The sequence below is a fragment of the Ranitomeya variabilis genome, chromosome 2 (assembly GCF_051348905.1).
Source record: "Ranitomeya variabilis isolate aRanVar5 chromosome 2, aRanVar5.hap1, whole genome shotgun sequence".
NCBI lineage: Eukaryota > Metazoa > Chordata > Amphibia > Anura > Dendrobatidae > Ranitomeya > Ranitomeya variabilis.
Genome location: NC_135233.1, coordinates 837,976,633 through 838,041,281, shown reverse-complemented (window position 1 = coordinate 838,041,281; position 64,649 = coordinate 837,976,633). Strand labels below are relative to the sequence as shown.

Sequence of the window (64,649 nt, the reverse complement as noted above, 5' to 3'; positions counted from 1 at the left end):
AGAAGCGATCAGCCAGCAAAAAATTATTGTCCCATAGTGGGACACAGTGTAAGAATAAGAATGAATTTAAAAAAAATAATAATAATTGTAAAAATATTTAAAAAAATAATAATAAAAAAATAAAATAAATATTTATTATATCACTAAATAAATATTTAAATGAAAAAAAATCTAAACAATAAAAGTGCACATATTTGGTATCCCAGCGCCTGTAACGACCCGCCCTATAAAACTGTTCCACTAGTTAACCCCTTTAGTGAACACCATAAAAAAAACAAGCTCCCATACAGCTCCATCAGTGGAAAAATAAAAATGTTATAGCTCTCAGAATAAAGCGATGCAAAGTAATTATTTTTTATATAAAATAGCTTTTATAGTAGAAAAGCGCCAAAATATTAAAAAAAATATAAATGAGGTATCGCTGTAATCGTTCTGACCTGAAGAATAAGACCGCTTTATCAATTTTACCACATGCGGAATGGTATAAACGCCCCCCCCCCCCCAAAGAAATTCTTGATTTGCTGGTTTTTGTTCATTCTGCCTCCCAAAAATCAGAATAAAAAGCGATCAAAAAATTTCATGTGCCCAAAAATGGTACCAATAAAAATGTCAACGCGTCCCGCAAAAAACAAGACCTCACAGAACTCTGTAGGCCAAAATATGGAAAAATTATAGTTCTCAAAATATGGTGATGCAAAAACAATTTTTTTTAAATAAAAAGTGTCTTTTAGCGTGTGACAGCAGCTAAACGTAAAAACCCGCTATAACGCCTCTTTCATATGTCCTGATATTTCCGGTGCTGGAGATGTCAGTGTCCGTGTGTCTAATACTTGTGGCACACGTATGGCATGCGTGTGCCGCATCAGTACCACAAGGAGGGGCATCAGGGAAGAAGCATTACAGTAAGTGCTGTTCCCTGGCGGCGGGTGCTGAACTCAGCTCTCATTATTCTCCACTGCTCTGCCAGCGAACAGCGCTTACTATAACGCTTCTTCCCCGGCGCTGATGCGTGTCACATGGATGACATCCATGCGTGTTATGCATATGCTCGTGTGCTGGATGTTTTGTGGCCCGTGCTGACATTAAAAAATGGACATGTCAGCACGTTTTGCCCACGAACACACGGTCCATAGAAACACACTGACGTGCACAGACCCATTCACTTGAATAGGCAAATAGCACTCCATTCCTCCCAAGTCTCTCCGCATGGCTGCCCAATGGTATAAAATTCTGTGACACACCCATGGTGTCAATATGATCACTGTACCCCTAGATGGATTCATTGAGAGGTGTAATTCGAAAAATGGGGTCACTTATGGGAGGTTCTGAGGTTTTGGCACCTCATGGGCTCTCCCAGTGTGTCGTGGCACCTGCAAACCATAACAGTAAAATCTGGCGCTCCTTCCCTTCTGAGCACTGTCATGTGCCCAAACAGTGGTTTACTCCCACATATGGGGTATCAGCGTACTCAGCACAAATTGCACAATAACTCTTGGGGTCCAATTTCTCCTGTTACAATTGGGAAAATAAAAAATTGAGGACTAACAATCATGTTTGTGGGTAACATATGATTTTTTTAATTTTCACACCCGGACGCTATAAACTTTAGTGAAACACCTGGGGGTTCAAAGTTCTCACCACACATCTAGATAAGTTTCTTGGGGGTGTAGTTTCTCAAATGGGGTCACTTGTGGGGGTTTCCACTGTTTAGGCACATCAGGGGCTCTCCAAACGCGACATGCTGTCCAATCTCAAATCCAGGGAATTTTGTGTTGAAAAAGTCAAATGGCGCTCCTTCCCTTCCGAGCACTGCGTGTGCCCAATCAGTGGTTTACCTGCATATATGGGGAATCAGCGTACTCAGGACCAATTGCACAATAACCTTTGGGGACCTGTTACCCTTGGGAAAATTAAAATTGGGGGTGAAGAGATCATTTTTGTGGAAAAAAATATGATTTTTTAATTTTACAGCTCTACATTATAAACTTATGTGAAGCCCTTGGGGGTTCAAAGTTCTCACCACACATCTAGATAAGTTCCTTGGGGGGTCTAATTTCCAAAATGGTGTCACTTGTGGGAGTTTCCACTGTTTAGACACATCAGGGGCTCTACAAACGCGTCATGGCGTCCGATCTCAATTCCAGCCAATTTTACGTTGAAAAAGTCAAACGGCGCTCCTTCCCTTCCGAGCTCTGACTTGCGCCCAAACAGTGGTTTACCCCCACATATGGGGTACCAGCGTACTCAGAAAAAATTGTACAACAACTTTTGCGGTCCAATTTCTCCTGTTACCCTTGATAAAATAAAAAAATTGGATCTGAAATAATTTTTTTGTGAAAAAAAGTTAAATGTTAATTTTTTAAAAAACATTCCAAAAATTTCTGTGAAGCACCAGAAGGGTTAATAAACTTCTTGAATGTGGTTATGGGCACCTTCAGGGGTGCAGTTTTTAGAATGGTGTCTCTTTTGGGTATTTTCTATCATATAGACCCCTCAAAGTGACTTCAAATGAGATGTAGTCCCTTAAAAAAAAATGGTGTTGTAAAAATGAGAAATTGCTGGTCAACTTTTCACCCTTATAACTCCATAACAAAAATAAATTTTGGTTCTAAAATTGTGCTGATGTAAATGAAACGTGGGAAATGTTACTTATTAAGTATTTTGGGTGACATATCTGCGTGATTTAAGGGCATGAAAATTCAAGTTGGAAAATTACAAAATTTTCAACATTTTCTCCAAATTTCCATTTTTTTTCACAAACTAACGCAAGTCATATCAAAGAAATTTTCCCACTATTATGAAGTACAATATGTCCCAAGAAAACATTGTCAGAATCACCAGGATCCATGGAAGCGTTCCAGAGTTATAACCTCATAAAGAGAGAGTGGTCAGAATTGTAAAAATTGGCCTGGTCATTAACATGCAAACCACCCTTGCTGGTAAAGTGGTTAAAATCACAAATTTATTCAAAATATTTGAAAAAATACTGATATTTTACTTGGGTTTTGGTTTATTTATGGTAGATCTGAATGATGGAAAAAAGGTGAAGCCAAGGATTTTAAAAATATTTATTACCAGATGGTGTTGGGTTGCTGCCAGATGGTGGTAGGTTGATGCCAGATGGTGTTGGGTGGCTGCCAGATGGTGGTAGGTTGATGCCAGATGGTGTTGGGTGGCTGCCAGATGGTGTTGGGTGGCTGCCAAATGATGTTGGGTGGCTGCCAGATGGTCTTGGGTGGCTGCCAGATGGTGTTGGCTGGCTGCCAGATGGTGGTAGGTTGCTGCCGGATGGTGGTAGGTTGCTGCCGGACGGTGGTAGGTTGCTGCCAGATGGAGGAAGGTTGCTGCCAGATGGTGTTGGGTGGCTTCCAGATGGTATTGGGTTGCTGCTAGATGGTTGCAGGTTGCCGCCAGATGGTGGTAGTTTGCTGCCAGATGGTGATAAGTTACTGCCAGATGGTGTTGGGTGGCTGCCAGATGGTGGTAGGTTGCTGCCAGATGATGGTAAGTTGCTGCCAGATGGTGAGAGATTGCTGCCAGATGGTGGTAGGTTGCTGCCAGATGGTGGTATGTTGCTGCCGGATGGTGGTAGTGTGCTGCCAGATGGTGATAGGTTACTGCCAGATGGTGTTGGGTTGCTGCCAGATGGTGTTAGGTTGCTGCCGGATGGTGGTAGGTCGATGCCAGATGGTGTTGCATGGCTGCCAGATGATGTTGAGTGGCTGCCAAATGGTGTTGAGTGGCTGCCAAATGGTGTTGGGTGGCTGCCAGATGGTGTTGGGTGGCTGCCAGATGGTAGTAGGTTGCTGCCAGATGGTGATAGGTTGCTGCCAGATGGTGATAGGTTGCTGCCAGATGGTGGTATGTTGCTGCCGGATGGTGGTAGTGTGCTGCCAGATGGTGATAGGTTACTGCCAGATGGTGTTGGGTTGCTGCCAGATGGTGTTGGGTTGCTGCCAGATGGTGGTAGGTTGATGCCAGATGGTGTTGCATGGCTGCCAGATGATGTTGAGTGGCTGCCAAATGGTGTTGAGTGGCTGCCAAATGGTGTTGGGTGGCTGCCAGATGGTGTTGGGTGGCTGCCAGATGGTGGTAGGTTGCTGCCAGATGGTGATAGGTTGCTGCCAGATGGTGGTAGGTTGCTGCCAGATGGTGTTGGGTGGCTGCCAGATGGTGTTGGGTGGCTGCCAGATTGTGGTAGGTTGCTGTCGGATTGTGATAGGTTGCTGTCGGATTTTGGTAGGTTGCTGCCAGATGTTGGTAGGTTGCTGCCATATGGTGATAGGTTGCTGTCAAATGGTGGTAGGTTGATGCCAGATGGTGTTTGGTTGTTGCCAGATGGTGGTAATTTGCTTCCAGATGGTGATAGGTTGCTGCTAGATGGTATTATTTTGGTCAGATTTTGTTGTTTCTAGATAATGTTATTGCTCCTAGGTGATCTTGTTGTTAGTACATGTTGTTGTGGACACATTGAATAATTTCCCTATGTAGAGTGGAGATACAACAAACAAAAATGTTAAATGGCAGTCCAGTCACTAAATATTGATGAGCTATCCTTAGGACCTATGCCCAAAGATCAGCTGTAATAGGCTGTTCCAGGACCTGATTTACATTGTCTCACGATGACAGCAATACATTGATTGGGACATATTGTAATCATATTTACTGGGTTTACACTCAGCTGGAGCTTGTAATAGCTGATCAGTGGGGGTGCCGGGTTTTGGACCCCCACTAATCTGATATTGATGACCTATTCTAAGCATAGTAAATTTAGGAAAACTGACTGAACAGCAATCTAGTCTGAACTGGTGCATAACCAAAAAAGTCTTTTTTGGTTATGCACCAGTTCAGACTAGATTGCTGTTCAGTCAGTTTTCCTAAATTTACTATGTACTATTTTTTCTGACTTGAACGCCCCGCCCTTCACCATGCTGTGATTTTAATTACATCCAAACACAGTTGGTTCCGACCTTCCTATAAATGCAGGCTTTACCATGTTATTAGTCATAGGTAAGTGTTCACACTAGGCAGAGAGGTCAGGTACCCATCCGATCTGAGATTACCTTGACGTTTGGTGGATGGGCTCACAATTTTTGGCCAAATCTTGTGCTAAGCATCTCATGTGTTTTTTCATAGAATTCACAAGCCATTATGCTATTCACATTTCATGTATCGCACATTTCCTTGCTTTAGTACAGTAAAATTGAGTGCAGCCATTGATCTATTTGCTATTCTAAGAATAGGTAATTAATATCTCGTGACATGACTAGACAACCCCTTTAAGTAACAGACGATCTATATTTTAATGTTTCTTATCCTCTAATGAACAAATGTTTCTTATCTAATAATTAATAAATAATTTACTACATAATTTTCTAGAACTACAGGGATGTCGTTTAATGCTGGAACCATTCCTGCATACTATGGCTTAAGGGTACATGATTTAGCAAACAAAAATTAAGAAAATGCCATTAAAATGATGTGGGCATTGGAAACTGCAGTGGCTGGGTTTCAATGGAGAGTGTGATTTTTATTATATGCAACAATTCAGTGGTATCTCTGTATAGCACAAGCGATCAGACTATCACATTTTTAAGTTCATTATGTGGACTAAGAAATGCAATAAAAAAGTGTTAAAAAAGCATAAGTTTGAATCACCACTTTTATCTTCTATTTAAAAATAAAGATAATAAAATAAATGCTTCTGTGTTATCACCATACATAAAAGTCAAATCTTTCAATGCCTAAAAATAATTAACCCTTTTGGTAAACATTAGAGGACAGCAGAAAGGGAGTTGACCTAACCTCTTGACTTACCGTATATACTCGAATATAAGCCGACCCGAGTATAAGGAAAACTTATTGACTCGAGTATAAGCCTAGGGTGAGAAATGCAGCAGCTACTGGTAAATTTAAAAAATAAAAATAGATACCAATAAAAGTAAAATTAATTGAGACATCAGTAGGTTAAGTCTTTTTGAATATCCATATTGAATCAGGAGCCCCATATAATGCTCCATAAAGATCATGATGGGCCTCATAAGATGCTCCATACAAAATATGCCCCATATAATGCTCCATAAAGTTTATGATGGGCCCCATAAGATGCTCCATAGAAACATTTGCCCCATATAATGCTGCACAAATGTTGATTATGGCCCCATAAGATGCTCCATAGAAACATTTGCCCCATATGCTGCTGCATACTCACCTCTTGTCCTGAGCAGGCGGAGACACAGGCACGGGCGATATTCACCTGTCCCCGTTCCACTAAAACCGTCATCGTGCCCTCTGACCTGAACTTCACAGCCAGAGGACATGGAAGACGGAGCGGCGTGCAACGGTGGAATGGGGACAGCTGAATATCAGAATGCTCACCCTCCTCGTTATACTCACCTGCTCCTGGCGTGGTCCCTGGCAGCTTCTCACTGACAGATGGTCTCCGGGCGCCGGCAGCTTCTTCCTGTGTTCAGCGGTCACATCATACCGCTCATTAAAGTAATGAATATGCGGCTCCACCCCTATGGGAGCATCCATATTCATTACTTTAATGAGCGGTACTACGTGACGGCTGAACACAGGAAGAGCTGCGGGCGCCGGAGAAGCGGGACGTGCAGAGATGTACCGGGAGCAGGTAAGTATGATGGACAGCTGCCGTTCCCCCTACCCCATCGACCCCCTGGACAATGACGAGTATATACAGTAGTTAACACACCCAAGCTTTTAACTGATGTTTGTTTGTCTCGTATGTGTCTTTTTGTGTTATTTGGGTCTTGTACAGACCTCTTTATTATATTATTAATCGTTAAGCTTTAGATCTCTTCTGCTGTCCTCTTCTATATATCTATTGGGATTATTGGATTTCCGTCGGACATTCTGTTGCTTATTTTGTATTCCTTTTGGTAAACACCGTTAACAGAAAAAAATTCAAAATTACAAAACTGCATTTTTTCGTCTGCCGCAACTCTGTTAAAAAATGTGATTAACCCCTTACCGACATTAGGCGTACATTTACTCAAATGCCGGACTCCCTCCCTTTGATGTGGGCTCCGGCGGTGAGCCCACATCTTTCCGGGGACATGTCAGCTATTTTGAACAGATGACATGTGCCTGGAATAATATGAAAAAAGTCTCGCACTCAACTTCAGTGTATTTTTGTAGATTTATTAGTACTAGAGGTAGCACTGGAAACGTTTCAGCCCCACAACGGCCTTTCATCAGTCACGTGCTGTGCCATCTAGTTTGTGGCAGAATTCCTTATATTTAGGATGCAGACCTGAATGCGGTGCAGGAAATGACCGCTTAGGGGAAAAATAGGATGGTAGATACGAGGAGGATGTAGACGCTGTGGAATGATACTCAGAGTTACGTGTGATTGGCTAAAAGTAAATCACCTCGGACAGCCAGATTAGAGACCCGGGCTGTAGGGAAGCCGCTGGGGTGACTGAGTTGTCATTTCCTGCACCGCATTCAGGTCTGCATCCTAAATATAAGGAATTCTGCCACACACTAGATGGCACAGCACGTGACTGATGAAAGCCCGTTGTGGGGCTGAAACGTTTCCAGTGCTACCTCTAGTACTAATAAATCTACAAAAATACACTGAAGTTGAGTGCGAGACTTTTTTCATATTGTACTATATGGTTTGGGTACCTAGTCTCTGCACCAGTCTACAGCAGTGCACACGGAGTTTATTCCTATGTGCCTGGAATAGCCACGGGTGGAATCGTGATCCACCCGCGGCTATTAACCCTTTAAATGCAGATATCAAACTCTGACAGTGGCATTTAAATCGCGCTTCTGGCCATTGCACCAGAAATATGCACATGTGATCGCAGGTCACCGATGTGTTGGCATGACAATCTGAGGTCTCCTGGAGACCTCATTCTGGAGACCTCAATGTTTTTCAGTACCAGCTTGTGGGAGCGCCACCCAGTGATCGGCGCTCATAGCAAATGAGCAATTCTGCTATATAGAGGCAATCTGAACATCGCCTCTATGTAGCAGAGCCGATTGGGTTGTAGCAGCTTCTAGTCTCCATGCCAAAAGTAGAAAATAAATATTTTTAAAAATATAAAAAAAAAATAAAAGTTAAAATCACCCCCCTTTCACCCCATTATAAACCAATAAAAATAAAACCAAACATACACATATTTGGTATCGCCGCATTCAGAATCGCCCGATCTATCAAGAAACAAAAAGGATTCACCTAATCGCTAAATGGCGTAGTGAGAAAAAAGTCAAAACACTAGAATTACGTTGTTTTGGCAGCCGCGTTATTGCATTAAAATGCAATAATGGGTGATGAAAAGATCGTATCTGCACCAATATGGTATTATTAAAAACATCAGCTCGGCATGCAAAATGTAAGCCCTCACCCAAACCGAGATCACGAAAAATGGAGACGCTATGGGTATCGGAAAATTGCACAATTCTTTTGTTTACAAACTTTGGAATTTTTTTCACCACTTAGATAAAAAAGAACCTAGACATGTTTGGTGTCTATGAACTCGGAATGACCTGGAGAATCATAATGGCAGGTCAGTTTTAGCATTTAGTGAACATAGTAAGGCTGGTTTCACACTTGCGTTTTGATCTGCAGCGTTTTAGCGCTAAAAACGCATGCGTTTTTTTTCTATACTTAACATTAAAAACGCATGCGTTTTTTAGCATGCATTTTGACACGTTTTCGGCAACACATGCGTTTTTTGTAGCATGCGTTTAGTTGCAGAAATGCAACCTGTAGTAATTTCTAGCGGCGTTTTTTTGTCGCAAAAAAACGCATGCGTTTATTCGCGGCAAAAAAATGTATTGCTGTCTATGTAAATGCATGCGTTTTTAAGCACATGCGTTTGCATGCGTTTTTAAACGCATGCGTTTCTATAGAAAAACACAAGAAAACACAAAAAAAACAAGAAAACCCTAACCCTAACCCTAACCCTTGGGTTACTAGGGATCCTAACCCTAACCCTAACGTTAGGATCCCTAGTAACCCTAGGGATCCTAACTCTAACCCTAGGGATCCTAACCCTAACCCTTAGGGTTAGGGTTCGGATCCTAACCCTTAGGGTTAGGGTTAGGGTTAGGATCCCTAGGGTTATGGTTAGGGTTAGGGGTAGGGTTAGGGGTAGGGTTAGGATCCCTAGGGTTAGGGGTAGGGTTATGGTTAGGATCCCAAGGGTTATGGTTAGGGTTAGGGTTAAAAGTTGGGTTAGGGTTAGGGTTAGGGGTAGGGTTAGGGTTTGGATCCCTAGGGTTAGGGTTAGGGGTAGGGTTAGGGTTTGGATCCCTTTATCACCTTGATGGTGGGGGGTGGCTTATCAGTGACCTGGTGACCAGGACATTCTTCTAATAAAAAGCTACCCCTAACCCTAACCCTAGGGATCCTAACCCTAACCCTAACCCTAACCCTATGTAATTCAATTAATAGTGGGTTTTCTAGTTGATTTTGATGATTGGCAGCTGTCACACACTTCTCAGCATGCGTTTCAAAAACGCAAATGCAGGAAAAAACGCATGTAAACACGTCAAAACGCCGCGTTTTTTTTTCTGCATGCAAAAACGCATGCGTCTAAAAAACGCAGCGTTTGCATGCGTTTTTTCACCACCTGCATTTTTTTTAAAAACGCTGCAGATCAAAACGCAAGTGTGAAACCAGCCTTAAAAAGCCAAACAAAAAACAAGGGTGGTATTGCACTTTTTTTGCAATTTGCAAAGTCCTCATACAGCTCTATTGACCGAAAAATTTAAACTTTACTAGTTTTGGGGAAATGGTGACACTCACTTACCACAATCTTTCTTCAAATATCTGAGCACAAAGCTATGATTATAAGGGAACTTCAAGTCTTGGTTACACAAAATCCACAAAATGGATTTCACCACAGATGTCGTTTTAATCAGTATTACAGCACCAATATGACCATCCGTGTACTTTACGCAATCCTGCTCACAGGTTCTCTTTAAGAATGTGTTCACACTAAGCCTTTTTCTTCATTCCTTGGAATGCAAGCAGAAATTTCTAGTTTTTGAGGAGCTTTGAATTTTTTAACAGGATTTTGGAGTCTCTATTCCAAAAACTCAGTAAAAAGACTCAATGTGAAGACACTCTAAAGCTAAAAATTGGTTACATCATGAAGAGTACGTGCACATAACATTTTTGATTAGTTTTTTAAGCAAATCATTTCCAAAATTAACCTCAAAAATAGTTTCAGAAACTCTTGGAAGACAATTCCAGTTCATTTCTATGGAAAAATCCACTTTGTTGTTTTATATGAGGAGGTTTTTAAATCCCCCCCACCCTCCGAAGAGGTTTATAATAATACCTGGTAGAAAAAAATAATTTCCATGTTATTTCTTTAGAGAGGATCCAAGCGGAAACCTCTTCAAACATGGCATTGTCCAATCAGAAGGCAGCAAAGAACGCGTAAGGATAAAAGAAAACTATTCCAAAACGCTTCAAGCGCAGGGCCGCGCTTAGTAACCCGATGTTTACCGTGGTTACCAGCGTAAAAGTAAAAAAACTGCTTCTCTGCACTGTGTCTGCGCCAGCCGGAAAGCACAGCGGTGACAGCGCTCACAGTGCAGAGAAGCAGAACGCCAGGGGACAGACACCGGAATGTGAGTATGTACGGTTTTTTTTTTTTTTACTTTTACGCTGGTAACCAGGGTAAACATCCGGTTACTAAGCGCGGCCCTGCGCTTAGTAACCCGATGTTTACCCTGGTTACAAGCGAACGCATCGCTGGATCGCTGTCACACACAATGATCCAGCGATGACAGTGGGAGATCCAGCGACGAAAGAAAGTTCCAAACGTTCTGCTACGACGTACGATTCTCAGCAGGGTCCCTGATCGCTGCTGTGTGTCAGACACTGCGATATCGTATGGATATCGCTGGAACCTCACGGATCGTACCGTCGTAGTGACAAAAGTGCCATTGTGTGACAGTACCCTAACAGTGCAGATTAGGATCAATATTCACAATGGAGCTGGACCCCCCAGACTCACGGACCCCATAGCAGTCGCATGGTCTGCCGCTATTGGCTGTACATCACTGGACATCAGTTCAATCAGTTTACATAATGACCAATTAAATAGAAATGAGATCACATTAACAGCACTGTACATTAAGCCACCTAAGAAATCTGTATAATTATAAGATTTGGATCGAATACCAAATGAGGTCCGAATACTGAATATAAAGGTCTGATAACCAGTAACCATCAATGATAGGTGCGTCAGTCATAACAAGAATAACAACATTTTATAGGTGGGATGGCATAATGATCTCTATAACACTAAAATTGATGCAATCCAGGTTTCCCCATAGGATTTTTAAAAGCATGATAGACATAATAAATTCCCCAGTTTTTCACTGCAACCCAAATACTTTCTTAGCAAAATTTGTATATTTCCTACATCAGACAGATAAAGGGGTTTTCCAGGATTAGAATACTGATGAGCAATCGTTAGGATTCGCCACCAATATCGGGGAAGCAGACGCCGAATCCAGATGGAGGCCCCACTGATTAGCTAACACTGACCATTACTCAGCAGCGGCCGTGCAAACAGGGGGTTGCAGGGTCTACAATTTATTAGAATACATTAATGCCTCGTGAAGCACGGGCCGAGTACAGACCTCGATGCACTGACCTGCCTAAACTTGACCGCCTCATAAGCAAACATAAGACTGTTTAGATAGTGACGTTTTCAGGAGGATCTGTATAATTAGACTAAAATGGTATAAAATAAAAGCCATTGCTCGCATGATAAATCCTGTACTACAGCAATGAAGATAGCGACTACCCACATGACCGCTGCAGGTAGTCACTGGCCTTGTGGGATTTCTCATCTTCAACCATAAATGTGACTGGTATGGGTTATGGAAGGGATGAGAATAAATGACGTTGACAGCTATGTCATGGAGTGGCTGCAGATGTGTGACCCCTGTAATGCTAAATAATAGTAATAAGCAGAGGGTCAAGTGATAACACAACATTGTATAATATATTACAGAGGTGTATCTAGGGTTTCTGGCACCCGGGGCAAGAATTCATTTTGGCGCCCCCCCAGGACATATGCCCCCGTCAGCCCCATCATTGCCCTCTCCCCGTCAGCCCCATCATTGCCCTCTCCTCCTCCACCATCCCCATCATTGCCCTCTCCTCCTCCACCATCCCCATCATTGCTCTCTCCCCGTCAGCCCCATCATTGCCCTCTCCTCCTCCACCATCCGCATCATTGCTCTCTCCCCGTCAGCCTCATCATTGCCCTCTCCTCCTCCACCATCCCCATCATTGCTCTCTCACCGTCAGCCCCATCATTGCCCTCTCCTCCTCCACCATCCGCATCATTGCTCTCTCCCCGTCAGCCCCATCATTGCCCTCTCCTTCCCCCACACACACACACCATTCACTTCTCTGCACATTCCCCTGCAGCGCGATACACACACACCCAATACTGAGACACACACACACACACATTCACATACACACACACACATTCACATACACACACACACACACACACATATACACACATTCACATACACACACACATTCACATACACACACACATATACACACATTCACATACACACACACATTCACATACACACACATTCACATACACACACACACACACATCACCTTCCTCTGACACAGCCAGCCGCTGAATGATGACGTCATCCAGCGGCACGTCTGTGTGAGAGGAAGCAGGAACACAGATCGCTGGGCAGCGGTGCTGCGGGGATTTCTCTCTGCCCGCCGCAGCCACCCTGCAGGAGCCCCCCTCTACCTCTGCACACGTTGGGAGCCGGCGCTCTGCAGCTTCTCTGTGCCAGCTGTCAGCTTGACAGTCGGCACAGAGAACAGCTGACTCCCAGACCAGGGGCGGCAGAATGCAGCCGCCGGGGGAGACACTGCGGACCGCCGAAATAGGCGGCCCGACTGCGCCCCCCTGCCGACTGCGTCCGGGGCACATGCCCCGGCTGCCCCCCCCTAGATACGCCACTGATATATTAGGCTGGTCATATAGTGTTATATTTACAGAAATAACATACGTACTCAATGGTTTCCAGAAAGGGATATTCTATGACATTTTTATAAATGAATGTCCAGTAAAGCGGTTTTGCTATATGGATCTTGAACTTCCATCTGTTGGAGAAGTAAAGAAAAGTGATAAGGATTTCACAGCAGCAAATGTATGAAAGGGACCTCAGACCCACAATGATTCGACAAAGGTGGAATATCGGAGAGATTGCACCACTCAGGGTGTAGTGTGACTGCAGGGGGCGCCACTATCTAATAGCAGCTTCCTCTCCCTGCAGCTTCTTTCAGCAGCTCAGGATGATGGAAGATTATGTATTTTGTACTGGACCCTTTCATTTTTGATACAGTCTAAGACCCGAATTTGTCAAAGTAAGTTAACCAGGATTCTGGCATAAATTGCTTTGAAAAATTGCAACATTTTGGCACTACTTGGAGTTGCACAAAAATTTGGTAACTTTTGGTGTTTTCAGATCATTTTCTCACAGCTGAACCAAAATGGGGCACGGCAATCGTCATATGTCCTTGATTCATGAAGAGGCAGACACCGCTTCATAATTCGGGAGCATCTGACGCATCAAGACCTGCGAGAAAATCACCGGCCTTGTTGTATCTGAGCCTTAGGGCTCATACCCTGCGACCGGAGTCACTGGGTAAATGGCGCCATTTACCCAGTGACTCCGGTCGCATCACACGTGCGCTTACGTGGACGGGACTTCTTGGTGCATCCAGGCTACCCTACCAATATTGGAATTTATAGAGACAGGATTAATGTTTCTCCCTGCACCATATCTCTTATATTTGTTCTGATGAAGGTCCGGATGTGGACCGAAAACGTTCGACTTGTCTTTATGGATGCACATCAATAAACCTTTTGCATATGATAATTATTCATCTAGAGTGCCAAGTTTTTTCGGATTTGGATTTGCGATTTTTTTCTCAGTCCGATTTCAGCTGAGAAAAAAAATCGCAGATGAGATGTCACCCATTGAATAACAATGGTCCGAGTGCAATCCAATTTTTTACCGGATTGCACTCGTCCGTTTCTCGCACAAATGGGTATGAGCCCTTAGTCTCTTAATATAACTCCGATCCATGAGTCACACCATTAAGGGCTTAAAATGCACTGAAGGCAGCTGAGTAGCGCACCCACTGTGTTTACTTGGTGCAGAAGTTGAAAATCTACAACAAAAAGTGACATTTTGGGTTTTATTTTCAACTTGAATATTACGAATTACGAAAAAAAAGGCATGAGAATGATTTTAGGAAATTACTTTCTATTTCATCTGCACTCGTGTTTACTTGTGAGCTATTTGTCTTATAAGATCACATTCACACTTCATACATCACAACTTTGAAAGACCAAAAAGTAGGTCATGTGTTGTGAGGGTGCTTAGTTTTCTATCACCGTAGAAGACCAGTGTATATGCCCCACCCCCACCATATAAAACCTTACCAGTATGAAACCACCACAATACCCCCAGTGATGCAGCTCCCAAATCAGGCATCCAAGACAGGGGATATGATATAGAAAGTATACATACTTCTAATTGTAACTCGTGTCTTTCTAAGGCTTGGTTCACATTTGTGTTCAGGAGGGCTGCGGATGGCTGCGTACTTCCTTCTTTCTCCCTGAAGCTCCTCCTACAGTCCACCTACTCTGCATGCATCCTGCGTACCTATCTTTAACATTTGGTACGCAGGGACATGCGTTGTATGCGGATGCGTCTGCATACGGTGATTTGATGTGTGCGGTGACCACACGGAAACGCAAAATGTTAAACATGGGTATGCAGAACACATGCAGAGTAGGCGGAGTGTAGGCGGAGCTTCAGGGAGGAAGAAGGGAGGAAGTACGCAGCCATCCACAGCCCTCCTGAACACAAATGTGAACCTAGCCTAAAGGAGCCATATAAATGCTGGGTCATGTTCTATTTTTTCTGGTACCCATTTTAAACAGTCAAATAAATTGAATTCATCTAATTTGTGTCCTAAAACCTCTTAAACTGAGAAATGACTTCCACACACTGACAGCTATCAGCGTAGACAGATGTATAGTATGTGCAGACAGGTTTTATGTAATTTCTAACTGAAAAAAGCACTTACATATCCTCCTGTATTGCGTCCAGCTGTTTCTTCTCCTTTTTTATTCGATTTTCTAGAATTAGTTTGATTCCTTTCCTGTTGTACATGGAACATAAATCACCTCATTTGTAAATGTATAAATATCGGCAACTTGAAGAGAAGTAGTGAACATTTTCTGCCCCTTGGTCTCCATCCCAAATACTTTGCCAATATTTTCCATCTACATCACATAAATGACACCATTTTGTCTCCGTGGAGTTGTCACTAGAGGGACGCTCACTGTGTAGGGACAAAAGAAACCTGGAAGGCTGGTGGCATAAACAGACCTCATGGTCCATCTGCCCATATTTACTTTTGACATATTTCTATCCAAGACTAATTTAATGCCTTAATGACTGGGAAATTTTCCATTTTGGAGCCTTCCTTTTTTACTGCCCTTATTCCAAGAGCCATATCCCTTTATTTTTTGATCTGCATAGACATTTGAGGGCTTGATTTTTTGCGGATTGGATTTTAGTTCTGAACGACAGCAATCACTTTATCATCTAATGCACTGTACATAAGTGTGTGTGTATGTGCTTCTATAGGTTTTATGTGTGTATGTGTATGTATAGTATATGTGTGTGTATGTACTGTATGTGTGGTATATGTATGTACGGTATATGTGTGTGTATGTATAGTATATGTGCGTGTATGTACGGTATATGTGTGTGTATGTATAGTATATGTGTGTGTGTGTGTATGTACAGTATATGTGTATGTATATGCTTATGTATGCATAGTATATGTTTATGTCTACGGAAGGAAAAAAAAAGGTACGTGGCATCTTCCTCACTGCCTGAATCTGTGGTGGAGACAAGGAAAGCTTATGCCTCCTCTGTTGAAAAGTGACTTGTTGAATAGGCCATTTTATTCTTCTACATACTGGGCATGTGTTTGTAAATGGTGCATTTACACATGTATTGTGTGAGCCATGTATAAACGGTACTATTTGCTGTGGGACGTCCGCTACCCTAAGTACTAACTACTATTTTTTTTTTCCTGCAAAAAAATTGGACGTCACTAAGTGTCGCAAAAAGTAAAATACTTCAAATATTGAGCACGACTGATGTTCAGCGCAGAATGCAATTAGGGGTGGGGGACTCATATAATACTGATTGGAGAGCTGCGGCAGCGGGATGCGCACATGTAAAAGGCACAAGGTGTGCTAAACGTGAACTTGGCTGCGGCTGTGATCATAGATGAGGCACATAGAGCAGACAGCACAGCACAGTAGATCAGACGATCTGCAGCTCCTGATGGAGGATCGCCGCCACTGGCCACCAATTATTTCTCTCTCACAGGTACACAGAGGCTATACAACCGCTCTACACACCAGATATGAGGGAAATATGGTGTGAAGAGCAGTGATCCTAATTTTATATGAATCCTTTCGGTGCTGATTGGTCATTAACTATTGATTGACCGATCGGGTCAAAAGAGTTAAAAAACAGTGGTGACGCCGTGAACACCCTATCTATTCCTTTAACTTGCTGTGTTTCGTGCTGTGTCAAATCACACCAATCACTACTTAACGTCATTTTATTTTAACTTTATCAATAAAATGCTGTGATTGGCTGGTCAGAATTGATCTGTCAATCACAGCAATCACTGATGTGTGGGGTGGGAGGCGGCATAGCCCCCCGGGACTACGTGCAGAGATGGTCTGCTGTCAGAGGCAGCAGACATCTTTACTCAGACACCGTGTGATTCAGAACACTTCCTGCTGCGCCGGGCAAGTACACCAGGTCTCATTAAGAGGTTAAAGGGCTTGTCCACCTTTGGGGGCAGTTTTTTAATCTAATTTGAATACATATATTTTGGGCTAAAAGTCATGTTTCTAATTGAGTGTCATTAAAATATTTGCACCGTTTGCCTTCAATAGCTTCTGTGTTGCAATATCTATTGCTGGCTGTATAATGAGTTAACTGAAAATCTGTCAGTGAACTTGTTGTTATGGTCCAATTGGAGAGAATGTAACTTTTTTCTTTGTCTTTGGGTTCTTTCACATTGGCTTATAAATAATCGGTCCCATTATCATCCAGGAGAGTTGGACGATTGTTTCTCACTAGTCATTCGTGTGCTGTCAATACGTATTTATACTCAGCAGTTATTAATCTTTTACAGGACTATGTACAGTTTCATGCTTCAGAATTGTAATGTATCCGTAGTCAGATGCCACTCTGGTGGTCTGTATGGCATGCGATTTTTTTTCTTATGCAGAATACAGCTGAGAAAAAATACCCAGCTCTGCACTGCCTCATTGAATAACATTGGTCCGGGTGTAATACCTTTTTCCTCACATTGCACTCCTCCCATTTATACGCTAGTGTGGGTGACCCCCTCTTTTTAGCTCCTCTCAGCCAATTTATCACCACAGACCACATCAAAGTTAAATGTGTAGGAAGCAAAGCGCCTGAAAAAGCCAAATGGTGCAAAATGTGTAATGAAACCAAAATGCAAAAATGGATTGTGTCCCCTATCTACGGAAATAATCCATTATCTCCTGTATTTTTATACCATATTTTATCCATCATGGAGTAAATGTTGAGCCTTATGAGATCTGCTTTGCTGGACTGAAGTTTGGATTGAAAAGTCTGTGTCTCCTGGCAGATGTTACCGCAATCTGGGGGTCCTCAACCCACCAGCGGTGAGATGACTTTTTCTATATGTTTACCATATGTAATATCTGATATAATTCTATGGAAGCCATATTAAGATATTGGCTCATTATTCTTTTCATCTCTCTAGTCAAATAATTCCTCTAATGTTTGTATCCCATAAACACTTCGCCATCTTTTAACAATAAAATGATTGATGAGCGACACCTAGTAAATGGCAGCACCTGTATCTGTGTAGTAGATATATGGGGCATCATGTGCAGACAGGTTTTATATCATCTGTACCTGAATACAATGAGTCACACATTGGAGATAAGGAAACATCTATATCATTATGGGATCTATAAGGTCTGTTTATATCAGATCAGTAATTCTCTGCACTTACATAATTCCAATTCTCTTCTTGATCATTTTTATTTGTCTCTTTATCTCTTTTTTCTCGATGCTGTCATCACTACTGTACAAGGAAGATACATCAATTTTTGTTAAATGGTCACAAACTCAATAGTACAAGAAAATGTGAGATGCTTTGCAATGTAGCTTATCAGAAAAATATACTTCCTCCTCCACTTATGAGCCTCTTCTACTCCCACCAGCGTATTGAACGCACCATCCAAAAAAAGAATGAAAAACTAGTTTAAAGTGAACCTGCCAGTTGTTATAATACTATTACTTGCAGATATTGGGTTAATCTGCAGGTTAATAGTGTTATGAAGGTGCCAGGCCAATGTATTGAAAGTGCATCACCAGGAGAAAAATTAGCTTTTTCTTCTTTTGGGAGCTGCCGGCTTTCAGTCATGTAGGCGTGCCTGGAGGAATTACAGTCACAGCTCACAGCACTGAGAGTGGCGGGTGTAACTGCACCCTGACTGTTGTGAATTTGGTTTCTGGGCTCCCCCGGTGGTTTCTGGTGGTACTGCACTTGTGTGCTTCATCTCCTCTGTTCACCTGTTTTCCATCAGTATGTGTTTCTATTTAGCCTTGCTCCTCAGTCATTTCTATGCCGGCCAACAATGTTACCAGAAGCCTTTCTGTTGCATGTTCCTGCTCCTAGACTACTATCAGCTAAGTTGGACTTGTTGTCCTAAGTTTGTTTTGCATTTTTGTTCCAGTTCTCTGTGATTGAATATTTCTGAGGCTGGAAGCTCTTGTGAGCTGAAATTGCCACTCTGGTGTCATGAGTTGATGTTAGAGTCTTAAAGTAATTTCAGGATGGTATTTTGAAAGGGTTTTCAGCTGACCGTGAAGTTCCCTTTTCTGTCTTCCTACTATCTAGTAAGCGGACCTCAATTTGCTAAACCTATCTTCATACTTCGTATGTCATTTTCCTCTAAAATCACCGCCAATATATGTGGGGGCTACTGTCTGCCTTTTGGGGAAAATTTCTCTAGAGGTAAGCCAGGTCTGTATTTTCCTCTGCTAGGGTCAGTCAGTTCTCCGGCTGGCGCTGGGCGTCTAGGGATAAAACGTAGGCACGCTACCCGGCCACTGTTAGTTGTGCGGTAGGTTTAGCTCATGGTCAGGTCGAGTTCCCATCTTCCAAGAGCTAGTCCTTTTGTATGCTTAATTACGTTCTCTTGCCATTGAGAACCATGACAGTTTGGCCGGACCAAGGGTTAAAATAATTGGCAGAAGAAAGGAGAGAAAAGAAGTCTGCAGAGAATTTTTTATTTTATTTTTTTCCTGAGTTTGCTCATTAGTTGATTCACTAGCATCTCTGCTTACTGCAGCCTTCGTCTCTCTCTCCTTCTAATCCTTGAATGGTTCTGATTTCACCTGATTAATATGGATCCACAGAGTTTAGCTACAGGTTTGAATAATCTCGCTATGAAGGTTCAAAGCTTACAGGATTTCGTTATTCATGCTCCTACATCTGAACCTAGAATTCCTTTACCTGAATTTTTCTCTGGGGATAGATCTCGCTTCCAGAATTTCAAACATAATTGTAAATTATTTTTGTCTCTGAGATCTCGCTCCGCTGGAGATCCTGCACAGCAGGTCAGGATTGTAATTTCCTTGCTCCGGGGCGACCCTCAGGATTGGGCATTTGCTTTGGCACCAGGGGATCCTGCGTTGCTCAATGTGGATGCGTTTTTCCTGGCTTTGGGGTTGCTTTATGAGGAACCTCATTTAGAGATTCAGGCTGAAAAAGCCTTAATGGCCCTGTCTCAAGGGCAAGATGAGGCTGAAATATACTGCCAAAAATTTCGTAAGTGGTCTGTGCTTACTCAGTGGAATGAGTGCGCCCTGGCGGCGAAATTCAGAGAGGGTCTCTCTGATGCCATTAAAGATGTTATGGTGGGGTTCCCTGTGCCTACAGGTCTGAATGAGTCCATGACAATGGCTATTCAGATTGATCGGCGTTTGCGGGAGCGCAAACCTGTGCACCATTTGGCGGTGTCTACTGAGAAGGCGCCAGAGATTATGCAATGTGATAGAATTCTGTCCAGAAGCGAACGACAGAATTTTAGGCGAAAAAATGGGTTATGCTTCTATTGTGGTGATTCAACTCATGTTATATCAGCATGCTCTAAACGTACTAAGAAAGTTGATAAGTCTGTTTCAATTGGCACTTTACAGTCTAAGTTTATTCTATCTGTGACCCTGATTTGCTCTTTATCGTCTATTACCGCGGACGCCTATGTCGACTCTGGCGCCGCTTTGAGTCTTATGGATTGGTCCTTTGCCAAACGCTGTGGGTTTGATTTAGAGCCTCTGGAAGTTCCTATACCTCTGAAGGGTATTGACTTCACGCCATTGGCTAGTAACAAACCACAATACTGGACACAAATAACTATGCGTAATAATCCGGATCACCAGGAGATTATTCGCTTCCTTGTGTTGTATAATCTACATGATGTGTTGGTGCTTGGATTGCCATGGCTGCAATCTCATAACCCAGTCCTCGACTGGAAAGCAATGTCTGTGTTAAGCTGGGGATGTCAGGGGACTCATGGGGACGTACCTTTGGTTTCCATTTCGTCATCTATTCCCTCTGAGATTCCGGAATTTTTATCTGATTATCGTGACGTTTTTGAGGAACCTAAACTTGGTTCACTACCTCCGCACAGAGATTGCGATTGTACTATAGATCTGATTCCGGGCAGTAAGTTTCCAAAGGGTCGTTTATTTAATCTATCTGTGCCTGAACATGCTGCTATGCGGGAATATATTAAGGAGTCCTTGGAAAAGGGACATATTCGTCCTTCGTCATCTCCCTTAGGAGCCGGTTTTTTCTTTGTATCTAAAAAAGATGGCTCTTTGAGGCCGTGTATTGATTATCGGCTTTTGAATAAAATCACGGTTAAATATCAGTATCCTTTGCCACTGCTTACTGATTTGTTTGCTCGAATAAAGGGGGCCAAGTGGTTCTCTAAGATTGATCTTCGTGGGGCGTATAATTTGGTGCGAATTAAGCAGGGGGATGAGTGGAAAACCGCATTTAATACGCCTGAGGGCCATTTTGAGTATTTAGTAATGCCTTTTGGTCTTTCAAATGCCCCTTCAGTCTTTCAGTCCTTTATGCATGACATTTTCCATGATTATTTGGATAAATTTTTGATTGTGTATCTTGATGATATTTTGATTTTTTCGGATGACTGGGACTCTCATGTCCAACAGGTCAGGAGGGTTTTTCAGGTTTTGCGCTCTAATTCCTTGTGTGTAAAGGGTTCTAAGTGCGTTTTTGAGGTTCAAAAGATTTCGTTTTTGGGGTACATTTTTTCCCCCTCTTCCATTGAGATGGACCCTGTCAAGGTTCAGGCTATTTGTGATTGGACGCAACCCTCTTCTCTTAAGAGCCTTCAGAAGTTTTTGGGCTTTGCTAATTTTTATCGTCGATTTATAACTGGTTTTTCTGATGTTGCTAAACCGTTGACTGATTTGACTAAGAAGGGTGCTGATGTTGCTGATTGGTCCCCTGCTGCTGTGGAGGCCTTTCGGGAGCTTAAGCGCCGCTTTTCTTCCGCCCCTGTATTGCGTCAGCCTGATGTTACTCTTCCTTTTCAGGTTGAGGTTGACGCTTCAGAAATCGGAGCTGGGGCAGTTTTGTCGCAGAAAAGTTCCGACTGCTCCGTGATGAGACCTTGTGCGTTCTTTTCTCGTAAATTTTCGCCCGCTGAGCGAAATTATGATATTGGTAATCGGGAGCTCTTGGCTATGAAGTGGGCTTTTGAGGAGTGGCGTCATTGGCTTGAGGGGGCTAGACATCAGGTGGTGGTATTGACCGACCACAAGAATTTGATTTATCTTGAGTCTGCCAGGCGCCTGAATCCTAGACAGGCGCGCTGGTCGTTATTTTTCTCTCGGTTTAATTTTGTGGTTTCTTACCTACCAGGTTCTAAAAATGTGAAGGCGGATGCCCTTTCTAGGAGTTTTGAGCCTGATTCCCCTGGTAATTCTGAACCTACAGGTATCCTTAAGGATGGAGTGATATTGTCTGCTGTTTCCCCAGACTTGCGACGGGTCTTGCAGGAGTTTCAGGCGAATAGACCTGATCGTTGCCCGCCTGGTAGAATGTTTGTTCCTGATGATTGGACCAGTAGAGTCATCTCGGAGGTCCATTCTTCTGCATTAGCAGGTCATCCTGGAATCTTTGGTACCAGGGATTTGGTGGCTAGGTCCTTCTGGTGGCCTTCCCTGTCGCGAGATGTGCGAGGTTTTGTGCAGTCTTGTGATGTTTGTGCTCGGGCCAAGCCTTGTTGTTCTCGGGCTAGTGGATTGTTGTTATCTTTGCCTATTCCGAAGAGGCCTTGGACTCACATCTCCATGGATTTTATTTCTGATCTCCCTGTTTCTCAGAAGATGTCTGTCATCTGGGTGGTGTGTGACCGTTTCTCTAAGATGGTCCATTTGGTTCCCTTGCCCAAATTGCCTTCCTCATCCGAGCTGGTTCCTCTGTTTTTTCAAAATGTGGTGCGCTTGCATGGTATTCCGGAGAATATCGTTTCTGACAGGGGAACCCAATTCGTGTCTAGATTTTGGCGAGCGTTCTGTGCTAGGATGGGCATTGATTTGTCTTTTTCGTCTGCTTTCCATCCTCAGACTAATGGCCAGACCGAGCGAACTAATCAGACCTTGGAGACTTATTTGAGGTGTTTTGTGTCTGCGGATCAGGATGATTGGGTTGCCTTTTTGCCCTTGGCGGAGTTTGCCCTCAATAATCGGGCTAGTTCTGCCACCTTGGTTTCTCCTTTCTTCTGTAATTCGGGGTTTCATCCTCGTTTCTCTTCCGGTCAGGTGGAGTCTTCGGATTGTCCTGGAGTGGATGCTGTGGTGGAGAGGTTGCATCAGATTTGGGGGCATGTGGTGGACAATTTGAAGTTGTCCCAGGAGAAGACTCAGCATTTTGCCAACCGCCGTCGTCGTGTTGGTCCTCGTCTTTGTGTTGGGGACTTGGTGTGGTTATCTTCTCGTTTTGTCCCTATGAAGGTTTCTTCTCCTAAGTTTAAGCCTCGGTTCATCGGCCCGTACAAGATATTGGAGATTCTTAACCCTGTGTCCTTTCGTTTGGACCTCCCTGCATCTTTTTCTATTCATAATGTCTTCCATCGGTCATTGTTGCGCAGGTATGAGGTACCGGTTGTGCCTTCCGTTGAGCCTCCTGCTCCGGTGTTGGTTGAGGGTGAGTTGGAGTACGTTGTCGAGAAGATCTTGGACTCCCGTGTTTCCAGACGGAGACTTCAGTATCTGGTCAAGTGGAAGGGCTACGGTCAGGAGGATAACTCTTGGGTGACAGCCTCTGATGTTCATGCCTCCGATTTGGTCCGTGCCTTTCATAGGGCTCATCCTGATTGCCCTGGTGGTTCTGGTGAGGGTTCAGTGCCCCCTCCTTGAGGGGGGGGTACTGTTGTGAATTTGGTTTCTGGGCTCCCCCGGTGGTTTCTGGTGGTACTGCACTTGTGTGCTTCATCTCCTCTGTTCACCTGTTTTCCATCAGTATGTGGGAGTTTTCTATTTAGCCTTGCTCCTCAGTCATTTCTATGCCGGCCAACAATGTTACCAGAAGCCTTTCTGTTGCATGTTCCTGCTCCTAGACTACTATCAGCTAAGTTGGACTTGTTGTCCTAAGTTTGTTTTGCATTTTTGTTCCAGTTCTCTGTGATTGAATATTTCTGAGGCTGGAAGCTCTTGTGAGCTGAAATTGCCACTCTGGTGTCATGAGTTGATGTTAGAGTCTTAAAGTAATTTCAGGATGGTATTTTGAAAGGGTTTTCAGCTGACCGTGAAGTTCCCTTTTCTGTCTTCCTACTATCTAGTAAGCAGACCTCAATTTGCTAAACCTATCTTCATAATTCGTATGTCATTTTCCTCTAAAATCACCGCCAATATATGTGGGGGCTACTGTCTGCCTTTTGGGGAAAATTTCTCTAGAGGTAAGCCAGGTCTGTATTTTCCTCTGCTAGGGTCAGTCAGTTCTCCGGCTGGCGCTGGGCGTCTAGGGATAAAACGTAGGCACGCTACCCGGCCACTGTTAGTTGTGCGGTAGGTTTAGCTCATGGTCAGCTCGAGTTCCCATCTTCCAAGAGCTAGTCCTTTTGTATGCTTAATTACGTTCTCTTGCCATTGAGAACCATGACACCTGACACTGACTGACAGCTCGCTAAGAAGTGCATCAGTGCAGAGCCTGCTGTCAGTCAGTGCCGGGCACTCCTCTATGACTAAAAGCCGGAGGCTGCCGGCAGGAATAATTTATTTCATCCATGCATCCGAGCTGTAAATATGGCAGCCACACACTGTAGACAGCTTATTAACCTGCAGATTTACCCCATATCTATAGGCTAATAGCGTTTGGGGACAATGACAGGTTCCCATTAAACTCCTCCAAATGGTGCATGTTTCCTGGGGTGTTTTTCTTCACCTTACCTTTTTTGTGGAGGGTGGTTAGTGGCATTTTTGGCATTTTTTTTTTACAATTGCAGCATGCTATGGAGTCATGTTTTTTTCAGACTGACGATATTTTATCCAAAGGCTAAATCCCTTTAAATCAGGCTGTGCTGCTGAATAAATTGATCTTCAGCAATAGGAGTAACAAGGCACAACTAGGCAGGGAATAGTGAGGAGAATATATGCACTAGACTGAAAACAGCCTGCCCTCGGGGCATATTACATATAATACTATACAATGTTATATTCTCTGATATAATACACGTACTTGGTGTCTACGCTCCAGAAAAACCATTTCATTCTCTTCTTTTTCTCTGGGCTGTAACAGAAAACAGCTTTCATACATGAGGCCTTGTATCATGACTCATTATATACTATATTACAAAACATACACCTGATTTAAGGGGAACCTGTCAGCAGGTTTTTGTCACCGAATCTGAGAGCAGCATGATATATCGATAGACTTACTGGGCTGTTTGCTGTTTTATCAGCAGTAGATTATCAGAAGAGGACTCGTAAACCTGCTGTCATGTAGTCCTCCATATTTATAATCTGTGTATAACTCCCCACCACCACTGACTGGCAGCTTTCTGCCTATGCACAGTGTACACAGAAAACTGGTGGGGACGGGATTATTCTGAGCTCAATATTCAGAGAATTGGTAGATCTGCGACAGATAAAACAGTGATTTTATCAAAACTGCTGCAAATAACCCAGTAAGTAGTGATGGGCGGACCCGTAGATGATCAGGTTAGGCCGAACATCTACAAAGGTTTGGTTTGGGTACCAGAGCAGTATCCAAACCCAGACCTTTTTCATATGAACGGGGTCCCAGAACATCTGTTGGTTGCCACCTGTCATCTGCATGACAGTGTGGCAAACACATGCTGTGATAATCAGTAAGATCATTACCGCCAGACACAGATCTGTGGTTCCCATGATGTGAGATGACAGTGTTAGCCAGCAGCTATGGCCACTAGCAAATAGGTTACCTCCAGTCACAGGCGCCGGCTGATGAGACAGTACGACTTCCATCAGCCTATGCCTGCTGTCACTGATAACAGCGAGAGCAGGCGCCGCTGATGGGAACATTCACCAGCCGGAGCCTGTGCTATAAATATATAAAAAAAATGAAGCAAGGTCTCTTCTATTTTTGATAACCAGCACATGCAAAACTGACAGCTGCAGGCTGCAACCCGTCAGCTTTATCATGACTGGTTATCAAGAATAGAGGGGTCCACACACTGTTTTTGAATTGTTTAAATAAATTATTTAAATAAACAGCGTGGGTTTCCCACATTTTGGGAGACATGGGCATCGGGGGATTCAGTGTAAGGTAAGTATTATGGTTGTTTATTATGTTCTGGGTTTTCTTTACAGAGGACCAGGTTTTCAATTGAATAGGTGTAAGGTGAGTATAACTGTGCTTTGTATTTTTATTTCAAATAAAGGTCTCATATAGTAACATAGTTAACGAGGCCGAAAAAAGACAATTGTCCATCCAGTTCAGCCTATATTCTGTCAGAATAAATCAACTGTAAGATACAATATTGTTATATTGTTACGCTAGAGGAAGACATCCGGGCCTCTCTTGAACCCTTCGACTGAGTTCGCCATCACCACTTTCTTCCTCAGGCAAGGAATTCCAGATTTTCACTGCCCTAACAGTAAAGAATCCTCTTCTGTGTTGGTGGAAAAAACTTCTCTCCTTCGGACGCAGAGAATGCCCCCTTGTGAAGGTCACCTTCCTTGGTATAAACAGATCCTCGGAGAGATATTTGTATTGTCCTCTTATAAACTTATACATGGTTATTAGATCGCCTCTCAGTTGTCTTTTTTCTTTTTTCTAGACTAAATAATCCTAATTTTGCTAACCTCTCTGGATATTGTAGTCCCCCATTCCCTTTATTAATTTTGTTGCCCTCCTTTGTACTCGCTCTAGTTCCATTATATCCTTCCTGAGCACCGGTGCCCAAATCTGTACACAGTATTCCATGTGCAGTCTAACCAGGGATTTGTACAGAGGCAGTATAATGCTCTCATTATGTGTATTCAGACGTCTTTTAATGCACCCCATGAGTCTATTTGCCTGGGTCAATGCCCTTCTTTCAATTAAAGGATTTTATTCTGGCTGTCTTTTTTTACAATCTAACTATGGGGTTAGTAATGGGGGCATTTTATAGACGCCTCTTCATTACTAACATGCGGGCTTGATGGCAGTGCCCGTAAAACAGCTGACATCAACCCCACTTGCCACTGAGTCGCTCCGTGGGCTACGGGTACTCGGTACCGGGTCCTGCTGTTTCACAGGGGGATGTCACGGTGGCTGCGACCCGGTCTGTGGCCCTGGTTCCCATGTAAAAAAAGGGAAAGGTCTTTAAAGGGATAGAGTTTATGTTCCTGACGCCACCTGTGGTATCCGGTCAGGGTGACCAACGCTGCTTTAAGGGGTCCGCTGGGGTGATATTATGGCAGCTAGATGGTATACCTTCCCTTCCCACAGGTGAAGTATGTCCCCAGGGTTTCCCGGTGTGCAGATGGTGGTATGGTGAGAGGCGCAGAAAAGAACGAGGACACAAGGTTGCAGTCTCTTTACCTTTACTGTAGGCTTCAGTGTCCACAGTCCAGAGCACCAGATCACAGGGAAGGCAGAGTCTGGCCGGTTTGGGGGCAAGTCCAGAGTTCCCTTGTCCAGGTGGAAATCAGTAGCCTTCCCTTGCGCTGCGGTGGTGTAGTCCCTTACTGCCTATGGTTTCACAGAAGGTTCTCACAGATGTGGTGTTTTGTTCTCTCTGTCCCCCATATAGGATAGGACAAAACCTGGTTTTGAACCTGTTTATAGGGTCTCTTAGATAAACCAGCTCTGTAGGTGTCACCGTGCCTCCTGGGTGTAGGTGCGGACAGGTAACCTGCAACTAGCTGTCCTGCCGGTCTCTGAAATAAGGTGTAGAGGTCCTTACTCCCTCGGTGTTCTGGCTACTGGGATTTTGTGCCTCAGAAGGAGGCAGCCTGAGTGGGGCTGGTCCCCTTCTGGTATCCTCTCCTTTGCTTTGCTTTCCTTCACGCTCGCTGCAATACAATTCTGCCTTTCAATGTCTCTTTCTGGGAGCTGCAGCTCTGAGGGCATGCACAGCTCCGTTGACCTTCTGTCCTCCTCAAACTCTGGTCTGGAACTCACTAACAGAACTCCTGACTGGAGCTCTGTTAGGAACTGACTCCTGTCTGGAACTAACTAACATTCCCTACAGACTACCAGTTATATATATGGGGAGTGACCTAATAAATAGGAACAGAAGCTCCCCCTGGTGGCCTGGAGTGTGAATGTGTTGCATGTTTGTGATACCTGGATGCAGTTATCCTTCCTTGCCTCCAAACGTAGCATCACTCTCCCCGAGAGGAAAGTGATACCACTGCGATGACCAGGACCCTGGGGCGCCGCACCACCCCACCACAGCAAGTGGGAAGAGCCAAGCACAGCGCCAGAATTGGAGCATTTAAAAGGTTCGTCTTTTCTGGGGCGGCTGCGGGCTGCTATTTTAGGCTTGGGGGTCCATTATCCAAGGCCCCTTAGCAGTCTGAGAATACCAGCCCCCAGCTGTTTGTTTTAGCTTGGCTGATTGTCAAAACTGGGGGGACTCCACATTGTTTTATTAAATTATTTACTTAAATTATTAAAAAATGGTAATCCACTCTATTCTTGATAACCAGCCATAATAAAGCTGACAGCTATGGTTGCAGCCCACAGCTGTCAGCTTTATCAAAATTTATTGAAGATAAAATCCAAGATCCAAAAACATGGTTCACAGGAGAAGAAATGGCAGCATGCTACATGTTTCGAACAATAAGTTCTTTTTCAAAGCTGCTCACCATGCACAAGAATGAGGTTTAAATAACAGCTGTGACACATCACAGTGAATCAATCTACCACCTGATGCAACAGTGATTATATACAATAAAAACGCAAAAGTATCACAAAAAAAAACAAAAAACACAAAAAATATATAATGTGCACATATAAAAAACATACAATATAATTAAACAATGTAAATCTCTCAGTAATGAAACATAATTTCCTTGCGAGCATTTAAGCCCATGGGATAGCAAGTGTTAAGGCAGAACATCCAATAAGCTTCACGCGTCATTAGCCGTCTTTTCAGATCTCCTCCTCTGGGTGTCATTCCAAGCTTCTCAATACCAACAACCCGAAGGAATGCAGTGTTTCTTTGGTGACTGGTGATAAAATGCTTAGAGGCATAAGACACATTGCGATTATTATTAGTGAGAACAACAATATCAGTGATGTGTTCAGAAATACGCGTCTTTAACATGCGAGTGGTGCAGCCTATGTAGCTTAATTTACATTTAATGCATGTTATCATGTAAACTACATTCTTACTATTGCAGTTAATAAATTGCTGGATTTTATGTTCTTGTTTATCACTGCTATCAGAAAAAGAGTGCGTGACAGCAGAATGGGCACATGTGCGACATTTGGAAGCGCCACAATGATAAAAACCTCTATGATGTAGCCATGTGTGGGAGACTTTACTAGATTTGAAAAGGCTGGGTGAAAGAATGTCAGACAAAGTAGTAGCCTTTTTTGCAATCACCTGACAGCCAGAAGACAAAATTTCGGAAAGAATCTCATCCTCATACAAAATGGGAATGTTTTTCAAAATAAGAGACTTTATGTCGTTGTATCCCAGCCTATTCAAATCTAGTAAAGTCTCCCACACATGGCTACATCATAGAGGTTTTTATCATTGTGGCGCTTCCAAATGTCGCACATGTGCCCATTCTGCTGTCACGCACTCTTTTTCTGATAGCAGTGATAAACAAGAACATAAAATCCAGCAATTTATTAACTGCAATAGTAAGAATGTAGTTTACATGATAACATGCATTAAATGTAAATTAAGCTACATAGGCTGCACCACTCGCATGTTAAAGACGCGTATTTCTGAACACATCACTGATATTGTTGTTCTCACTAATAATAATCGCAATGTGTCTTATGCCTCTAAGCATTTTATCACCAGTCACCAAAGAAACACTGCATTCCTTCGGGTTGTTGGTATTGAGAAGCTTGGAATGACACCCAGAGGAGGAGATCTGAAAAGACGGCTAATGACGCGTGAAGCTTATTGGATGTTCTGCCTTAACACTTGCTATCCCATGGGCTTAAATGCTCGCAAGGAAATTATGTTTCATTACTGAGAGATTTACATTGTTTAATTATATTGTATGTTTTTTATATGTGCACATTATATATTTTTTGTGGTTTTTGTTTTTTTTTTGTGATACTTTTGCGTTTTTATTGTATATAATCACTGTTGCATCAGGTGGTAGATTGATTCACTGTGATGTGTCACAGCTGTTATTTAAACCTCATTCTGGTGCATGGTGAGCAGCTTTGAAAAAGAACTTATTGTTCGAAACATGTAGCATGCTGCCATTTCTTCTCCTGTGAACCATGTTTTTGGATCTTGGATTTTATCTTCAATAAATTTTGATATTTTTGGAAGCTGGATTTTCTCCTCTATTTTTTCTATTACCTTACGTGAAGACTGCACGTTATCCGGGCTTCCCCACAACAAATGCCTAGTAGGTGAGCTGGTTTTGTCACATTTTTTTTTTTCTTTTGTTGTAGCTGTCAGTTTTGCCTGCGCTGGTTATCAAAAATAGAAAAGACTCCCACGTAATTTTTTTTTATTATTTATATATTTATAGCACAGGCGCCGGCTGATGAATACTCCCATCAGCAGCGCCTGCTCTCCCTGTTATCAGCGACAGCAGGTGTAGGCTGATGTGAGTAGTACTCTCTCATCAGCTGTTGCCTGTGACCAGCAGTAACCTTTTTACCATCGGTCCCAGCTGCCGGCTCATGCGTAGCAGCTGGCACTTCTTGCGCTGTCATGCAGATGACAGCGTGGGAAACACCCGAAGTTCTGGGTGCCAAACTCAAACAGTAACATGGACTTCCTGGATAATTCAGTGTTCAGGTTCTGTGCCCTAACACTAGGTATTCGGTACGGACCTCGAACTTTACTGTTCGGATTCACCCATCTCTATAAGTAAGTGATACATTTCAGAAATTAAAGTCTCTACCCCTACATCATGCTGCTCTGAGATTGGGTAGCAACAACCTGGTGGCAGAGTCCCTTTAATGTGTTTAGATCTAGGCATTCATCAGTCCTGTGTGTGTCTTATAACCACCATATAACTGAGTAATATTAACCCCTTAGTGACGGAGCCAAATTTTTGAAATCTGACCAGTGTCAATTTATGTGGTAATAATTCTGGAACACTTCAACAAATCCCAGTGATTTTGAGATTGTTTTTTCGTGACACATTATACTTTATGATAATGGTAAATTTAGGTCGATATGTTTTATGTTTATTTCTAAAAAATATCAGAAATTTGAGAAAAATGTAAAAAAATTAGCAATTTTCAAACTTTGAATGATTATCCCTTTAATCCATATAGTCATACCATTGCAAAACATTAATAAATAACATTTCCCACATGTCGGCTTTACATCAGCACCATTTATTAAATCTTCTTTTATTTTGTTAGCATTTTAGGAGGTTTAAAAATGTAGCAGCAATTTTTCATTTTTTCAAGGAAATTTACAAAATTTATTTTTTACGGACTTATCCATGTTTGAAGTGACTTTAGGGGTCCCATATATTGGGAAACCCCCAAAAGTGATACCATTTTAGAAACAGCACACCCTGGCATATTGAAAACTGCTGTCAGGTAGTTTATTAACCCTTCAGGTGCTTTTCAGGAATTAATGCAAAGTGGCATGACAGAAATGAAAATGTGTATTTTTACCACCTAAATGCCTCTAACTTCTGAACAGATTACTACTGCCGGCAGACTCTAAAGCCAGAAATTGGTCATGAATTGCCATGGCAAACATCAGGACCACAAAATCATGATCTGAGGGCACCGATTGGGATAAAGAGGAAGCCCCCACACTTTGCTAACCATTTGTAATGATGTAGTCACTATTGACAGCAGCATCTAAGGGGTTAAACAGATTTGGAAGGTGCAAACACTGATCGTGGCTGATGCAGCAAGTTGTCAGCTATAGTGCACAGCTGACAGCTGCTGGATTGTCACCTGTATGGGGAGGCTATTCTCAAATATCTCAGGTCAGTTAAAAGACGTATTGGCTGTCATTAAGGGGTTAACATCCATTATCATATATATTTTTATACAGACTCTAAAACCAAACCTGGGGATAACTCCACTCTCTAACCTGGTGGTGGTCCAACTATCAATACTCCTACAGATCCTGAGAGTGAAGGGTCTGCAGTGCTGGTTTAGTGCCGCATCCTCTCTATTATTCCATGTACCACACTGCTCTCACCATGTCTGTGTTTGGCCACATTCACATCTTCAGTATTTGGTCAGTATTTTGCATCAGCATTCGTAAGCCAAGTGGTGCATGTTTTTCTATTAGGCCGGGATCACACATGCGAGAAATACGGCGAATCTCGCATGTTAATACCCGGCATTGCCGCTGTCACTCAGGAGCGGAGCATGCGACCACATAGCAATACTTGCAGCCGCACACTCCGCTCCTGAGTGACGGCGGCAATGCCGGGTATTAACATGCGAGACTCGGCCGTATTTCTCGCATGTGTGATCCCGGCCTTATACTTTTCCTCTGATTGTTCCACTCTTGATTTTGGCTTCCAAATGCTACGGTAAAATACTTACCAAATAGTGAACGTATGTATGTGGCCTTTGGTGCAACACTGTCTTCTTTCACCTACATAGCCTAGTAGGCGGGTTTTTTCATTGAATCTTGCTGGTAACTATTGTTACCCAGTCAAATTCTCATAGCTGCCATATAACTTAGTGTACAGTGTAACTAAGCACCGCATTAAGTTACAGTCCGTGGTGGGAGGATTGAGGAGAAACTGTAAGAATTTGTATCATTATGTTATCTAGAACGTTTACTTTTATTAGCTCAATAAATCTCAGCACTTACAGAGTCAGATTAATGTTTTTGAGGACAATGTTCTCCTCTTGAATCTTGGCTCTTAGAAGCTTTATGTTTCTCTCCCTATTGTACATGGAAAATATATGTCATATAGAAATGTACAAATGCCATTAATTATTACAATGTACAACAGCATTAGTGACCATGACAAATCTGGCTAAATTCCTCCCCTTCTCCCTCCATTCTAGGTACTTCCTTTCCCAGCATTGTACATTGACTACATTCCACAGCAAAAAGTGAATCCGTCAGCAGGTTTTTACGGTTAAGCTGGTTTCACATTTGCATTTGGCTGGTCTGCCTATGGCTGCGTACATCCTCCGTTAAGCTCCGCCTACTTCCACATGTGTCCTGCATACCTATCTTTAACATTGGGTACGCAGGGACATGCGATGCATGTGGATGCATCCGCATGCGGCGTTTTGATGTGCCCGCCGACTGCACGGGAACGCAACTTTTTGCGTCAAAACGCCCAATGCGGATGTGCAGCACCCCAGGTTACCGGGTGCTGCAGTGATGTTGCTTTTCCTTCGGGGAAGGTGATGTCATCCTCAGAGGCAAAGGAGTTCTCTTCACCAGGTAAGGTACACACATGCAACACAATCTGAATCCAGGCCAGACCCGGATTCAGGGGAGCTTCCCTAGACTTAATGTATCCTGACCTGGAGGAGGAGCTAGATCAGTTGGAGGGAAACAGAAGAAGGATGTCTGGAGCAGACGTGAGAGGCCTGGCAGCCACGAGGGAGCTGCAGCCTCTGGGAAGGAGTAACCTGTTGGGTTGCATGTGGAGCAGCCAGAAGGGAAAGAGCACAGGAGAGAGACAGAGCTCAGAGGGGAACTGTGGCAGGGCACCCTCGGAGTTAAAGCGCAGAATCCAGGTACCGGGAGCCCGAGGCTTTTGTGGACTCTAGGACACGGAGCAGAACCAGAGGGCATAACACTACACGTCACCTGCCCGCATCACGCCTGAGACGCAGCCGCACTGGAGGAGCCCAGGGCATCTGAGAGTCCCTGTAAAAAGGCTCAAGCTGCCCGTCGTGCAGGTACCTGTCCCAGGACAGGGGGAAACTGGAGGACCTTGTAGGAAGCTTAAAGCAGCAGGGACCTCACTTAGAAAGGCACAAGTAGGAAAGGCTCATGGACCTCTACTGGGAAAGGAGAACTCTAATTTGCCTCTGAGTCGGCCGGACCACCATCATCCGTGCCTGGTACCCTGGACTGTGGCCTGTCACCCACAAGTAAACCAGGTAAAGACTTATCACTTGTCTCCTCCATTTATTCACCGGCTACACCATCTACGCCACACACCTTAGGACCCCTGGAGACCCCACTTCACCTGTGGGAAGCGTAACATCTGGGCTGCCGCAACATCCCCCAGGGGACCCTTTTAATGCAGCGTCGGTCCCACTACTGACCGAACTCCACAGGTGGCGTCACAACAAACTTTGAACATTTAACTCCCTTTAACGTTGATGCCCAGGGCCACAGACCGGGTCGCAGCCACCGTGACATCCCCCTTTTGCCACCGGACCCGGTACCGAGTACCCCACTGCCCTGTGGGCGCATCAGAGGCATCGGCATACAACACATGTCCCTGCGTACCCAATGTTAAAGATAGGTACGCAGGACGACGAAGGACGCATGCGGAAGTAGGCGGAGCTTAACAGAGGATGTATGCAGCCATACGCAGACCAGCCAAACGCAAGTGTGTACTTAGCCTTAGGCCTCGCTCTTACTTGCGTATAAATATACTGAGTGCAATTCAATAAAAATATAGCATTGCACTCGCACCAATGTGATCGAATGAGGCAGTGTTCACCTGTGAGTTTTTCCACAGCTGGAATTGGACTAAGAATAAAATCACAGCATGCTGCGTATGGCCACGTATATCGGACGAGACTCATCAATGACTGTGAGAAAAAAATGTGACTTCGTAGATCTGTTCAACCAGGTTGTTTTCGGTATAACAGGTCTCAGGTGACCATTAACCAGTCGATCTTTCAAATTTCTTCCCGCCGATACGTGATGGAAGGGGCATTGCGATATATGTGATGGTTTTGAGTAATGGGTAATTCTGTTGCTGCCCATTAGTTACATTAAGTATATGTAACATCTACACCAGGGCTCCAGTCCTTGTGTGAAACACTCCCTTCCCCAGAGAGATGATGTTACTAGTCCTGCTCCTACTGCCCTCTCCTTCACACAACAGGAGCACAGCAAGCAGTGTTAGTGCAGAACTACTGTACTTACACTGTGCTGATGCAGTACGATGTGATGGAGCAGCAGCGGATAACTGCAGGCGCACAGCTTCCTCCTCCCAAGTCTTCCCTATGCACAGTGTGCATGTATGTAATCTGTCTTCTGATTGGTGGAGCATTGCACAGCAGCCCCAGCTGACTGCTGTTCCCCCAATCATTCTTTTTCACTGCCTTACTCTGTGGCTCATTCTGTCTGCTCTCACTCCTGCAAACAACACACCCATCCTCCCCCCTCAAAAAAACATGAATGTTTTACAGGTCTGGATGGAAACAAAAAGATGTGTGCAAAAAAAATAATTCAACACTAGATGGCACCGCCCTCTCCTATGTGCCGCCCTAGGCACCTGCCCTCCAGTGCCTAATGATAATTACAGCCCTGTGAGCTCAGCATTCTGAGCTCAGCTAGATCTGTGGCACATTACTTTTTAATTGCTTTTTATTAAATTTTTTGTGTGTCAGTATGATGAAAAAGCAACATTTTGGGCTTGTTTTTTTTACCTTTTTTATGGTTGTACGGTTTATGACACTTGTATAGTTTAGGTCATTCTGGATGCGTTGATATCAATTATATGTACTTTTTCAATTTTTCTTTTGGCACAAAGGCTTTGTTTTGTTTTTTTTTACTTTTTCTACATATTTTATTTTATTTTGTTTTAATACTTCATTTAGTCCCACTTTGGGACTTGAAGACACCAACAAGAGACCAAAACAACACGATCAATTATCCCATAGTATTAAAGTACAAAAAATAAATTTTATTGAACATAACCAAGGTACAAGGGCATGGGGGAAAGGGTAAGACATACACATACGAGCATAGGGCACACATGGTACAAAAGCATACATCATTGTATCGTGTATTGCTATAGTAATAATCACAGTGTTAACAGTCATTATTGCACTCTCCCAAATGGGCTAACAGTATCTATGGCAGACATCACTTATGTGAGTCTGGTTTGAATATTCACAGTACATATGCAAGTGTTTTACCTGGCGAGGTGGCCTGGGAAATGCAAATAGTCCTCCTTCCCCGACGCGCATTTTGGCCAAAGAAGCTTTTGTCAAGGCCCCTTTAAGGCCAATGTTTTAAGACATATCGGCAGTCATTAAGGGGTTAAATGATAATTCCTGTACTGTTTGTATTCCATCAAAACTACTAATTCATCTTTGTACTGTGAAATATGACACATGACTGGTACCCAATAAATGGCGGCTATGTGCGTAGACAAATATTGTGTGCAGACAGGATATACATGTAACTTCTCTACCTGAATAATAAGGATCAGTCGTCTGAGATAAGGAAACCTCTATATCATTGTGTAATCTATAAGGTTTGCTTATATTAGCTTGTTGCATTTTATCACTTACGTTATTTTGATCTTCTCATTGAGACCATCACATTGCTTCTGAAGTATTGTCACAAAGGGGTCTGCCCTATAGTACAAGCAAAACATATCAATGTGTATGTTAGGTAAGGGTTAAAATAGGACTTTTTGGTAACAATGGTAATTTATTAAAAAATATGTCAGAACTTAATTCTCCCTATCCACAGTATAGGGAGTAAGTTACGGATTACAGGGGATTCGTCCGCTGGGACCTGTCTCTGTAGGATGGAGCCAAGATGGCGCATGCCCACCACACGGCTATATAATGAGAAGAAAGACTCTTACCTGAGATTTCCTCCTGCAGCTAAAAGACAAATAACAGTTTAGAATCAGATTTACTGAACTATTTAATAAATCACTCAGTTGCAGTGGATAACTTATTTTTAGGCCTTATTCACACTTTATTTTATTTTCAGCCACACAAAACCAAACCACTAGTTTTCATTAGGGTGCTGAATCCGATTTTTATCTTTTTTTTTTGCTCGGTGTGTCCAGTTTTACCATCAGTATGTCATCAATTTCTTTTGTGCACAATAAAAAAATAAAGCTGGTGGAAGTTCTTCGTAGTAGTCAGTCAATGGGTGAGTTTGGTCGACAATCCGTCCCAAAGCTGACATGTTACTAGCTTCATAGAATATAAGGGCCAGGGACACAGACGGCACACCTAGCACAAAAACACACGTGTGAATGAGCCTTTTCCTTCCAATGTTATTGTACATAGACTTCCTTACACGATTATCGGATCAGATCCGACATTCAGGCTTCGCCTACACTGTGACTACTGGAGTGCAGGGGTGTTACATCCATAGTGGCGGACCACACGGGCGTGAGTCCTGAGGAGTGCCGGCTCTGTTCTCCATCACCCAATCATCATCACAATTTTACCGTTCATGTTCCACCATTCAGCCTGCACCTGTGTGTCTGAGACTCAGCTCAGCAGGCACCATTACATCAATAGATCGCTCCTGCTGTGCAAAGCCTCAGTCCCCACACTGCACAGACTGGAGCAGGGCGCTGGGAGGAGACGGCAAGGCATAAATGCTATAATTGTCAGTACCGAGAATGTCAATACTTACATTGGATGTTTGTCACTGCCGGCTGTAATAGTAAGAGAGAAAGGTATAAAGTCCATGAAATATGTCAGCTTCTTACATTGTACTGTACATCACATACTCATAGGCTTCTATTACACTGGGGAATGAATGGGATTTCAAATAATCACAGAAGATAGATTAATAATTCTAAGGCAATGTATGAGCAGAGCACCATTCCGTGCCTCATGCAGCATTAATATAGTCCATAAACCGCATGCCTGGTAAGTGACCCCGGCGTCTGCTGACAACTCAGTGACATCTGACTTTATTGCCCACATACTCAAATATAAAATATGTGGAATATATCTATAAATGAGCTGCGAGTTCTGAATCTCTGAAGCTGCGGCCATTCTTTCCATATTTATTTGTGTTAAACAATGGGGCAAACTGGTAAAGCTGCATTGGTAAATCTGCCTAAATGTTAGTTATTCATATTCCGGGGTGGTGTGCGCTACATAGTTTTAACCCCTTTAATGCCCCATGATGAATATATTTAGTATGGAGAGTGTCAGGGACTTTGGAGGGTTCTCAGAAGCAGAGCCCACCCCACACCGGGAGATATTGGCTTTATTATATGGATGCCTTCATCCTTTATCATTAACAGTTGGCGTGCCCGCTGATTGCTGCTGTCAACCTGTTTAAGCGTGACGTGATCACAGGGAGCCGATGGGTTGCTAGTAGGACAGTCAGGACAGTAAGGAAAGCTAAACGCCGTCCCCCCCTTCCCCCCTCCCGCGCCTGGTGTGGGGTCTCTCCTCTGACGTCCTGCCTGCGGTTGGACGTCATAGAAGACAGTGATTGTTACTATATACCACAATACTGCTGTATTGCTGTGTATAGTACAAACTATCAGATGATCGCAGCTTCAAGTCCTGTAAGGAAACTAACAAAGAAAAAAGTTAATAAAAAAAGTTTTTAAAAATGTAAAAAACATAAAAATTGGAATCACCCAGTTAAAATTAAGGAAAGAAAAACATAATGGAAAAAAATATATTTGGTATCGCTGTGTTCATTAAAGCCCAACCTATGAAAAAATAAAATTAATTGACCAAATCTGTAACAACTGTAAAGTAGGAAAAAAATAAAAATGCCAAAATTGCAGGTTTTCGGTTGCTACATCTCAACAAAGAAATGCATTAAAAAGCGATCAAAGCTTCGTAACTATCAATAAAAGCATCAGGTCACCACACAGAAAAACAAGCTCTCACACTGCTCCATCAACCAAAAAATAAAAATGTTACTGGTATGCGAAAATGGCAACTCAAGCTAATTTTGTTTTTTGTTTTTTTTATGAAATTCTGAAATTTATTTTTGCCACTTAAATTTAAAAAATGTAATTTTGGGATTGTCATAATTGCACTGACCTGATTGGTCCAGGCATTTGGACGTACATAAAGAACGGACATCAGACAACAGAAAATCACTATTCTGAATTACATGACTTTTCTTATTTCACACTTACATATATTGTGCTCCAGTTTTTGCTCGTCATTTTTCTCATAAATAACTGCAAATATCTGAATTGGAGAGAGAGGTTTCCTTATAAATAACCTAATGTTAAAAACCAGTTATATCAACTGCACATATTGCCATAATGAGGTAATTAACAAATATAAGGTTTTCTAATAAAAAATGTATGGGATATGAGAATTGGGAAGTAGAGGAAATTTGTCATAAGAAATTGGAAACTTATACAGGTCCTTCTCAAAAAATTAGCATATAGTGTTAAATTTCATTATTTACCATAATGTAATGATTACAATTAAACTTTCATATATTATAGATTCATTATCCACCAACTGAAATTTGTCAGGTCTTTTATTGTTTTAATACTGATGATTTTGGCCTACAACTCCTGAAAACCCAAAAAACCTGTCTCAATAAATTAGCATATCAAGAAAAGGTTCTCTAAACGACCTATTACCCTAATCTTCTGAATCAACTAATTAACTCTAAACACATGCAAAAGATACCTGAGGCTTTTAAAAACTCCCTGCCTGGTTCATTACTCAAAACCCCCATCATGGGTAAGACTAGCGACCTGACAGATGTCAAGAAGGCCATCATTGACACCCTCAAGCAAGAGGGTAAGACCCAGAAAGAAATTTCTCAACAAATAGGCTGTTCCCAGAGTGCTGTATCAAGGCACCTCAATGGTAAGTCTGTTGGAAGGAAACAATGTGGCAGAAAACGCTGTACAACGAGAAGAGGTGACCGGACCCTGAGGAAGATTGTGGAGAAGGACCGATTCCAGACCTTGGGGAACCTGAGGAAGCAGTGGACTGAGTCTGGTGTGGCTACAGGTGCCGCATTCCCCAGGTAAAGCCACTTTTGAACCATAAACAGCGGCAGAAGCGCCTGACCTGGGCTACAGAGAAGCAGCACTGGACTGTTGCTAAGTGGTCCCAAGTACTTTTTTCTGATGAAAGCAAATTTTGCATGTCATTCGGAAATCAAGGTGCCAGAGTCTGGAGGAAGACTGGGGAGAAGGAAATGCCAAAATGCCTGAAGTCCAGTGTCAAGTACCCACAGTCAGTGATGGTGTGGGGTGCCATGTCAGCTGCTGGTGTTGGTCCACTGTGTTTCATCAAGGGCAGGGTCAATGCAGCTAGCTATCAGGAGATTTTGGAGCACTTCATGCTTCCATCGGCTGAAATGCTTTATGGAGATGAAGATTTCATTTTTCAGCACGACCTGGCACCTGCTCACAGTGCCAAAACCACTGGTAAATGGTTTACTGACCATGGTATTACTGTGCTCAATTGGCCTGCCAACTCTCCTGACCTGAACCCCATAGAGAATCTGTGGGATATTGTGAAGAGAAAGTTGAGAGACGCAAGACCCAACACTCTGGATGAGCTTAAGGCCGCTATTGAAGCATCCTGGGCCTCCATAACATCTCAGCAGTGTCACAGGCTGATTGCCTCCATGCCACGCCGCATTGAAGCAGTCATTTCTGCCAAAGGATTCCCGACAAAGTATTGAGTGCATAACTGAACATTATTATTTGATGGTTTTTTTGTTTGTTATTAAAAAACACTTTTATTTGATTGGACGGGTGAAATATGCTAATTTATTGAGACAGGTTTTTCGGGTTTTCAGGAGTTGTATGCCAAAATCATCAGTATTAAAACAATAAAAGACCTGACAAATTTCAGTTGGTGGATAATGAATCTATAATATATGAAAGTTTAATTGTAATCATTACATTATGGTAAATAATGAAATTTAACACTATATGCTAATTTTTTGAGAAGGACCTGTATAGCCAGGAAATGGGAAATTAGATGGACAGGACAGGAGTATAACACACACATACTCACTATGAAACTCCTACTATAACCTTCAACGGATTTCTGGGTGAGCGGTTGCTTATATATTCCTGATGATGTCATAATGTCCAGGCAGAGGTGGCCATGGCGCCGATCCTGTGATGTCACAACATTCTACAATGTGCTAGAACAAGTCCTGCAGCCAATGAGATCCAATATAATCCTGCATAATAAAGTCTATGGAGGGTTTATCATTGTATGTAATATAAATAATCTGATACAGTAAATTGTTACAAATGATAATAAACACCACACACACAGACCCATGAACACAATAATAATAATCTTATGTTTTTCTTATATTGTTCTTATACTTATACACCATATGGACATAACTATAGGGATACAGAATTTTATGACATCCCATTCTAAATCCATAGGCATGAATATGGTGTTAGTCCCTTTCTACAAGGCTTGGGAGATGCCTGTGGGAATTTTTGCCTCTTTATTCAGAATAGTATTTGTGACGTCAGACACTGATGCTGGATGGGTGGTCATGGCTAGCAATCTCCATTCTAGTTCATCCCAAAGGTGTTGGATGGTGTTGAAGTCTGGGCTCTGTGTGGGCAGACAAGTTCTTCCACTCCAAACATAATGGGACAAAAAAAGGGCCTTCTGCAAACTCTTCCCACAATGTTGGAGCCATACATTTGTCCATAATGTCTTCTATACTAAAGAATTAGGACTTATCTTCACTGAAATTAACATGCCAAAGTCAACCCCTGAAAAACAACCCAATAGCATTATCCTCCACCAAACTTTACAGCTGACAATACAGTCAGTCAGGCAGGTAACGTTCTTCCGGCATTCACCAAACTTAAAGTCCTTCCATCAGATGACAAAGAAGTGCAATCCATGGTGCCTGGCAGCTACCTGCCGCAGAAGCCTGACCTCACCATCAGAGGCTCCAGTGAACACCAAGGTAGCTGCTTCGTCATGCCCCTTCCAGGGTAGTCTGGTTTGTGGCACAGTGGGGCCACAATCCCACCCTCGCGCCACCCAGCCTGGGCGCGAGCATAACATGCAGCACATTATCAGCAAATACTGCTGCGCATGGGATGTACTTGGACGTTCCAACATGACAACGATCCAAAACACAAGGCCAAGATGACCTGTCCTTGGCTACAGCAGGGCAAAGTAAAGGTTTTGGAGTGGTCATCTCAGTCTTCTGACCTCAATATCATTGAGCCTCTCTGGGGAGATCTCAAGCGTGCATTTCATGCTAGACAGCCCAGGAATTTACAGGAACTGGAGGCTTTTTACCAAGAAGAGTGGGCAGCTTTACCTTCTGAGAAAATAAAGAACCTCATCCACAACTGCCACAAAAGACTTCAAGCTGTCATTGATGTTAGAGGGGGCAATACACGGTATTAAGAAATGGGGTATGTAAAGTTTTGATCAGGGTCATTTGGATGTATTGGGATGTCATTATGATTTTTTAAAAAGAGAAAACACAGTAGCCTGACAATAAATGGCTTCACCCAACCACTAACCATGAGTTGAGAAAAAATTTTGGTGTTATCATTCATATTCTCTGAAAAAAGCCCAAGAAAGCAAAAATTCTGCCTGGGTATGTAAACTTTTGAGCACAATTGTATACATTGCTCCGAACAAAAAAAAATTGAAACACTTACCTCTCCTCGCTGGCCGCAGGTCCGGACTCAATAGCGTCCCTGTCTTCCAGCTCTCTGCACCGTGATTATTCAGAGCAGAGAGCGTACTATAGTGACGTCATTGCGCCCTATTACCCAAAACGTCACAGGGTCAGAAGACGTGGAAGATGCCACAGCGGAGGTACAGGGATAGGTAAGTATTGCAAGTATCGTGGCACTGAACAAGTAGGGGGCCCCTAAAGTGCACCAGTTTCCCACACAGCGAGTGGGCCCCCCACCTTCTCTGGGCCCCGGCATTTGCCCGGGTGCCCCGGGTGCTGACACCAGCCCTGGCTGACACCCTGCGATACTGGCCCTGGTCATTACTGTGACCGTTCGGGGCCGATTTAACCCCTTAGATACCGCTGTGAATCGCGACAGTGGCATTTAGGTGGTTGCAACGGGGTCACAAGACTCCCTTAGTAACCATCGATCCCCCGCGATGAGAATCGAGAATCTTGATGATTACTATGGTACCCTGAGGTCATGTGATGACGCTGGCCTGTGAGATCCAGGTATAGGCTGAGTCTCACAGGCACAGTCAGTGAGACACTGACAGTCTCATGCACTGCAGTACAGGAGCACTGCAGTTTATGAGACCAGCAATCAAAATTAAAATTACTCATGTCCCACAGTGAAAAATAAAAATAAAAGTAAAATAAAATATGTAAAACAGTGAAAAAAAAAAAAAAACAGGAAAAAAGTGCACTGAAAACACAAAAAGACGTTTTACATATATTTGGTATCGCCACATCTGGAATGACCTGCTTTATAAAATTGGTACATTATTTATTCTGTATGGTGAACACCGTAAACAGTTTTTATAAAACACATACCAAAATGTTGCTTTTTCAACATACTGAGTCACAAAAGTGAAAAAAGCGATCAAAAAGTCTTACAGTCATATGAAAAAGTTTGGGCACCCCTATTAATCTTAAGCTTAATGTTTTATAAAAATTGTTTTTTTTGCAACAGCTATTTCAGTTTCATATATCTAATAACTGTTGGACACAGTAATGTTTCTGCCTTGAAATGAGGTTTATTGTACTAACAGAAAATGTGCAATCTGCATTCAAACAAAATTTGACAGGTGCATAAGTATGGGCACCCTTATCATTTTCTTGTTTTAAATACTCCTACCTACTTTTTACTGACTTACTAAAGCACTTTTTTTGGTCTTGTAACCTCATTGAGCTTTGAACTTCATAGCTAGGTGTATGCAATAATGAGAAAAGCTACTTAAAGTGGCCACTTGCAAGTTGCTCTCCTGTTTGAATCCCCTCTGAAGAGTGGCATCATGGGCTCCTCAAAACAACTGTCAAATGATCTGAAAACAAAGATTATTCAACATAGTTGTTCAGGGGAAGGATACAAAAAGCTGTCTAAGAGATTTAACCTGTCAGTTTCCACTGTGAGGAACATAGTAAGGAAATGGAAGAACACAGGTACAGTTCTTGTTAAGGCCAGAAGTGGCAGGCCAAGAAAAACATCAGAAAGGCAGAGAAGAAGAATGGTGAGATCAGTCAAGGACAATCCTCAGACCATCTCCAGAGAGCTGCAGCATCAACTTGCTGCAGATGGTGTCACTGTGCATCGGTCAACTATACAACGCACTGTGTTTTTTTGCCGCCATGCATAACACCTTTTTGTATTACCAAACAACTCAATCTTGGTTTCATCAGTCCACAGGACCTTCTTCCAAAAAGAAATTGGCTTCTCCAAATGTGCTTTTGCATACCTCAGCCGACTCTGTTTGTGGCGTGCTTGCAGAAACGGCTTCTTTCGCATCACTCTCCCATAAAGCTTCTCCTTGTGCAAAGTGCGTTGTATAGTTGACCGATGCACAGTGACACCATCTGCAGCAAGTTGATGCTGCAGATCTCTGGAGGTGGCCTGAGGATTGTCCTTGACTGATCTCACCATTCTTCTCTGCCTTTCTGATGTTTTTCTTGGCCTGCCACTTCTGGCCTTAACAAGAACTGTACCTGTGTTCTTCCATTTCCTTACTATGTTCCTCACAGTGGAAATTGACAGGTTAAACCTCTGAGACAGCTTTTTGTATCCTTCCCCTGAACAACTATGTTGAATAATCTTTGTGTTCAGATCATTTGACAGTTGTTTTGAGGAGCCCATGATGCCACTCTTCAGAGGAGCTTCAAACAGGAGAACAACTTGCAAGTGGCCACTTTAAGTAGCTTTTCTCATGATTGCATACACCTAGCTATGAAGTTCAAAGCTCAATGAGGTTACAAAACCAAAAAAAAGTGCTTTAGTAAGTTAGTAAAAAGTAGGTAGGAGTATTTAAAACAAGAAAATGATAAGTGTGCCCATACTTATGCACCTGTCAAATTTTGTTTGAATGCAGATTGCACATTTTCTGTTAGTACAATAAACCTCATTTCAAGGCAGAAACATTACTGTGTCCAACAGTTATTAGATATATGAAACTGAAATAGCTGTTGCAAAAAAAAAACAATTTTTATAAAACATTAAGCTTAAGATTAATAGGGGTGCCCAAACTTTTTCATATGACTGTATGTAAAAAAAAACAAAATATAAAAATGAAACCACCAAACCATCCAACAAAAAACAAGCTCTAACATGGCTCATTCAGCAAAAAATTAAAACGTTATAGTTCTCAGAATATGACGATGCAAATTCATTTTTGTAAACTATTGTTTTTAATCTGTAAAAATAGCAAAGCATAATTTTTTTTTTATAAATCTGGTATCACTGGAATCATACTGACCCGACCAACAAATTCATCAGATCACTTTTACCGCAAGGTGAATGGCGCAAAAAATAAGAAATAAAAATAACTAAATTGTAGTTTTTTGTTAATTCTGTGGCTGAAAAACTGAATAAAAAGCGATTACAAAATGTTATGTACCCCAAAATGGAATCAAGAAAATCTGTAATTCATCCTGCAAAAAATAAGCCCTCATACAGCTGTTTGCCAAAAAATAAAAAAGTTACAGCTCTCGGAATATAGCGAAATAAATTTTTTTTTACTGTGTGATATCAGCAAAACCTAAAAAAAAAAGATATAAATCTGGCATCGCTGTAATCGTACTGATCCGAAGAATAAATCTGCCTCATCACTTATACTGTAAACAGTGCAAAAATAAAAAGAAGAACTATTCTTGCACTGCTGTCTATTTGTTCATTCTACTTCCCAAAAATCGTAATGAGGCTCGGCTCACCTTTATCCTGCGCTCTCCACTGAGGGCTTACCTCTGGGTTTCCGTGTAAATTCCCCCAAATCACGATTCAGACAAAACCCCTGAAGAAACCACTCACTTATGAGGCAGATGGAGTAACTTTGGATTGGTCTCTGTTCTGGCACTGTCACATCATTTTAGTTGATTTTTTTTACGAAGTGTCTCCATCTGCCTCATTATGGTGGGTAGTTCTGTTGGGGGTTTCATCTGAATCGCATTTTTGTGGCATTTAAACGGAAACCCCGACGTAACTGATCAACACAAGATTGTGATCCAGCCTTATTCTCAAAGTGATTAAAAAATATTATGTACCCCAAAATGTTACCAATAAACCCCCTAATTTATCCTGCACAAAACCAGCCCCCACTCAGGTCCGTTATCTGTCACTGGAACTTTATTGGGTTCCTGTGTTACTATGTAAGGAGGAAGACCAGGCTGCAAGTACCTGTATTGAGCCAAGACCGCAACTGTTGAGGCTGCATCCCCTGTATCCTGGGGAAAGGAATAGGGGCCGGACCGCATTGGAACCACCTCTGGGTAAGTATAATATAACTTGTTTTTCTTATCTTGCAGGTTACATGGGGGCTTATCTACAGCATTACAGAATGCTGTAGATAAACCCCTGATGCCGGTGGCCTTAGCTTATAGGCGAATTTTGGGGTGACAGATTCCCTTTAACATAAGACCTGTATGTGGGGAGGTGAAAGCCTCCAGTGTGTGTTGATGCTGCAGGACTGAGCCTGAAGTACTGGTCGCTTGTACTTGCTTTTGCCTGAGCTAAAGGCTATTTGTTTTTTTCTGTTTTGTTTTGTGGGTTTTTGAAACAATAAACCCTGAACTTTAAAGGAACGTGCCTCCTGATTGCCAGCCGCTGCACCTGAGCGAGTACAACCCCTACAATTGGTGAAAGATGTGCGGGCAGCGTTCCCAGCAGAGAAGTGAGACTGTTACTGCATGTCCTGGGTCAAGTCTGTAGCAAGCCAGCAAACATTGCCGGGAAAAATGGAGGACCTGCTGAAACACTTGGTCCAGATGCAGTCACAGCAGCAAGAGACCAACAGGCTGTTGTTGCAGCAGTTACAACAGAGCTAGCAGGAGCAACAGCAGCAGATGCAGCTTCTGGCGTTCGCCATCCAGGGCAGGATGAGCGCCCCAACCCTAGGTCTGGCTGATGACGCCCATGTCCGGAAGGCAGTAAGACGCGCATTGCAGAAAATGACCCCCGGGGATGATGTTGAGGCCTTCCTGACAGTGTTTGAGAGGGTCGCTGAGAGGAAAAAACTTCCGCCAGAACAGTGGGCAGAGGTATTGGTGCCATACCTGATGGGGGAACCCCAGAATTCGTACTATGACTTGACCTTGCAGGATGCCAAGGAGTATCACAAACTGAAAGCTGAGATTCTCGCATGTTTGGGGGTGACACTGACTGTCGGGGCACAGCGAGTTCACCACTGGGCCTATCACCGGGACAAACCGCCTCGCTCCCAAATGTTCGGCCTGTTGCACCTGGTCCAGAAATGGCTGCAGCCTGAGTCCTCTACGCCTGCGCAGATGATAGAATGAGTGGTGATGGACCGGTTTGTGCATTACCTGCCGAGGCCCATACAGACTTGGGTTGCCCAGGGTGATCCCCGGAATGCCAATGAACTGGTAGGACTTGTCAAGAGATACCAGGGGATGGAAGGCTCCTTGGGGAGGTAGCCCATTCCGTACTGGAGGTCCCAGCAGGGGGCAGAGTCCCAAAAAGGGGTGGAGCATCCAAGGTCAAAAGGGGTGGGGGAGGTGGTATCCAAGGTCCCTATAGGTGATGTTATTTGCTTGAGGTGCCACAGGCCAGGACATATAGCTGCCCATTGTTCCCAGGCCACCGAGCAGATGGACTGCAGCATGGAACACTGTAGTTCATACTATGCATATGCAGCCTGCAGTGTGAACTCTCCACCCAATGAGGGGCCTCAAGCGTGTCCTGTGAAGGTGAACGGTCGAGTAGTAATGGCGCTGCTAGACTCCGGAAGCTTAGTGACCCTTGTGAGAGCCACTTTTCCTCTCAACCTACTCCCAGGGAAGAAGGTCAGCGTTCGATGCATACATGGTATTGCAAAGGACTACCCTATGGGCAGAGTCGACATTGAAACGGCGAATGGCACTGAGTCTCATGAAGTCGGCATCGTTCGGGACTTGTTGAACCCTATAATTATAGGCCCGGGATTTCTGTTTGTTTTGGGATCTGTGGGGAAAGGGTTCTGAGGTCGCTAGCAAGAGTAAGGAACCAATGAACCCTAATAAGGTATCGCCACACCCAGATGCAGATGGGTTTCCTTTTTGTGTCCTTGTAGGAGATGAGGAGGAAGTGTCCCCTGTATCTGACATTTCGGAGTTAGGGGTGGCCGGTGAGAATTTTGAGACTACCCAACATAGGGACCCAACTCTGAGTGAAGCCTTTAACAATATCACCTTCATTAATGGGGTTGCACAGGAGCCGGGAGCGGACACAAGATTTCCCTATTTTATGATGAGTGGGGAGTTGTTTTATCGGGTCACGAAAATAAGGGAGGAGTTGGTAGAGCAATTGATAGAATCAGGTCCCTATAGGCAGAAGGTGTTGGACATGGCCCATTCACACATCTTGGGGGACACCTGGGGGGTGGAAAAAAGCAGGAACGGGTTGTGCAGAAGTTCTATTGGCCTCGGTGTCACCAGGAAATAGTGAACTATTAACTGCCCCCACCCCTCATTTCCAGAGCCCCCTTGTGCCATTGCCCATTATTGAGGTGCCATTCGAGAGAATTACCATGGACTTGGTCTGTCCCCTTGTTAAGTCAGCTCGGGGTCATCAGTATATATTAGTCATCCTGGACTATGCCACATGCTATCCTGAGGCAATTCCCCTGAGAAATTCTTCCACAAAGAGTATAGCCCGCGAGTTGCTCCATGTGTTTTCCCGGACAGGTTTGCCGAAGGAGATCCTGACCGATCAGGGGACACCTTTTATGAGCAAAGTGATGAAGGAGTTGTGCAAGGTCCTGAAAATCTCCCAGTTGAGGACTTTAGTGTACCATCCTCAGTCAGTTGGCCTTGTTGAGAGGTTTAACAAGACACTGAAGAGCATGCTAAGAAAGACCATAGAGAAAGACAGTAGAGACTGGGACTGTCTCTTACCGTATCTGCTGTTTTCCATCCGTGAAGTTCCACAGGCCTCCATGGGGTTCTTGCCATTCGATCTTCTGTATGGCCGACATCCACAAGGTCTCCTGGATATAGGCAAGGAAACCTGGGAAGCCAAAGTCATGCCCAACAGAAGCGTCATTGAGCATGTGTCACTGATGCAGCAGAGGATTGCGAAGGTGATGCCCATCGTGAGAAGAACACCTCCGCCAGGCACAGTAAGCTAAGGCCAGGGTCTACAACCGGTCAGCAAGAGTGAGGCAGTTCAATCCGGGAGACCGAGTTCTTGCGCTAGTTCCGACGGTGGAGAGCAAGTTCTTGGCCAAATGGCAAGGGCAATATGAGGTGATGGAGAAGCTTGGTGAGGTAAACTATAAGATTCACCAACCAGGAAGACGGAAACCAATCCAAGTTTACCATGTCAACCTCATCAAGCCATGGCAAGATAGAGAGCCAGTGGTAACTCCGTGCTTGCTGGGCAACCCAGATTGTGTGGTTGGAGGGGTTACTATAGTGGAGACGCTATCGAAGGCCCATAAACAGCAGTGCCGGTTGTTACTCCAGAAGAACAGGGACCTGTTTTCAGAGTTGCCGGGGTGCACGAAGGCTCTTAGAGCACGAGGTCCTGACAGAGCCACATGTGCAGGTGAACATGAAGCTTTATTGAATTCCTGAGGCCTGTCAGGAAGTAATCTCCAACGAGGTGGAGCGTATGTTGAAGCTTGGGGTCATTGAGGAATCCAAGAGCGATTGGTTGAGCCCAATTGTCCTGGTCCCAAAACCTGGAGGTTCTGCAATGACTATTGGAAGCTGAATGAGGTCTCCAAGTTCCAAGCATATCCCATGTCACACGTTGATGAGCTCATCGAAAGACTTGGGCCCGCCAGGTACATAACCACCTTGGATTTGACGAAGAGATATTGGCAGATCCCCATGGCACAGGAAGCCAAGGAGAAGACTGCGTTTTCTACACCAGACGGATGCTTCCTGTACGTCCAGATGCTGTTTGGCCTGCAGGGAGCTCCAGCGACCTTCCAGAGGGCTATGGATAGAATCCTTGCTCCTCATCAGCCATATGCTGCTTCATACCTGGATGATATCGTCATCTTTTGCCCGAACTTTAAGAAAGAGTTTATTATTCAGACAGACGCCTCTGATGTTGGGGCAGGAGCAGTCCTTTCCCCGGAGATACACGGGGAGGAGCATCCTGTTCTCTACCTGAAAGGAATTACTCAGACATAGAGAAAGAGTGCTTGGCCATAAAGTGGGTGGTGGAAACGTTATGGTACTATCTGCTAGGACGTAGGTTTAGATTGATATCCGACCATGCCCCACTCAGATGGATGAGGGAAACGAAGGGTAGAAATGCTAGGGTCACCCGTTGGTTCTTAGCCCTGCAGGACTTCAGCTTCCATGTAGAACATAGGGCAGGGAAGCTACATGGTAATGCTGATGCCCTCTCAAGAATCCCTTGTCTAGTGGGGGAAAGTGCCAAGCTCCACAGCTTTAGGCAGAGGGGGAGGTATGTAGCATGGCTAAGGGTCATATAGTCGACAGGAAGTATGTGTCACAGAGATGGCTTATCTTTGTGATGTAACCCGGAGTGTTTTCTTTAATGCACATAAGCACTAAGGGATCATTTAGTACACTTGGGTCTGGGTTACGGGTAGCTGTGAGACATGGGAGGGTCTGGCTAGCCATATACCTCACCCCTGGGTAGGAGCATCACCATTCTTCTATATGCATTTGAGGACCTGCGGTGATGTCACGACCATGTGACTAATCATGTGATGGGTTCCTGGGTGTGGTTATAGCTATATAATGTAGGCTACTGCTTAACACAGGACCAGTATGTGGGGAGGTGAAAGCCTCCAGTGAGTGTTGAGGCTCCAGGACTGAGCCTGAAGTACTGGTCGCTTGTACTTGCTTTTGCCTGAGCTATAGGCTATTTGTTTTTTTCTGTTTTGTGGGTTTGTGAAGCAATAAAACCCTGAACTTTTAAAGGAACGTGCCTCCAGATTGCCACCCGCTGCACCTGAGCAAGTACAACCCCTACAATACACACACATGTACACACATACAAGCGTACACAAACACACACATACATACACACATATTTACATATGCAAACACACGTGCTAATCTATGATATCAAGGGTTCAGATGAGCCGTGAAGGAGGTTAGCCACATAGTTCAGAGATCAGCTGGGGAGGGCCGCAGAAACCAATGATAGGGATAAGGACACAGCAGTGAGGACTGATTTCAGCCTGCTGTAGCGTTGCTATAAATTCAGCTCCCCCGACCTTTTCTCTGTGAAGGTATGTTGCTGGGAATGGAACAGTGGAGGGAGTAAAAGACCCACTGTAAGTCCTGCTCTTCCTCCAGTATTGTCCCCAGTGTGCTCTATGGCCAGGCCCACTGACTATAGGTGAATTCTCATCATTGGGATGCGCCATGCAGAAAACCAGAGACAGCAACCAGTGAGCGCGCTCCCCAGTCTGGTGGGGAAAGCGTTCATTGGCAAGCGACCTCTCAGAATGACACACCCCCTTTTTCAATTCCTGTACTCTGCGCACTGCTCTCTCTCCAGCTTTGGGTATCAGAATGATTATGGGTGGGAGTGAGAGGGGCCCAGTGCTGCTTGAGTGGCTTCACAGCAGCTTCGTGGTCTGTTGCTGTGGGCAGTACGTCCCTGCTTGCAAAGGGGAGGACATAAGTATTTGATACACTGTCAATTTTGCAAGTTTTCCCACCTACAAAGAATGGAGAGGTCTGTAATTTTTATCCTAGGTACACTTCAACTGTCAATATACACAGATGACAACGAAGCATGGTAGAATACATATATATCAACAATTAGTAACCATGCAAACGACAGGACGTGAATAGCCTATCATCAACTACTACATAGAAAACCCCCACACAAAGATGATTAAAAGGCAATATATAATGTAATCAAATTTAATTTTATTGAAGTATAACAAAATTTTAAAAAACATATTGACAGCTTTGGGGAATAGGACAATATCCCTCTCCCATTACCAATGTTGACGTGCAGCAACAGGTGAAAAACAGGGTACATCCCATATCGGATGTTACAATAGGAAACATTCACGTCATTAATAATTTAATAATAATTTAATCCATAATAACCACATATAGTTCATCTATGACCGATATGCATCCATATATTTGTACACCCTATCTCACCCCACTCAGTAAAAAGTCTACACCGCTACCATAAAAAAGGCACTACCTGTGCAGACGTGCAGGTCCAGGTGACAGCGGGGAGTCCACATCCCAGTCTCTACCTCTGAATAGGTAATTATACCGGTCCTCTGACTGCCTATTACGTATATGGTAACATCTTACACAGGTAGTGCCTTTTTTATGGTAGCGGTGTAGACTTTTTACTGAGTGGGGTGAGATAGGGTGTACAAATATATGGATGCATATCGGTCATAGATGAACTATATGTGGTTATTATGGATTAAATTATTATTAAATTATTAATGACGTGAATGTTTCCTATTGTAACATCCGATATGGGATGTACCCTGTTTTTCACCTGTTGCTGCACGTCAACATTGGTAATGGGAGAGGGATATTTGTCCTATTCCCCAAAGCTGTCAATATGTTTTTTAAAATTTTGTTATACTTCAATAAAATTAAATTTGATTACACTTCAACTGTGAAAGAAAGAATCTTGAACAAAAATCCATAAAATCACATTGTATGATCTCAACATAATTAATTTGCATTTCATTGCATGAAATAATTATTTGACACAATAGATAAACAGAACTTAATATTTGGTACAAACATTTGTTAGCAATTATAGAGGTCAGACATTTCCTGTAGTTCTTGATTACGTTTGCACACACTGCAGCAGGGATTTTGGCCCACTCCTCCATACAGATCTTCTCCAGATCTTTCAGGTTTCAGGACTGTCGCTGGGCAACACTGAGTTTCAGCTCCCTCCCAAGATTTTCTATTAGGTTTATGTCTGGAGATTGGCTAGGCCTCTTACGGAGCCACTCCTTAGTTGGCTGTGTTTTTGGATCATTGTCATGCTGTAAGACCCAGCCACGACCCATCTTCAATGCTCTTACCTAGGGAAGGAAGTTTTGGGCCAAAATCTCACGATACATGACCCGACCCATCCTCTTTTCAACATGGAGGATTGGTCCTGACCCCTTTGCAGAAAAGCACCCCCAAAGTATAATGCTTCCCTCACCATGCTTCATGGTTGGGACAGTGTTCTTGGGGTTTTACTCATTCTTCTTCTTACTCAAAAGACGGTGAGTGGAGTTGACACCAAAAATGTCATGACTCTGGACGGGATTATCCAGCCTCCGTCCAGGTCAGAGCAGGGTTAACTAAGATTGCCTCTCTCTGTTTCTGGGGCACCTATTTAATGCTGCTGGTTCCTGGGTCAGGGGTCGGTGATACTTCCGTTTACTTGACTTGTGGTCGCTGACCCAAGTTACTCTCTGTATTCACTGTGCCTCAGTGTGTGTGCTTTGCTGTGTATGATCCAGTTCTGTCCTCTGACTCCTGCCTCTGTTTTCTGCTCAGTAGTGTTCTGTCCTTCCTGGTTCTCTGACCCCTTGGCTTGTCTCGGTTTACTCTTTGGTTTTGTCCCTGGTACCTCGCTCTCATCTGGCTTTTGACCCTCGGCTCCCCACTGACTACGTAGTTGTTCTCTATCCTGTGCACCGCGCTCTCAGCCGTCTCGTCCTCTCGCATTGTAGCTCCACCCCTCTGCGGTCACGTGACTGTCTTGTCTCAGATCCTGTACTTACTGCGTGCCTTAGTGTCTGGTCCTGTGCGCGCTAAGTGCCCTGGTCCTTACACCTCCGTCCCTTGGTCCCAGACCCTCTGCTTACACCATCTAGGCTTTCCACAGTGACACTGTCAGTGTCACTACAAAAAAAGTGCTATTTTGGTCTCATCTGACCACATAACCTTTTCCCAAGCCTACTTTGTATCATCCAAATAATTATTGGCAAACTTCAAACAGACCTGGACATGTGCTGGCAAGAGAAGGGGGAACCTTTTGTGCCCTGCAGGATTTTAATCCATGATGGCGTCGTGTGTTACTAAATGTAATGTGTTAATAACTGTAAAATTTTATAAAATTTAACAATCAGAAATAAGACAAAACAATCACAATTTTGCTTACAAATTAGAGAATCAGAAATAATTGAGTACAATGAGAGTGAACTCTTGGGAGACGTTTCCCCCTAGTGGCATCTAGACATATTGTGTAATAGAACAGCAAAAGACAAAGTCCAACAGAAGTTATAATTGATGCCAAGTTAAGCTGACTCCATCCCCATGCTCATATTACAATTCTTATAGAACCACAACACTAAATAAGATGAGACACACATATATGGAGGGGAAGGGAAGAAAAAATCAACATGATACTAACTGTTGCTAAAATAGTCAAAGGGAGCCCATGGAGCCTCAAATTTGTCCAAACTCGCACTCAATAAGGCTGTCATGTGTTCTATCCTGCGAATGTCGGCTATTCTATCTAAGAACTTCTGATAAGAAGGGAGAGTAGTCTGTCTCCAATGAAGGGCAATCAAACACCTAGCTGCCGTCAACACATGTAACAGCTATCTGGGCAAATCCATCCCCATCCCTCTAGGAGAAACATTTAGTAGGTCTATAGCAGGATCCAGCTCAACTTCCACATAAAGAACCTTTTGTAATAGGGTTTTTTTCCCACATATTCTGCTAGCGTTGGCGAGACAGCGTCCTCCCCAGGAGAAGCACCCACCTAAGCATGTAAGGATGTTTCAAAGGGGGGATCCGACTGAGGAAAACCCAAGATCCTGTAAATATCTGATATTAACCCTTTAGTTGATGTGCCTTTCTTACTTAACCTCTCAAATTCCATTGGTTGACAAACCGTCAATGAGCCACATAATGAAGACGCAAGGTGCTTAATCTGCATGAACTGGAAGAACTCTCTATTAGTTACATCAAATTTAGATTTTATGGCATCAAATGAGAGAACTTCCAACGTGTTTCCATCTACTAAATCCACATATTTAAATGGTCCTGCCAAAATCTACGGATGGACCAGTGTCGGATTCATACTGTTTGGTATCAAACGTTGGTATATAAAAGATATCATTGGGGAATTGGGGGAGACCAACCCAAAATGCCAAAGATCCCTCGTAATATGCATAGGACCCAACAAAGTACATGGTATCTTAATAGGCTTAGTCATCCACAAAAGGGAGTTAGGGTGGATCGGAGACAGCCATATCTTTTCTATTTCAGTTCAAATATTGTAAGATCATAATGAAGCCCAAGAGGGATTCCTCCTCAATTGTGCTGCCCAATAGTATTTAATGATATCTGGAACCGACAAGCTGACTTGTGATCTATGAGATGCGAGAACATGTTTGGAAATTCTGTTACGTCTTTCTTTCCATATGAACTTTATGATAGCAGCTTGGAGAAACCTAAGTTCTCAAAGGGGAACCTTTATGGGGAGAGTCTCAAAATAATAAAGTAGCTTAGGCAGGAGAGACATCTTAACTGAAGCTATCCGGCCAATCAGTGAGAGTGAACCAAGCGTCCACTTAGTCAGCAGCCTCCTCAACTCTCCAAAAAAAGAGGGATAGTTACAATCATATAAATTATTATATGAAGAGGATAGATTAACCCCCAAATATTTAATAACCTCAGCTTTCCATCTAAATTTAAAGTTGGTCATTAAATTATCAAAGATATTAGGGGGAATATTCAAGGGCAATGCCTCTGTGTTAGAAGTATTTAATTGATATCCTGACAGATGCCAATATGCCTTCAAAGTAACCATGAGCTGGGGAGTGTTATATGGAGTTTAGTGAGGGTCAGTAAAAAGTCATCAGCAATAATTGTAATATTTGAGACTATGGTCCCAGCTCTCTTTAGGTCATTGCCAAGGTCCTCCCGTGTAGTCCTGGGCAGATTCCTGACCTTTCTCAGAATCATCCTTACACCACGAGGTGAGATCTTGCATTGAGCCCCAGACAGAGGAAGATTGACAGTCATCTTGTGTTTCTTCCATTTTCTAATAATTGCACCAACAGTTGTTGCCTTCTCACCAAGCTGCTTGCGTATTGTACTGTAGCCAATCCCAGCCTTGTGCAGGTCTACAATTTTGTCCCTGATATCCTTAGATAGGTCTTTAGTCTTGACCATGGTGGAGAGGTTGGAGTGTGATTGATTACGTGTGTGGACAGGTGTCGAGTTCAAACAGGTGCAATTAATACAGGTAATGAGTGCAGAGTAGGAAGGATTCTTTAAAGAAAAACTAACAGGTCTGTGAGAGCCAGAATTCTTGCTGGTTGATAGGTGATCAAATTCTTATTTCATGGAATAAAATGCAATTTAATTATTGAAAAATCATACAGTGTGATTTTCTGCTTTTTATTTTTCAATTCTGTCTCGCACAGTTGAAGTGAACCTACGATAAAAATTACAGCCCTCTCCATTCTTTGTGGGTGTGAAAACTTGCAAAATCGGCAGTGTATCAAATACTTATTTCCCCCACTGCATATATACAGTTGTGTGAAAAAGTGTTTGTCCTCTTCTCGATTTCCTATTCTTTTGCACATTTGTCACACTTAAATGTTTCAGATCATCAAACAAATTTAAATATTAGACTAAGATAACACAAGTAAACACAAAATGCAGTTTTTAAAGAAGGGCTTTATTATTAAGGGAACAAGAAATCCAAATGTACAGGGCCTGTGTGAAAAAATGATTGCATCCTAAACCTAATAACTGGTTTGGCCATCCGTAGCAGCAACAACTGCAATCGCGTATTTACGATAACTGGCAATGAATCTTTTACAATGCTCTGGAGGAATTTTGGCTCCCTCATCCTTGCAGAACTGTTGTAATTTAGCCACATAGAAGCGTTTCCGAGCATCAACCACCTTTTTAAGGTCATGCCATCGCATTTCAATTGAATTAAAGGTCAGGACTTTGATTAGGCCACTCCAAAGTCTTAATTTTGTTTTTCTTAAGCCATTGAGAGTTGGACTTGCTGGTGTGTTTTGGATCATTGCCCTGCTGCATAACTCAAGTACGCTTCAGCTTGAGGTAACAGAGAGATGGATGGACATTCTCTTTCAAGATTTTTGGGTAAACAGCAGAATTCATGGTTCAATTTACCACAGCAAGTATTCTAGGTCCTGAAGCAGCAAACAGCCCCAGATCATCACACTACCACCACCATATTTTTTCTGTTGGTATCATGCTGCTTTTCTGAAAGGCTGTGTTACTTCTACACCAGATGTAATGGGACATACACTTTCCAAAAAGTTCAACTTTTGTCTCATCAGTCCACAGAGTATTATCCCAAAAGTCTTGTGGATCATCAATATGTTTCTGGCAAAACAGACAAGCCTTTATGTTCTTATTGCTCAGCCGTGGTTTTGTTCTTGGAACTCTGCTATGCATCCTATTTTTGCCCAGTCTTTCTTATGGTGGATGTGAAAAAACACCGTGAGCACAGCTACAGAGTGATGCTAAAGTTAGGCTCCCATGCCATACACTTAATACATATAACTTAGCACTCAACTTAAGGATGCTCGAACAGAAGAATTTATTTTGCAGTATACACAAAACGTTTCGGTTCTTATCGAACCTTCTTCAGTTACTACAAAATGTAATAGAAAGAAATACAACATAAATAGAAAATACAGAATAAACCAAAGTATATACAAAAAGGGGAAATCGGTCAATCATGAGTCAATCCTAGGTGGAGAACAATAGTGCCTTAAAGAGGCAGAGAATAACAGCCAAAAGTCTATGCACAATCTAATGTGAGTGGGAGGAGGAAGAAAAGAGTGGTAACATAGTGGCCGAGTGGAAAGGGGTATCTCCAAAAAATGCATAGAATGTACCGTATTCAATTGTGTATATAATGCATTGTACCCGGATGAAAACGGGCTTAGAGAGATCTATGAGGGAAACTAAATGGAAAGGTGGTCACCGGAGATTAAAAGGACAAGCAGGAAGAGTATAATAGTATGTTACTTACTCTAGGGACCGTGGCATACGGTAAAAAGTGCTAGAAAGTAAAATAATAGTAATGAGAGAGTTAATTCCGAGAGAGATCTCTCTCTATCCAAAGGGAAGGTAATTACCTTTTATAGGTCCATGATGTGGGCAAGCGTGCCGTCAGACGCGGAGTCCACCGCTAGTCTGGGGACGCAGGATCCCGGGTAAGACTAAATAGAGGAAGAGGCAGGGCTTATCAGCCAGCGGCCGATAGGCGAAAGGCTCAGGCCGGATATGACATGTCGCTACTAAGCAACGTAGCGTTCTGCTAGTGTAAGCACCGCCGTATAGAATGGATTCCTATAGGGAGGTTTCTTAATGTAAGTAATGGTTCCACACAGACACATAAGTTGGATCATGGTAATGCTGGATATAAAACAGCAGTCAACGCAGTGGGAGAAATTGAGATCCGGGCAAAAAGGTGAAATAAGGAGAGAGGGGTAGCAGGAAAGAACAGTGAGCGAATGTATCTTTACAACATAGACTTCTATGGTAGCTGTGTCCAACATGTGTAGCAAGACCAGTGCTCGTAATCTGCTACCAAGTGAACTAAGGTGAAAGCTAATATCCAGGTACTGGAGAAAAGTGGATGTGATCAATTCTTAAGACACAGGAGAGATTCGTGATGGTGACTTCCAATCCACAAACATTAGTATAAACGTCTCTAGTGGGAAATAGAACAATACGTTAGTATAGGAACCACTCGGATGACAACCGCATAATATATAACAATCAGAAACACTCCATTCGAAAAAATAACATCACATTATATGAACGCCGATATTTCATATTCCCTATTTAAGCCTTTAGGGCTCATAGTATCAAGGGTGTGGAGCCAAAAGGCCTCACGTCTCTTTAAGGTCAGGACCCTGTTACCTCCTCAACACGGGGGTAGTACATGTTCAAGATTGTTGGAAGACCATTCCCGGTGACTACCTCTTGAAGCTCATCAAGAGAATGCCAAGAGTGTGCGAAGCAGTCATCAAAGCAAAAGGTGGCTACTTTGAAGAACCTAGAATATAAGACAGAATTTCAGTTGTTTCACACTTTTTTGTTAAGTATATCATTCCACATGTGTTAATTCATAGTTTTCATGCCTTCAGTGTGAATGTACAATTTTCATAGTCATGAACATAAAGAAAAATCTTTAAAGGGAAGGTGCCATAAAAAAAATTTTTTTTACAGCAATTGTAAAAATGTAAAGAATTAATGTTTACATTTTCTTAAAAAATATTTTCATTTGTTTATAATTTAGTAAAATATGAAAAATAATTTGAAAAGTTTTGGAATTTCCACTTTTAACCCCTTCACCCCCGGAGCTTTTTCCGTTTTCGTTTTTCGCTCCCCTCCTTCCCAGAGCCATAACTTTTTTATTTTTCCGTCAATTTGGCCATGTGAGGGCTTATTTTTTGCGGGACGAGTTGTACTTTTGAACGACATCATTGGTTTTAGCATGTCGTGTACTAGAAAACGGGAAAAAAATTCCAAGTGCATTGAAATTGCAAAAAAGTGCAATCCCACACTTGTTTTTTGCTTGCCTATTTTGCTAGGTCCACTAAATGCTAAAACTGACCTGCCATTATGATTCTCCAGGTCACTACGAGTTCATAGACACCTAACATGACTAGGTTATTTTTCACCTAAGTGGTGAAAAAAAATTCCAAACTTTGCAAAAAACAAAACAAAACAAAATTGCGCCATTTTCCGATACTCGTAGCGTCTCCATTTTTCGTGATCTGGGGTCAGGTGAGGGCTTATTTTTTGCGTGCTGAGCTGGCGTTTTTAATGATAGCATTTTGGTGCAGATACGTTCTTTTGATCGCCCGTTATTGCATTTTAATGCAATGTCGTGGCGACCAAAAAAACGTAAATCTGGCGTTTCGAATTTTTTTCTCATTACGCCATTTAGCGATCAGGTTAATGCTTTTTTTTTTTATTGATAGATCGGGCGATTCTGAACGCGGCGATACCAAATATGTGTAGGTTGGGGTTTTTTTTTATTGATTTATTTTGATTGGGGCGAAAGGGGGGTGATTTAAACTTTTATATTTTTTTTATTGTTTTCACATTTTTAAAAACTTTTTTTTACTTTTGCCATGCTTCTATAGCCTCCATGGGAGGCTAGAAGCAGGCACAGCCCGATCGGCTCTGCTATGCAGCAGTGATCATAAGATCGCTGCTACACAGCAGATTTGCAGGTGTGCTGTGAGCGCCGACCACAGGGGGGCGCTCACAGCCACCGGCAATCAGTAACCATAGAGGTCTCAAGGACCTCTATGGTTACAATGGAGGAGCATCGCCGACCCCCGATCATGTGACGGGGGTCGGCGATGCGCTCATATCCGGCCGCACGGCCGGATGCGGTAGTTAAATGCCGCTGTCTGCGTTTGACAGCGGCATTTAACTAGTTAATAGGCGCGCGCAGATCGCGATTCTGCTCGCGCCTATTGCGGGCACATGTCAGCTGTTCAAAACAGCTGACATGTCCCGGCTTTGATGTGCGCTCACCGCCGGAGCGCACATCAAAGCGGGGGTCCCGACATGTGACGTACTATACCGTCACATGTCGGGAAGGGGTTAAACACTAGGGGGAGCAGCTGCTGAAATTTCAGAAAAACCTAGTGTACAACTAGCTCACATTACTGCACTGCAGTAATTATGGGCTGAGTCTGCTGACGTGTGTGATGTCTCCTCTCCTCCCCTTCTGGTGTTTGCTAAGGGATAAGAGGATGATATTCAGGAACCCAGTGAGCAGCCATTTTGTTGGTGACTGCAGATTAAGGCTGCCGTCACACTATCAGCATTTGGTCAGTATTTTACATCAGTATCTGTAAGCCAAAACCAGGAGTGGAACAAATAGAGGAAAAGTATAACAGAAACATATGCACCACTTCTGTATTTATCACCCACTCCAGGTTTTGGCTTACAAATACTGAGGTAAAATACTGACCAAATACTGAATGTGTGACGGCAGCCTTGTACTGACAAGTAGACAGTCACCGAGGATGGCAGGCAGCAAGGATTCTGGGAGATATGTGGTGGAGAGAGCAGGGTGACAGCAGCACAGAGTATTTCAGGAGAGCAGTGTGCTGGTCTATGGGGGGCACCATGTTCAGTGCGCAGAGCAGCCAGGGATTGTACATAGAGCGCTGTCTTTTATACACATGGATGGACCGTCTGCTCCACAGAAATCCAGGAAACATTTCTGTGGATTGATGGCCTGTTCTGATCCAGACTTTGCATGCAGACCCCATTCCCCTCCTCAGATCCTGTCTTCTCCATCCTGTCCTGGCGATGTGTGAAAGTGAGACGACAGGAGCAGTCCGGGGTGACGCTGGGAAGGAAATGTAGCCATAGAGTAATGATAAAAATGAGACCCCTCTCTTCAGCTGCCTCACCAGCCCTGACTGCACCTAACTGGAGGTCATGCTGCCCCCTCTATTACCCCAGACCCGCGTGCAGGTGCTCAGCCAGAACCACCGTAGAATGGGTCCGCTTTCTGAAGATAATACTGCCATAGTGTTCTCACATAATACCGCCATATAGATCACACATAATACCGCCATATACATCACACACAATACTATCAAATAGATCACACAATACTGTCATACAGTTCTCACATACCACCATATAGATCACAAATAATACTGCCATATAATTCTCACCTAGTACTTCCACATAGATCACACATAATCCCACAATATAGTTCTCATATACCACCGTCATATAGTTTTTACATCATTCCACAACACTGAGCAAACATAATATTGCCATGTAGATCACATATAATTCCGTCACATAGATCACACAATACTTGGCGGCATAATGTGTGATATTATATATATATTATAATATCCCGGTATAATGTGTGGTCTTTATGGGAGTATATGTGAGATATATATATATATATATATATATATATATATATATATATATATATATATATATATATATATATATATATATATCGGCATTATACGTGATCCATATGGTATTGTGCTGCTCTAGGGAGGTGAGAGACGTATGGTGGAAGGAGCAGGGTGACAGGAGCACAGTATTTCAGGACAGCAGTGTACTGGTCTGTGGGTGGGAGGGTGTGCTCACACTCACATGCTCGCAACTGTATACTTATAGCCTTTACTGGCTATTAAAATGGGGGACACCCCCCAAAAAAAGACGTGGGGCCCCCTTATAATTAATAACCATCAAATATTATGCAGACAGCTGCGGGCTGACATTAATAGCCTAGGAAGGGGCCATGGATACTGTCCCCCCCCAGGCTAAAAACATCAGCTCTCAGCCGCCTTTTACATGCGCCTTTTCTGGCGCTTTGCCTGGCAATTTCCACTTACCCTGTAGCGGTAGCAAGTGGGGTTCATATTTGTGGGGTTAATGTCACCTCCATATTGTCCGGTGACATCAAGCCCACGGCTTAGTAATGGAGAGGCGTCTATAAGGCACCCATCCATTACTAATCCTATAGTTGTATTGTAAATAAAGACTCGGCCAGAATAAAGTCCTTTATTAATCTTTTTTAAACCATACCGGACGCATAATCCTCGACTCCCTCATCTCCCACAACAAAAATAATAAACCACAATGGGAAAAGACACGCAGGGGGGAGAGGAGTGCATAGGAGAGGATTAGATACTGACTGCTGAGCCGTGTATCTAATCCTGGCCTGTGTGATACCGACTGCTGAGCAGTGTATCTAATCCTGTCCTGTGTGATACCGACTGCTGAGCCGTGTATCTAATCCTGTCGTGTGATACCGACTGCTGAGCCGTGTATCTAATCCTGTCCTGTGTGATACTGACTGCTGAGGACACAGTACACGGGACAGGATTAGCTACCCAGGACAGAGGTAGCAGTGGTAGGTGTATATAGAGGCAGATAGTGGTATACAGAGGCAGGCAGGCAGTGGTATACAGAGACAGGCAGGCAGTGGTATACAGAGGCAGGCAGGCAGTGGTATACAGAGGCAGGCAGGCAGTGGTATACAGAGGCAGGCAGGCAGTGGTATACAGAGGCAGGCAGAGAGTGGTATAGAGGCAGGCAGAGAGTGGTATACAGAGGCAGGCAGTGGTATACAGAGGCAGGCAGTGGTATACAGAGGCAGGCAGTGGTATACAGAGGCAGGCAAGGCAGTGGTATACAGAGGCAGGCAGTGGTATACAGAGGCAGGCAGTGGTATACAGAGGCAGGCAGGCAGGTAGCAGTGGTATACAGAGGCAGGCAGGCAGTGGTATACAGAGGCAGGCAGTGGTATACAGAGGCAGGCAGACAGTGGTATACAGAGGCAGGCAGTGGTATACAGAGGCAGGCAGTGGTATACAGAGGCAGGCAGGTAGCAGTGGTATACAGAGGCAGGCAGGCAGTGGTATACAGAGGCAGGCAGGCAGTGGTATACAGAGGCAGGCAGGCAGTGGTATACAGAGGCAGGCAGGCAGTGGTATACAGAGGCAGGCAGTGGTATACAGAGGCAGGCAGGCAGACAGTGGTATACAGAGGCAGGCAGTGGTATACAGAGGCAGGCAGTGGTATACAGAGGCAGGCAGGCAGGTAGCAGTGGTATACAGAGGCAGGCAGGCAGTGGTATACAGAGGCAGACAGTGGTATACAGAGGCAGGCAGGCAGGTAGCAGTGGTATACAGAGGCAGGCAGACAGTGGTATACAGAGGCAGGCAGGGCTAGGTGGTATATAGGGGCTGGTAGCAGTGGTAGATGCATAAGAAAATAAAAACGCTGTACTTACCTTCTTTCCTCTACCAGGAAGTGCTGAGTCATGTTCAGGGCAGAGCAGTGTGACGATCTCCCTGCTCTGCTCTGAACAGGTCGGCAGTGATTGCAGCCTGTAATGTAATACTAAGTACAGGCTGCAATCACAGCTCCTCGCTGCAGATACTTACCCTGGACCCTCGGCAGCAGCTTCTCCCGGCAGCAGCTCCTGCCATGGCACGCACTGAGCTGTGTGTGCGATGGCAGAGGGAAATAAACAAAATGGCCGCGATCTCCTCTCACAGCTGTGACGCGGCAGCTCAGTGGGCGTGGCCAAGTCACAGCTGAGAGGCAGGAGATGGGGTCGGAGCCCGACCGTTGGCTCCTATGTACATGGCTGCCGTAAGTGAGGTGTGCAAGTGTCGTGCCCAGACACTTACACCCACACTAATGAAAATGGCGGCCTCCAGTGGTGAATGTAAAAGTGAATAAATAAAAAAGTATGAAAGAGGTACATTTACTTTTGTATTAAAAATAATTGATTGTATAATCAATGATTATTAATACAAAAACTAAAATCACGGCACCCTCCCTTTAAATGAGAAGGTGTGTCCAAACTTTTGGTCTGTACTATATATATATACACACACACACACACACACACACACACATATATTAAAATATATATTTATATATGCATTCATTTTTACTTATACTTGTTACCTCATATTATAAATTGGGCTAGCTTTTTTGGCATATAAGTTAAATAAAGTAGTAAATGATACATTGTTAGAATCAGTGCCCGAGCCCCTACATCATGCTGCTCAGATTACATATCAAAAACCTGACCACAGATTCTTTTTAAGAACAATGTCTTGTTAACCATTAATTAAAAATTAATGTACTGTTTCCAGCACAGTATTAAGACTACTTTACATTTATTAATACAGTAAGTCAAATACTTCTAGATTATACAGATATTGTACTCACCCACATTGAGCCATCTATTATAATAATGCAAAGGGAAATTATGGCGAAAACCACATGCTTACA

At 43.3% G+C, this 64,649-nt stretch overlaps 1 protein-coding gene across 3 annotated transcripts; it reads right to left on the bottom strand.

The window, feature by feature from the left end:
* Window positions 1-4,348: 4,348 nt before the first annotated feature.
* LOC143809955 (uncharacterized) lies at window positions 4,349-40,884 on the bottom strand. 3 transcript variants are annotated; one of them, XM_077292900.1, is made up of 11 exons: window positions 40,751-40,884; window positions 38,890-38,944; window positions 37,410-37,431; window positions 36,619-36,637; window positions 36,317-36,382; window positions 32,682-32,756; window positions 24,944-24,994; window positions 18,176-18,247; window positions 15,152-15,226; window positions 13,064-13,153; window positions 4,349-4,483 (listed from the first exon to the last, which is right to left on the bottom strand). In XM_077292900.1, the coding sequence occupies exons 2-11, from the start codon at window positions 38,926-38,928 to the stop codon at window positions 4,447-4,449; spliced, it is 546 nt and encodes a 181-aa protein (XP_077149015.1). In that variant the 5' UTR covers window positions 38,929-38,944; window positions 40,751-40,884; the 3' UTR covers window positions 4,349-4,446. The 3 variants fall into 3 exon arrangements, with proteins under 3 accessions (XP_077149015.1, XP_077149016.1, XP_077149017.1); XM_077292901.1 differs by having other exon boundaries at window positions 18,176-18,244; XM_077292902.1 differs by lacking the exon at window positions 32,682-32,756.
* Between the last annotated feature and the right edge of the window lie 23,765 nt (window positions 40,885-64,649).

Coding starts and splice junctions, on each gene's coding strand:
- LOC143809955 (XM_077292900.1), bottom strand. CDS start 38,928: ATGAGAAAAATGACGAGCAAAAACTGGAGCACAATATAT. Junction 15,227..18,175: donor AAGAAGAGAATTGGAATTAT/GTAAGTGCAGAG, acceptor CATGTACAACAG/GAAAGGAATCAAACTAATTC. Junction 4,484..13,063: donor CCCTTTCTGGAAACCATTGA/GTACGTATGTTA, acceptor CACTCTACATAG/GGAAATTATTCAATGTGTCC.